This window comes from Pseudopipra pipra, chromosome 2 (genome assembly GCF_036250125.1).
Source record: "Pseudopipra pipra isolate bDixPip1 chromosome 2, bDixPip1.hap1, whole genome shotgun sequence".
In the NCBI taxonomy this organism is placed as follows: domain Eukaryota; kingdom Metazoa; phylum Chordata; class Aves; order Passeriformes; family Pipridae; genus Pseudopipra; species Pseudopipra pipra.
The window spans coordinates 56,648,129-56,720,217 of record NC_087550.1 but is presented as its reverse complement, the minus strand read 5'-3'; positions in this window follow the sequence as shown (position 1 = coordinate 56,720,217).

The following is a 72,089-nucleotide window of genomic DNA, read 5'->3' as shown; positions in this document are numbered from 1 at the left end:
AGCAGTCACAGATTTTCTGAGTTTGTTTTCTTCTCCACCTTACCAGGCTATAATTATTGTATCCCAGAACACTTCTGCTAAAGAAGATGACATATTGAAGAGACAGCTATATAATGGGGACTCTATAATGGAGATCACGAATAACTAAATCCATAGAGAAAGCAGCTAGAATCTGTGGCTGGGTGATCCAGAAGTGTTGTGCATGAGGGCAAAAAAAATAAAAAGATACTTATTTCTGTGTCGTGGTTACTTAGGTACTTAACAGCTAGATTGAGGAGCACAGTATTTTTAACCAGTCAAATGCATTTTTAAATAAGAAGAAGAGACATCACAATAGAAAAGATCAATCAGATACAGAATCTGAATTACTGTGTAGAGCGAGATGTGAATGGCATCAGTTGTACCCTGGAGGTGACTATCTGACTATCCCTGCCAGCTATACACAGAGCCTAGACTATTAGGTTAGGTACACACCTAACTTAAAATCACTAATATTGTTGAGATTGCCTTCCAGTTAATTCCATTAAAAAGTTTGTCAATAAAGATGTTAGAGTAACCAGATCAAATTCTAAATAATGGGCAAATAAACTGAAACTGCAAGACATCTTCAACCTGTACAGACTGATGGAGGACAAATACTTCTCTTAAGGCCATCATTTTAACTTTTCTTTGTTTCTGGCTTTTAATTGCTCTTCAGCCAAGTATCGATTTCAGACAAGTACTGTGATTTCTGAGAAACACTAGAGTTTAGGTTTTGTGTAGTGCTGGCACTGTGTTACCTACATAACACTGGCACTTCAGCTCTGGTTAGTCATTACCTCTCTCAACAGCTTACAGAGCAGTTGAATAGAGTTTTAGGGGACAGTGAAGCTTTAGACTTGGAGATGAAAAGAATAGCAACCCAGATCGCTCCTTAGAAGTTTGCATTTGGTAACAGAAGAAAGAAGAGAAGATAATTTCACCCATAGCTTATGAGTGTTACCTTTGTAGAATATATGACCCAGAAACTGCCTCAGATTCTTGGTGCCAGTTGATAACTGACAAAACTAAAAGCTATTCATCTATTTCTAGTGAGTTTGTCTTGCAGTATGCAAAGAAAGTTGAGTTGAAAAGGAGTCACTAAGACTACACTAAAAGTAGTTTCATGTCTTTAAAATGAATGGCTTATAAACATTTAGATTAAATTTAATGAATATACTAGGAAATAATGAGAATAAGATAAGGCCTTTTTTTCAATATAGAAAGGGGAAAAAAGTTAAATTCTTCTTTAAAATATGAAGAAGAAAAAAAAAAGCAATAGGTGATCAGTGACAATAAGGAGGCAGTCTTGTTTTATGCAGAAGTTGTAGGAGTCAGCTAAAAAGTTTTACGGAAAGACATTGAGATACCAAGTATGTAAGGATGAGTACCAGTGAGTTTTCTGGGTCTAGGTGATCCAGATTCCATATTTATTTTTTTCAGTTAGAGGACAAGGTTTGACAAATGCACTTAGCCACTGTCAATGATGAGGGGAAAATTCTCTGGACATACTCTGACTTAAACATCAGGTGCTGCAAGATATAACTGTTTTATTTAAAAATCAACCAGACATATATGTATACAAGAAAAAGATAATGGGAGAAAACTGCTGCTTTTATGTTTCTGAAGAGAATCTTCTACATGTTTTCAATGTTTCTCATGGCTGCTGGTAGTATCAGAAAAATATAAAACTAAATTTTTTATTAATTTTTTCTTGTTACTTGCAGAAGAGGATTCATTCATTGTAAGGGCATTGATGAAGACTCCATCCAGCTAACTTAGCCTGTTGTGCTATGCTGCTTCTGGATATGATTTGGAAAATCCGAATTTCACATGTCTTACTGTCCCTCCTTTATACACTGTCCCTATGCCTTAGACATGTCCCTACCCGTCCGCACTGCAGTCCAACCTAAACTGTAGATATGCTCTCTAGTGGATTTCTCTTTTGTAATCTCTTAGGACTAAACCTCACTGTCTTTCCCAGCATGTTCAGATGGTGTGGGACTTTGATGAACAAAATAACAAAAGGAAGCATATACAGATAAAGAAAATTAGGAGCAGAATTTATCTTCTACTTTTCAGTAGTAATGATAAAGGGGGTGATCACTTTGGCCAAAAAAAAAAGGGGCAGCAAAATGGGAGTACAGCCCACATATGTAATGGCAGCAGAATGCTTCCTCCTACCTGATAACTGGAAACAAGGAGATGAGTTTTTATGAATGAAAACAAAATAGAATAATATTTCAGCGACTTCTGATAGACTCCAACTATGTCAGACTTAAGAATTCTTCTAATTTCTTGGTACCTTGGTACAGTCCAACTACATCTTAGTTTCATATTGGAGATTTAAGCATCAGGTTTCCCATACTCACAGTCATTGACTTATTTCTGTAAAATAAAAATCTGAGCAAGTGTGTTAATTGTTAGTCATTAAACACTTTCAAAGATCTCTAGGATGTCCAGTAGGTAAACCCACAGGTCTATCTAGAAGGTTGAGCTTCTAGAAAAGAAGCAACTCCATATGGTGTTGATCTAATTAGAACTGTCTTGACTCCCTACTCTTTCCACCATCTGTCTCCTGAATGCTTGATTATGCCTTAAGGAAACATTACCCTCTGGATCACTTGTTAGTCTTAAGCCAAGCAGACTCTTTATATCTTGCTCTTGGCCATCTGGCATTCTTCCTCATTCTCTTTGCAGGGTCACAAAATAAATTCATCAGTCCTTACCTTTTTCTGCCCATGTAAGTTACCCCATTATGAGGAGCTTCACATTAAGATCTCTTAATTGCATTTATGCAGTCCTGAGATAGGACTCTATAAAGGTTGATTTAGGGAAAGCATTTCCCAGAAATACCTAGAAATTATGGTTAACATTGACCTAATGCCTAGCAATCTCTGTGAAGTATAGCTTTCAGTCATGTAACTTTATCCAAAAGGCTGAGCTTGCACACTTTCAGAGAGCTGTCAGTCATACTGGTCCACACGAAATAGAACTGTTCTGAAACAGTTCATTCTTATGTAATGGGAGAAGATACAGGGACATGTGGCATTTGGCTACATCATCTCTTTTTCCTATAGAAATAAAATAAGGAAAATAAAATGAAATCTAAGGAAATAAGAAAGATAAAAGAAGGTGTGGGGTGATGTAGGATGAGGACAGGATGACAAGTGCAAAAAAAATTTGAAATTATAAAATTACAAAAAACTACTTGTTTTGGTCCTTCAGTTATGTAGGACTTTTTCTAGAACAATTTTTCCCCCAAAACAGTGCAATCTTCTTGAACATTTCAATTTTATGAAAGAGAAATTCTCATCTAAAAACTTACAGCAAAGTTCTTTCCAACAGTTCTTATAAAATCACAAACCATAAAATCTTAATACTTGTTCAGAAAAGTTGGAAGTACAAAACTAGTAAATTACAGCTGAAAATCTCATATACTTTAATGTAGACAGCATAATCATGGACATGACAAAGATCTAATCCCTTCCTTAAAGAATGGCTCCCAGTAAGTTATTTTTTGGATGAATGAAACAGATCGATTTCCAACTGAATTGTCTACAATCAGTATGGATAAGCCAACAGCAATATCAAAACATTTCTCATTCTATTTAGGAAGACTCCAGCTGAGATATCTCTACACAAGTGTTTCATTAAATGATACAGTCATATGACAAACAGAAATAGTCATTGTATGAATGCATCGGTTTCAGAATTAATATGATACACGAAAAATTTAAATGAGGAACGGAAATAAAATATGGAAGAAAACGAAGGTAACTGTCATAAGACCAAGAGAATTGGAAAGAACACGTAACTTAAGCAATGTAGTCTCTGAAATAAAAAATGATCTATAATTTCTTGCACATTTAGTCTACTGAACAGAAAATCCTTAAGATCTGGAGTGAACTGAAGAACTGCTGGTAATAACCAGAGGACTTGAATAGTAACAAATTTAGTCCAAAGAAATAGACTATTACTTGAGTGATTTACAAGTGTGCTCTGAATGACAAGTATATAAGAGAAAAAGATTCAAGAAAAAAAAATAAATTCTGCTATTGCTATGGAGATGCACTGCCTCACAATATAGATACCCAGCATTTGAGAAAACAGTGGCTTGTGTGGGAAAGGCATAGCACTTTTATGAAGTGACAGACAAAGAGTCATTATTACTAAATACTTTAAGCCACAGGACTATTTTAATAAATATAAATGGTAATGCCCTCAAAGCCCAGAAGTAAAAAATATATATGCAATGCAAGAGAAAGCTGGTGAATAGGGCAGCAGAAATAAATTTTTTCTGCTTCATTTTTTTCCTTCTTCCCCTCCCTTTTTACTTTTTTTTTTTTTGATAAGAGTAAGCGCATTCTAAGATAAATCACATAAACAGATAAATAGACTCAAGAGCATCAGTAGCTGTTAAAGCAAAGAGGAAGAGAATCACACACCAAGACACACAATATCAGATTTTATCCATATGGTGTAAAAAGTCCACTAGATGAGAAACACTTAACTGTGACTTCAAGAAAAGATAAAAAAACACAAGCAACCAAAAAAAAAAAACCCCACAACAACAACAAAAAACCCAAACAAACACACACACCAAAAACCACCAAACCAAACCAAACCAAAAAAAAAAAAAAAAACAAAACAAACCAACAGAAAAAAACCCAAACCTCAACCAACACACACAAAAACCTCCAATCACTCATAACAGTTGTTAAAGTGTTGGTTTAGGAAAATAATTGTCCTTTTCAAGGAGATGTTGAGCAAAAAGACAGTACTGCATACAGATAAAATGGCATCTCCTGTATCATAAAAACATAGTATATTGTATCTTGGTATATCACAGACAGAAAAAGAGCTACTCTAATACAGGCACCAAAAAAACCCAAAGCAAAGCAAAACAAAACAAAAACAAAGCAACAAGAAGCTACCAAAAAGGAAGCACTGGGATATACCTATAGTACCGACTGTTGGTGGCAAGTCCAAAATACCTATAAGCATTGATATCATACAGAAGGACTGATGCATAGAAACAATTTATACTGCATTCCATATATTTTAAATAAAAGCAATGTAATATATATATAATATATGATATATATTATAAATGTGATCTTTAAAAGTTTTAATACAATTTGTAAATGTTCAGCATCCAAAAGTTATTGAAAATAATCAGTGAGATTTTTAGAAGGTAATAACTTGAGGGGTAGTTGTTGGATAAGATTTTTAAGTGGTATTATGGTTTACTAGTGGATGTGTGAAAGTAAAAGTGATTCTTTACAAATATTTGAACTCCTAATTATTCATCATAACTGAGCATCAATAACAATTATTTTCCATCACCTAAAATTACTTACCCTTGAACCTGTATTTTCCTAATCCTGTCTTAAGAAAGTCCTTACAGCTAAGAATGAACAGAAACTAACCTCTGATAGACAGCTGTTTTCAGACAGGAAAGTTTGGGTGCTGGCTTTATTAACCATTATTGTTAGCAAAATGAATCTTTGAGAAATTTAACTGAACGAGACAGCATTTCAGGAGAATAAAATATATGAGACAGCATTTCAGAATTTTAGCTGAATGAGTCTGCAAATATATCCTCCCTCATTTTCACTCAGTAGGATAAACAAAAGCTGTAGATCACTATCAGCTGCACATTCAGTCAGGCTAGTAACAACTTTAAAAGCACAGAAAGCAAAAATGTATTTCATATGCAGGTCGGAAATTTCCTAAGGTAGAACTGTAAAAAGACTAGCAGCTTTAATTTGGAGCTACATACGTTTTCAAATGTATGTCTGTAGAGCTCATTTTTTAGTATACTTTTTTTTCAGAAGCTCAAACATTGACTTTGTTATTTGAAATCTGAAGATAAAACAGGTAGTAAAACCGGAAAGATAGAGACTGAGATAACAAGGTTAGGACTTAAAAATATTACTCAAATCTGCCAAGGACAAAAATTCCACATATTATCTGTCTAGTAAATGACTTTATAATGTGAGAAATACACTCTCTAGAGTAGTGCAGGTATCAGTCACAGTGATGACTACAATTAAACTAAAACACTGTATTTGTGAGACTTATTTTCATAGTGTGACAAATACTGGGGTTTCTTGCAAGATGCAAGTTTTATCCACTATCTCTTTGGGATCTGGAGTCTCCAAGGGCTCTCTCCTCTCCTTTCCTCTTTTTCTTCCTCTACTTTCTGAGTGCTACTAGATGTTTGCAGGATTTTTCATTAGTGTATCCTAAACAAACCCTTCAAAAAGACCTTTATTCTTTCAAATTCATACACCTCATCTTAGGGGGCTCACTAATTTCTCAAAACTTGTATGACTAAACCAGGCTCATAATCTTTCTTTTCTGAACTGTCTAAAGCTTTCATTTAAAGTTTTCATGCTACCACCCTCTGTTATCCAGAACCAGAAGTTTCCTTTGATACTCTCCCTTCACCTTCCCCTACAACTTTCATTTCATAACCAAATCCTTTTGCACTTGTTCCACATTTAAAAAATGCCCTCCATACATCTACCCACTTATACATTTGTAGTTTTGTTTTTAAATCTGTCAAATTAACTCCTCCCCATCAGGCTTAAGAAAACACATTTTACAGTGTTACTCTAGCATTAATGTATGTAAGTTTTATGTTTTGTCTATAAATACATTTGTATATATACATATTATATATATGGACAAATGATTATATCAATAGAGGAATACAAACAATATCAAAGGAAGAGTGGACAATTTGTTCCACATGAAAATGTCATGTCTAAATCACTTTACAGAGCTGTAAAACTCTATGTTGGTTGTGAATTTGACCATACACTATCCCATTTACTTGATTGGTCCACATAATCTTAGAATTTATGGGTTTTTTTTTTATTCTTCCACTATCATTTAAGCTTCTATTCACCCTAATAAAGCCTTCTAGTATGGAGACTCAACCTTCTCCATAAAACATCTAGAAAACTTTCAGCTCCTACAGAATTAAAGATGTAGCTGAACTTGAAGTTTCTATTTATTGCAAATTCTCTCTCATAAAAAGAAAGAAAGAAGGTATAACAGAAAACAGTAACACATCTACTCTCAAGCTAGTTCTTAAGGCAAAATGGAATAAAGATCCTGGAAACTTCCATGGAGCTGAGATGATGGTGAATTGTTTGTTCATTTCTAATCTCCAATTGTTGAATTTTTCCCATAACAACAGCAAATATTTTTTTCCTATTTTCTACACTGTCTGCAGACTCTTGTATCAAAGCACAGTTTTCTAAACTCCAACTTCATGGTTTTTATTTTTGTCAACATTAAGTTGCCATCAGTTTTCTTAAAAAAAAATCACTTCCTGTGACACAAATGCAGAAGACATTTCAAGTGAATCAGCTAAATTAAACAGCAATTGTATCTCTAAATCAAATTCATACAGCACCACTAGCTACAACTTTAGTAGCATTCAGAGGTAAACAGAAATTAAACATCACCAAAGAGTATAATTATTCATTTAAAAATTCCTTTCAAATGGCTGAAATCCTCTCTTCCTCTTAAAAAACATGAAATTAATAATAACAGCTGGTTTGGATACAGCCCTATTGATATTTGTATGATGTCCCATTATTGTGAATGGGGTCTGGCTTCCTGCCAGATCTTGATGTGGCTGCAAGCTGTTTCAAGTACCAGTTAGTATTGAAGCTGTCAATCAAAATATGCTTCTTTTATCAGCAGTGTGGTATTTTATGAAATATCAGAAAGAAATGCCACGCTTGCATCTGCTCTAGTGTGAGATGCACTGTATCACCCAGGTGCAGAGCCAGATTCTTTCGAGTGCAGTGCCCATGGGTGTGCTAGCATCAGGATCATCCTTTGGAAGCTAACTTTCCACTGGGTAATTTGGAATCTTATCAAAAGCCCATTGAAGTCAAAGGAAATATTCCTATTGATCTCAGAGGGCTTTGATCAGGCCCATGGTGAGCATGTAGTTTAGCAGTCTTTTAGTGCTCTTGCAATGTGCACGGTCAAATGACTACACTTAATATTTTGAATAAAAATATGAAAGTCAACACAGTCCATCTGAACAGAATCAGAAGCCAGAAAGGAAATTAGCATGTGGAATTTGTCTCCTGAAAGCCTTTTTTAGTTGCCAAAGTTCAACCTTTAGGCAATCAGGAATATTCACAGTTGCCTTTGCCTAGTTGCTGTTGAAGCCTGTCCATTCCAATGTTTCTGCTGGTGAGGTCCCCATGGCATGTAAATTATTCCTGTGGTATAAAGTACTAATACAAAGCCATTTTCTAGTGGCTAGTTTGCACCTAAAATCCACTGACCTTAATGAAATAGATGTTTTCTAACAAACAGAGAGGCATGTTTTAATGTTGCCCATACTCTTCCTCATGCTTTTCTGCACATGATCAGTGCACTATGCATGTGCTAATCAGGAGTGAAAACTTCTCAACTGGAGAGTTTTTATGTGTGAGCCATCCCATTGACAAAGCATAACCAGTGTTTCAAACCCTATTGTTTGACTAGAGAGGGATTTAATTGTCACCAAGTTCCCTTTGAGGTTTTAACTTAGATCTAATTATTGGATTAATGTGAGGAATGGGCAGAGGCAGTTCTTTGCTGCCATGCTTTATGGAGGATATACTGCTTATCTCCAAGACATCCCAAGGTGGTTTTCCTCCCAACAGAATGCTGGTTGCTTGAGGAAAACTACTCTCCCTCAAAAGTATTTCAGGGAATTTCTATCTCAGATTGCTAATGTCTATGAATCCCTTTTCAAAGTAGAAATGGCATGTGTGGGAAGTTATGAATTTGGCAGTAGGGTATAAGGAAAATGCTGCAGCAGATGTCACTGTTGTGGTTTTATGTTGTGTTTACCTTTGGGCTTGCCTCAGCTCCTGCACCTTTAAAGCTTTATGAAAGCTCCCTTACATTGGAGTGCTACAAAGGTTAGAATTAGGTGACCCACTGAAGTCCCAGAAGAGCTGTACAGTCTCCTAACGAATGTGTTTAACATTGCTTTTATAACCAAGATTATTTCAGAATTGCACGGATATCAGAGTTCTCTGAAAACAGAAGTGGGAATTCATGCCTCTAGCTGGAGTAGACTTTAATCTTTTTTTAATGAAGTGACCTAGTAAGGAAAATCTAAATGAATACTAGGAGCTTGCTGGCAAGATACAATAGGACTAACTCCCCTACTGAAACATTTTGCAAGGTAATACCCACAATTCAGAAATTTCGTGATATTACCGGGGTATCTAAAGTAGAAATAAGTTCATATATTTTTTGCCTATGTTTCTGAAAGACAATTTTTAAATTCTTTTCCAAGATCACATGTCTATAACTAGCTACTGACTTCATACCTAGAAACTGTAAAATGTAGCCTGGCTTTCAGAAAAAGAATCAGTGCTGTTGTACATAACTCCAAAAATCACATCAGTAGCACATTATGTTTGAATACCAATAAAGTGCTTTGGAATGTATATACTAAAGTCAGTGCTATGGGATTGTCATAAAAATGGAGAAAACTGCGAGGGAAAGTAACTGATGGGTATTTGTCTTGCTATCAGAAGCAAAGCAGTAATTTCTATTGCAGATCGTTGCTCACATAATGTATTCATTGGACACAAATGTAGTCATGGACACAAACCCCTAAGTTTTTTGAACTTCTTCTGATAGTCTTGTATTCAAACAGATGAAGGAGAAACATTTCAAAAGCATCAAAGTGACTTCAGGGCCTGAAGAAGACACTTCAAAAGCATTTCATACATATTGGGTTTCTAAGGTCCCTAAAGTAGTGGACAGGCATCACCCAGAGCATTTAGAGAAGTGCTCAGACCCAACCAAGAAGCCTAACAGGGTAACTTTGGCTACAGCATAATATTTGAAAATCTGTCTAGAGCTCGTAATTCACTCTGGTGAGGATGACTGCAGTACTACTTGTGGTCTTTCCTCTCTAAACTTAAAGTTGTGTGTGTGTGTGGTGAATTTTGAAGAGCTCATTGTTTGGGAAATAACTCTTCACTTCAAAGATTTCTGATTGGTGAAATTTTTGACAACGGCTGTGTTTAGAAGATAAAAAGTTTTGGAAAAGACCATAGGTACAGAAAAAAATCCTTAAAAGAATCCTGTGATTTAGAGAACAAGCTTTAAAGTTATCTGTTATGATGGAAAGGAGTTTTAGTAGGTTCTGCTTTCTCAGGCTGAGTATTTTGTCTCCAAATTGTTTTGGTTTTGGCTTGCCTCCTGTGTGTTTTAATATTTGGTGTTTGGTTTTGTTTTACCCCCCAGATCATGAACTGTGACATTTCAGAGGCTTCTACACAAATTTTAGCCATTAGAATATTTGGAAATCTGCCATATAGTCAGAAATCTGGCATAACGCAGTGGAGTACTACCTACTGGTCCTTTACCATGGAAACAGAGGGATAGACAGCTGTGTCAATGTTGCCATGGTGAATAAGGTAAGAGTAGTTTGTAGCTGGCAAACAAGAGCAGGCATGTTCCAGACCACTAATGCTATACTCACTTCTTACCTGAAGGAATACAACTGTTTTATATAAGAAAAAATTGTTTTTTATAGGAGTAGAAGCACATTTGTACAAAAACTGTGACTCACTGTGCCCCACTGGAAAATCTGCAGATGAAATTTCCAAGTATTCCAGTGGCATAGATTGATCTTTGCACATCATAGGTTTGGGGTCATCTGAGCTTTGAGGGTTTATCCTTTATGTGGGGGGAGGGGATGTATTGATGCTGTGGCAGTAGAAGGTGATAAAATATTTACACAAGTGACTAGCTGCACTCAATCTGGTGTAAGAATTCCCTATCTCCTTTACAATCAACATTTCATCTGCAATTCTGGTATTGAATTTTTAACAAGCAATCGCATCTGTTCAGTTCTGATGATCATTTAGAAGAGAACCCCACTTTTTCCTGACACTGCTTCTGTAAAGAGAGTCGCCAACAGTCAGGCATGCCACCATAAAAATCCCATCGTCCCAGCACAGAAATCTTTATTCCATAAAGATGGACTTCCGATGCTCTGCTGCAGATGATGAGACATAGCAGTATATTCATTAGTCACGGAGTCTAACACACAAGCACAAAACAAAATAGAAATCACTTTATCCCCCAAGTGGTCAAACCCTATTCCAGTATTAGACTGTGTTATTTATCTGTCTATCTGGGATTGTGTCATTCTTTACTGCTGCAGCTCAGTGATTTTGTGAGAGGAGGATATTTTTCTTTACAAATTCTGGCAATGAATCATACACTGAAATACAAGGGCATCCTAAGGGAGCAAGAATCTTTATGTAGGATTATTCTTCTCTTAAGAAAAAATACTACATCTTATCTAAAAAACTGGCAGCTAATTTTGCTGTCATCCACATCTAAAATTATTTTAGGCTATACCTTTTCTTTCCTCAGATTAGTATATTCAACATCAATGAATTATAAGAAGACAATGACGTACCATAGTTAAATCCTGGGCTGAAGTAGCAGCAATGGTGTCTCCCACTGATTGCAGGAAAGCAATCGATAGAAGACAGAGCTGTCAATAATCCTAGAGCTGGGTTACTGATTTGAAGGCCTGAACTATGTATTTTTGTGCCTAACCTTTAATGTTGTTCCATTCTCTATATTTCACAAAGTACATTTAATAAAGCATCACTTTAATCTAATGCAGTTTCAAGTTCTGAAAAAAATATTCTCATTCATAAACACCTCTATCTAAAAAAATACACACATTCTCCAACATTTTTAAGTTGATGAAAAGTATGGATTATCTGCACAGTAGTTCTATAAACCGTTGCACTGTATAAGTCCATTAAATATAAATCTGATGTCCTTTGGGAAAGACCATGCAATTTAATAATGTCTTATTACTAACATAATTTTGTCTGGGCATTGAGTTCATATTTTGAGCTGATAAATGTAGGTTTCTGAAAATCAACACATCTACAAATGTGTATCAGAGTTCTTGAATGTTTTTCTTTTTTGTCAACACAGATGGTGCAGTTGACCTCATTGGAACTTCGATTTAAATATCTGAATTTGATAGTCAATGTTGAATTCAGGATCTCTTTTACATCACACAAAAATGAGACTATTTTTAACAATAAAATTTCTTCTCAAGTAAAAAATGGAAATGAGAAAATAACAGTTGTAAGTAAATGAGTAATCTATTCCCACACGCTAGAAATGTCTCCTTACCTTCTTCTTTGTATCCATAGATGCAGAGAGCAAATGGTGAAATTTCTTCTTAAATTGTATCAAACTACAACTGAAAACAGAACTTGAGACGTTATGGTCAGAAAAAAATATATATTCCACAGCACTCAAAACTACACACTTTACAAAGATGGTCTTTGTTGAGGGAAGCCTACAGTTCTAACACAAGATGATATGAGCAGATGTGTAAAAACTCTCTGTATCATGTAAATCTACTACATTCCTCTTTGGCTACCACCTTGGGGCACAGTCACATTTTCTTTTTCTTGACTTTAATGTGAACTTAATGAATTACTATTTATTCTCCTCCTCTTACCATTTCTGCTCCAGTAGCAATCCCTTAGCTGTATAAGTAACATAACTGTACGGATGTGCTGTGAGAAAGCGTAAAAAGCTAACCCACATTAAAGAAACACGCATTTGGGGTTTATATATCCATTTTTAATTCAAATTTCTGAGCATTTCTCAAGTCAGTTCCACAACTGAGTAGTACACCAAAAGTGATGAAGGGGAAGCCATGAAGAACAGTTGGGAAAGAAAATGTCTTAGGCCCATTTTGCCTCTAGGCTGTCTGGAAATTAAAGCCTTGGTGTTGATTTTCATCTCAGATCAGTTCAGGACATTACACTATTTTTTTTTCAGTTTATGTTACCAAGATATTACAATATCTTTAGAGCATAGAAAAACTTTTGAAAACTTATTAATCATTTCCAATTAGTCCTGGGGAAAAAATATCACCATGGGAAACTAAGGTCTTTTCTTAAACATTAAAATATAATTATTTAATCTACAAGCCTATGCCAAGGTTAGAAATAGAAGCCTGAAACAAAAAGGGAAGCATTATGCTTTCATTAAAATAAAAACTGAATGAAGGCAGAATTTCTTGCAAATAATATGAAATGAATTAAACATTTCAGAACATTATAGCAATTCTTAAAAAAAGTTATTACTTTTGTGGTTTTTTTCTTTTATTAGTGTTATATCTGTTCACATATAGCCTTCAGCAACATAACTGCTATACCTAAATATCTTAGCATATGTTTATAGAAGTTCATATGTAGAACTCTCTACAAATTCACAATAAGTAAAGATGTTATGCCATTTGGACTGCCCAGAGTTCAGAGATTTGGTATCTAAATCCTTTCAAACCACTTCAGAATGCCATTGAACACACAAACATTTTCGAGTACACTGCATTTCAACCTTTGGGTTAATAACGGATTTTTCTCCTCAGTTCCACCAAAAGTCTATGGTCCATATCCAAAGTTATAGAGGTTTGGAGATAACACCAATAATATCTTTTTCTTGACTGTCTGTGAGTTCATCTTTCTGTAAAATACTGTCTTTCCTCATAAGCCAACCTTTGTCAGACATATACATACACTACCGTATCTTTAGAGACTTTAACATCAATAGGTTGAGCTGCTGCTTTCCATCTGAGAAAAAGTCTCGCCTTAAAGTACAGCTGTAAATCCATTACTTGAAATTGCATAGGCTCTGGAGCTAACAAGCATGCCCCTCCATGGATAGCATGTGGTACATCAACACAGAGTATTCCAGACAGACAGAAGTCTTGCCCCTGAGAGACTCCAGTCATTCTCCCTGCAGCAACAAGAGCACAGGGTTCAGACACTCAGCTTTTCAGTGTGCTCTGACAAACCTAATCATCTGTGTGTGCAAAAGCACTTTGCTGACTTAGCCACACAGATCATGGAGTTGTCCTAACTTGTGTATTTATATTTCTCCCTCACTAAACAAAATATTCATAGATATTTAGGAGGGCAGAGAAGAAATGCACTGTCAAATGCTTTGCCCACAGTGAAAACTTCATATACAAAATCAGAAAAACATACCCAGTTACTGATTTACCAATACTTAAAATACATTGCTTCTCTCCCTTTTCTAGGTAAACTGTCAAATCCTACAATGTAAAACATAGATGTTATGAAAATGGGTACATAACATAGAAGTAGAAAGGTGACAGGAGAAAGAAAGTTAATACTTTAATAATCTTTCTTTATCTACATATTTTCCTTTTATTTTCCATTTTCTCCAGCAGTTTTACTACTGTTTTTCATGTTTTCTTGTATTTCACATTTTCAAACATCTGAATAAATGAAGGAAGTGGTTTGATGTCCCAATTGGCTACATTTTAATTCCACTTGATTCCTGGTATCACTTTATATAGTAACATTTTAATATACTCTCTAATAATTTGAAACCTTGTACATGTGTGCTTGCAAAGTTGTTGACCCAGTAATCCAAATATTGACTGCAGAAATAGGGACATTATATGTTGTATTATCCATTGGAGAGCTTTACACTCATAATTCAGAGCTCAGCTACAAGAAGGAAAAAGGTGAACCTCAATACAGCATGCCTCCAAATATATAAACATATTATCAATAAAATTATGTACCAAATGCAATTATCAAAAATCATAGAAGTTGTTAAGTAAATAGATGTTAAATTTTCAAGAAGAATTATTTGTTAATTTTTTATGGAATAACTGGACAGACCAATTTTCTGAGCTTGACTGCAATTCAAGGATAATTTGTGCTTAAAGTCTGTTTACTCTAAAACTAAAACAGGGGCTTGGAGGTCCTGCCCTATGAAATCTACTTTATTATTACTGGTCTGTTATCTCCTGGTAAGGAAGTTTCAGAACTGTGATGATTACTTGGGACTTGAGAATTCTGGGTTCGATTTTCAGCCGTTTCACAGGTTTCATATCTCTGGTCTACTATATGTGCACATCTTCATTTTCCTTATCTAAATTTAAAGTTAGAAGATTTTATCTGAATTTTCCATATAGATTCCCATAATGGTTGACATATCCTACCCTAATATTGTAAGAATTGTCCTCTGGAAGTGCTTCTTTTCCTTTCTGTGATAAAAAGATTTAGGAAGATTGATTTCGTAATATAGGCAACTAAGGTGAAGATCCAAATTTAGACAATATGAGCACATTCCTCAAAACATATTATTTGCTGAGGAAATCTAGATTCTAACTTAGGCAAGGTATCTAAAGTTTTAAATCTAAGACTAGATGAGATGAGTAAAAAAAATCATAATATTTTTGGGGCCTAGTTTTCAAACTGTAAATGCTTTTCTTCTAGCTATGTCTACTTTTCTTATTTAGCATTATTATTATTTATGCATATCATATATGTATTATTTGTATGAATATTCCTTTTGTTTGTATTATTTTTATTATTGATAATTGTTTGTATTATTTTTTGCTAAATGCCATCTGTCTGTCAGTATCCATCTGCTGTCTCTTGTTTTAGGCTTACACTGAAAGTTCTTGGAGCATGATTCATCTTTTTTTTCCTGACCCATTACACGTCACTCTTGGTTACTACAATGCCTAAGAATTCTAGTTTTGAAACAGAGCCCCACTGAAAAAGGTGGCCTACAAACAAAGAATAAAACAATAATCCATGCTCCAGTGAGGTAGGATACCGGGTAAATACAAACTGACAAAGTACAGGGAGGCAATGAGACAAAGTTAGCCAGCATGATAGATACTGTATTACAACAACAGCCTTCTATTTTCTTTGTCTTTTGCAGACATTACAAGAAAAGAAATGGTATTACAGGAAACTCCTCTTCATGAGGGGCATGTTTCAGCACCAGAAAAAATGGTGTTTACTCAACAATACCATCAGTTGGGGAGTGAACTTCAGATAAGAGATGGGAGTAACATTGCAGAAAATGGAAAAGGTCATAAAAAGCTTCTAAAATTGAAATAAGTCACTTAATTTGATACCATAAAGGAGAACTAAGAAAATAGTGCAAAGCTGAGCAAGAAGATGACCAAAGCAATGAGACAGGAAAATGATATTTGCAGCAAAATTTCAAGCTGCTGTGAGTAGGGCAGATCAACAGGGACTGCAGTCAGAGAGGTGGAAGGTACAGTCATCAGACTGGAGACAAAGGTAATTGGAAGTGCTTTGGATGTTTAAATATGGTTTCATTATGCACAAAGTGCAATTGCTGAAGTAGCAGACACATGGAAACAGTAAGCAAGAGAAGCTTCTGGAAAATCTACATTATTGATCACACTTAAGAATTGTTAACAGAAGCAAATAATTATTCAGCAAAAATTCTGCTCTAAATGCAAGGGTTTGTTGCAGAAGTACATAGTGAGACACACAGCCCGTGCATATCCCCACCAGCCTGATGACCATTTCTTGATTCTAATTCTTTCACGGGCAGACCAGACGAAAATGTCAGTCTGAATTTCTCAGATTACTTTAGCTGTCCCAATGTCTTCGGTAATTTATAAGATTTTCCATCACTGCCATGCATTATTTAAATCTGTGAATCATTTTGAGATAAAGACAGAATCTGAGTAAGAAGCTGGACAGAGACCTGGTAAAAAATACAGCTCCAGTGTACTAACTTGGCAGGTCTGCTCTTCCTTGCTACATTTATTTATGATAGAGAACATATGAAAATTGTTTTTGTAGGTCATGGATTCACTTATTCATGGATTCCTTGTTGACATTAAGTTTGCTCCCTGAGTAACAGCATCTGCAAATAACAGACTTCAGAGATAGTTTACAGTACTTACATGTAGAAATGTTCATTAACAAAAATGAATGGCTACCCTCACCACATTCTAACTAGCATATCATAATCCTAAAAACATTTTTTTTCACTGAAATTCATATGGACTCCTAATTAAAAATATAGTCAATTGTACTGTAAATGGATTGGACTGAGAAAACTATGTTGTTTTGTATCTATAGTGCAAAATATAGCAAAATCTCATACATGTTTAAAAACGGAAGGCACAAGGTTAGGGACTTGACTATACTGATTCAGTCTTCAGGAAAAGGTATCTCTGAGCTATATCATAGAATCACAGAATGTTTGAAGTTGGAAGGGACCTCAGAATGTCACCTCATCCAACTCCGTGTTCAAACAGGAACACCTAGACCTGGTTGCACAGGACCATATCCAGAGAGCTTTTGAATATCTCCAAGGATATAGACTTCACAACATCCTTGGGCAACCTGTGCCACTGCTCAGTCACCTTCACACTGAAAAAGTGTTTCCTGATGTTTAGATGGAATCTTCTATATTTCAATTTGTGCCTATTGCCTCTGTTCCTGTCACTGGGCAACATGGGAAACAGCCTGGGCCTATTCTTTTCCCACCCTTCTTTCAGCTATGTATATATGTTAGTAAGATCCCTAATGAGCCACCTACTCTCCAGGCTGAACAGTTCCATATTTCTCACCCTTTCCTCATGAGAGGTGCTCCAGTCCCTTAACCACCCTAATGGCCCTTCATTGGACTCTCTCCATGTCTCTCTTGTACTGAGCAACACAAAGTTGGACACAGCACTACAGGTGTGTTCTCCCCAAGTGCTGAGTACAGGGGAAGGATTGCATCCCTTGAGATGCTGGCATCACTCCTAAAGCATCCCAGGATACCAACAGTCTTCTAAGTGTCAAGGGTGTAGTTTTGGTTCATGTTCAAACTGATGCTCAGCAGAATCCCTAGATCCTTATCTGCCAAACTGCTTTCCAGCTTGTACTGGCACATGGAGTTGTTCCTCTCCAGATGCAGGACCTGGCACTTCCCCTTGTTAAAGTGATCCCCAGTAGGAAGCAATCCGGTCCAGATGATGGCCTGGGTTGATAGATGGGTGTCATCATCCCCCTCAGCAGGGAAAGACATATTCTGATGTCTCACCATTTCTTCCTGGGGTAGTCTTACATAGCTTGGGGTTAGGTGAATGAGGTTCATTGCTTGCAAACACATTCTAGCTCCTCTTCAGTTTGGAGGATAGTGGCCCTATTCTTCAGTAACAGGTTGTAGACAGTTACCCTCCATGCTAGCTTCCATCCTTCCCCCTTTCCAAAATTTTCATTTGCATTGATGGTGGGGTCAAACACTGACTATTCTGCAAATGCGGTGTGAGTCAAGTGCTGAGTCTCAGTGAAGATCCTATCTTTTTCCCTTTCTTGTTCTCTGATGCTCCTTTCTTCTCTTAACTCCTCCATTTGCCAGCACAGCTCCTTCATGATGGTAAACCTCCCCCTCAGGGCAGAGGTACATCTCTCCTGGCCTCATCAACAGGCCCCAGGCACTCCCTCTGGGCTTGAACTTGTAGGGCTGATTCTGCTGCCTGAGAGTCAGTTTGTGTTGAAGCCTCTACCCTTTCAGGGACAGCTGTTCTAACACTTACTGAGGAAAGTGCCCTATGACGTGCTACAATCATGTATGAGACTAGTACAGCGACAGAACTTCGCTTGAGGTCCCCTCTGACATCCTCTTCCATTGTTCTGTGCAAACTGCAGTGTCTGTTGATCACCTCTGTTAGCTGTGCTCACAGCATATTACATCTATGTATTTCAAATCTGAGGGCATCAAAAGATATAGCTGTTCCAAGCATAACTCAGAATACAGTTTTATATTTTTGGGAACATTAAAGAAATCCTTGCTGCTTAGTTTCGCTTAGGTCTCCCTCTGTTTCTATTACTAGAAGTTGTAAAAGGAAATAGTACCTTCTTCATGACTATATGTCTGTAAGTCCACTGAGAAGGAGCTCAATTACTTTCACTCTTAGATCATGGATAAGAGCGAGTTTTCACACCTATATATCATTAAGTTAGCAGGAAATATGTGAATTCCTTCATTTTAGGCTTTTCTTAAATGCACAAAGGAAAACCTCAAAGAAGATGTTAAGGAAACTTTCTAGTCTGACCAATCAGAAGGTGCTCTGGCAGTCACACTTGCACCACCCCAGACTTTGCCAGGTTTCCCATGGCAGAGTCTCAGACATCTTGTTCCGCAAAGCCATTCATTCACAGTGCAGTAACACAGAAACAGCCTGAGCTGGTGCCTCCAGTGACCCCGAACAAAGGACACCCCAGGCTTTTATACCCCCACAGTCCAAGCAGGCCAAAGTCTCTGCTCTTCCTTCTGAATCCTAAGCTCCTACTGTGACTCTGAGTGTCTGGTCACCTGACTGGAGCCACAGATTCCCGAGCCCTTTGTTATGCAAGGGGCTGGCAGTTCTTGGCCTCTTGCCTTGGGCTCCCACTACCCAGAACTCAACCTGCAGCTGGCACTGCAGCTCCACACCGAGTACTGGCACCATATGTATTCCTCAAGAGAAGGATTTTGGTAAGGTAGAATTACAGTATACATGAAAAAAAGGCTAGTGAAAGGAAGAGTAAAGTACAGTAAAACAGGATATTAAGGATAGTAAGGAAAAAAAAAGGCCAATTAAGGGAAAATAAAATGTTTAAAGAAACCGAGATATAATAACACCTACAAGAAAGCTAAACATCTGGAGAGTTAAACAGACTTATCATCCAAACTAAGTCATCCTTGCTTCTGTAGATTTATGACTCTTTCACCTTCTTTGCTGCCAAATACAATGGATGCACATTCACCAAAAACCACAGATTGTATGAATTGTTAATTCATTTTTAAATCAAGGGATATTTTTCTCTGTATAAATAATAAAACATACAGATATATTTCTTCAGTTGAATTACGAGGACACGCAGGAATTCTTCAGTGCTACCCCAAGAAATTATAAGATGGCAAATTCCAGATGATTTTCTTCCAATGGAATATTCATCATGCAGGTAATCTCCAGCTACAATGCTTAAGGCCTGGCAGTGTGACATTTGTAAAACCTTAGTATGAAACACTGGGGTCCCTCTAACTTCCTGCAGCCCTCTGTCTAGAGCATGCAGATGCAGAGGGCCAGCTGTCATCATTGACATCATAAATCCCACTGTTACCACTACTGCTGAGAAGACAGTTCTCTGGATGCCTGAACACAGCTGTTGCCAGACAGCTGTATTAAGGGAACAGAAAGGCATTGGAGACATGGCTGTGCAACATAGCCTTCATCCTTAGCAAGGGCATTGCCATTCTTCCTCACCTCACTCTCAGCAAGAACAGGCTACTGGCTCCAAAGGGCATAAACAGAAGAATTGTTCTGATGCATGCATCAGATTTTTTTACTTTTAATTTTCTTTCTATTTTCTTCATATTTCTTTTTAATAAAATACCTACAATTGACATTATCTACCTTCCTCTATCATTTTAATGAGAGTATGTTCTCCTTTAAGGGGTAAATGAGAAGTTGAGATTTCATTAGGATGGTGTTTTTTGTCTGGACAACACATGAGATCCAGAAGGTCCACACATGAAAATGGTTATAAGTTCTTCAGGAGATACACACCTTTCTGGACTGGCAACTGGAGGACAATCAGGCTAATTTGAAATCATTCAAATGGCTAGATACCCATGTTCAGATAGCTAAATTAAGCTGTAAAGTAGGAGAGAATTCAGCTGTAGCTGTAGGTTCTTACTGGAGAATGTTTGCATGTGGTGAAGGTAGGTTTCTTAAATTTCCATTATGATTTGTCAAGAGAAAGGGATTCACCTTGACCAAGTGAGGCCCCTATGTGTTGCCACTGGAAACCCTAAATTGAGCTCCTGCTTCTAATGAGATGAACATGCATCTCAGCTCTCAGCTTCATCTCAGTTTTAAGAACCTATTTAACCCCTTACACACTAGAAGAGTAAAAGATAGGGATGAGGCATAGGCAATTGGAAGTATGGGAAAGACATAACACAGAAAATGAGTGGTTAGATACCCTTGTGTATTGCCAAATAGGTGCAATTTGTTACCCTAAGGTAAGGATTTATGATTAGAGGGATAAATCTGGGCTATTTTCATGAACCTGGGTGATGACTGGCATATGGAATTGTAAACCTGAATCCTCTGGTAAGTTGTGGGTATCTCTGTGTCAGTTTTGTTTGTTGTTTCCTTCGTATCTTCAACACAGCTGTGATTGGTTCAGCTTCCACTTCTGTTTTTACTAAGTATTCTAACAAACCCTATGATTCACTAGGGAACCACATGGGCTACCTTCAAGACACAAAATTGCATGAGATGGAGTCTTATGGTCATTCTCATGTGGGATTTACTATAGCACAGAACCTCACTGCTGTAGGAGATTAACTTAATTGCTGTCATGAAATACCTTTATCACACCAGGGGAAATTTTTTAATATAATTGATGTCTTCCTCTTAAATATAGAATAATGATGGTTGCAATATATTATCTAACACTTATCAAACCTGAACAAACTGATCTTGTAATTTTATTTCCTGGTGTTTTACTGCTAAGAACAGCATGAAATCTGCACTTTCCCTCAGGTGCAGAAACTGAAAGAAGACAGAGTGAAAATAAAAACTGGAGTTCAACTGTGGGACATGGTGGGAGCTTAAATCTACATCAACTGAGCTTGAGTCACTGAGAGCTTCTAGGGAGAGATTATGTGATTCATGGGACAAAACCCTTAATATTTTGTTTTATTTGTTCTTTGCTCTACTAAAGGGACACTTTGTGGTATGTGGATGCATAATAAAAGCACACGTGTCCTAATTTACATAAAAATTAAGGAATGTACTTGCATGTGTGTGTGCATTTATATGTGTGCCTGTTTTTTTGCATTTCATATATATAAACATAATAATATAACATATAATTACACCTAAATTAATTATTTATGTATTTATAAATTTATGTCTTTATGTTATAATCTTATGTGTATTTGTGTGATACACAATGGAAAGATATTATGTCTCTCAGATATGTATTTATAATAGATAAAGTTTAGTTTGATAGCATCTCTGCCATTTTTTTTTCTATTCAGCCAAGATAGAGAAGAGTTCTACATATTTTATGAACTTTGTCACCAAAGTAATAACTGTGCATCTGCACTAGTATGAAACATTTGACAAGCATTTCCACATGCAGATGGAAAGGACAGGATTTCAACAGCTTATATTTCCAGCCTGTTGCCTATGATTTTGTAGGCCCTGATTCAGGCATGCACATAAATTTATCTTTAAGCATCTGTTTTCAACTCATTAAGCACATGTTTAAGTCTTTTCTTGAAAAGGGATGCTTCTGGAAAAGAGCTCTTGAGTGATGCTATTCTCTGCTTCTGACACTGAATTTAGTCAATGGGTCTTGCAAGCTGCAATTTAGAAAAAACTTTCTTACTTTCAAGTTATCTTACTACATCTGGTAAATCTTCTCTCTCTCTCCCTCTCTTTTTTCTTTAAGGAATGAAAGAAATCCATGATACTTGCAACTGCATGTCACGTGCTTCCTTCTCTAGTCTCCTTCTCTTCTATTGTTCTGATGTTTTCTCTACTCCTGTCACACAGATTTTGAATGTTGTTGATTCCCTCAAATTTTAAAACATGAAGATGAGTTTAGTGAGAACAGCTAGTTTCCTTTACCATGTTATACATTAATAGAACTTCTGCTGCTTTTTATTGCAATTCCTGGAGTCACCACGCCGCCTCTTTTGGTCTAACATTCACCAGCAGTAAAAGAGGTGATGTTATGGTAAACATAACATGCTAAAGGGTTTAATAAAGGAGGAGCACTTAGGACCGTTCCAGTCTGAACCTAAATAAACAGCAGAACTGCAGCTTGTAAGACTACATTGAATAAATTCGCTACTAGAAGCCCATCTACCCGCAATCTCTAAAGAGATCTTTGGTCCTAAGGGTCACACGATTTAAGAATTACAAATTTTTGGCAAATTTTATATAGCATAAAATTTTAGAAGCATTAAGACCAAGAAAGACTACAAACATGATATTTAAGATAAGTATAATCTAAAAGACTACTTTTATTAGATAAAGGAGGTTGGTATATTATTTCCCATTGTAGGAGAAGATCAGGTTTGAGATCACCTGAAGAATCTGTATATACATAACTTTGTGAGACTTGATGAGATGCATGCCAGGGTCCTGAGGAAATTGTAAGATGTAGTTGCCAAGGTACTCTCAATCTTGTATGAAAAGTCATACTAATCAGTAAAGGGAAATATTACACCCAATTTTTAAAAATGAAAAAAAAAAAAAAAGACCATGAGAACTATCAATCAGCCTCACCTCTGTGATCAGTAAGATCATGGAGCAAATCCTCCTTGAGGGCATATCAAAATGTATGGAGAAGAGGGATTTGATTAGACAGACAACATGACTTCGCCAAGTAAAAATGCCTGACCAATCAATGATGGAGTAACTGCATCAGTGGAAAAAGGAACAGCTTCAGATGTCGTTTACATAAACCCCTGTAAAACATTTGCATGACCCCCATTAACAATTTTGCCAATAAATTGGAGAGATGTGTTTGACTGGTGGACTGTTAGATGGGAATGAAATTACTAGATGGCCATGTCCAAAGAGTTATCATTAATGGCTCAATGTCCAAGTGGAAACCAGTAATATAGCATGTCCCTCAAAGGTCCATACTGGGACCAATACTATTTCATATCTTCATTAATGTCACAGACAGGGATCAAGTGCGCTCTCAGCAAGTCTGCAGATGACGGCAAGCTGAGTGATGCAGCTGATCTGCTAGAGTGAAGGGATGCCATCCAGAGGGGCCTTGACAGGCTTGAGGAGTAGGTCCATGTGAACGTCATGAAGTTCAACAAGGCCAAGCACAAGGTCCTTGGGTTGAGACAATGCCCAGTAACAGTACAGATTGGGGCATAAATGAATTAAGGGCAGCAATGTAAGGAAAGACTTGTGATAATGGTGGATGAAAAATTGAACATAAACTTGCAGTATGCCCAGAACATGAACCATACTGTGTGTTGCATGAAAAGAAACATGGCCAGCAGGTCTCTGCTTTGCTCTTGTGAGACCCACCTGAAGTACTGTGTCCAGGTCTGGATCCCCAGCAAAAGACATATACCTGTTACAGGGGGTCTGGAAGAGGACTGTGAAAATGGTCAGAATGCTGTAGCTTCTCTCCTATGAAGATAGGTTGAGACACTCAACCTGGAGAAAAGAAGGCTCTAGGGACATTGTATTGTGGTCTTTTAATATATAAAGATGGCTTATAAGAAAGATGAAGACTTTCTAATGGGGCCTGTAAGTGACAGAAGAAGGGACAGCATTTTTAAACTGAAAGAAGGTAGGGTTAGACTGAGAATAAGGAATAATTTTTTTTCTGGTCAGGTTGAATGAGATTTTGTGTAACCTAGTTGCTCTTTGTCTCAGACAGAACAGGAGCTTCAGACAAAGTTTTCAAGAGAAGCCCTCCTCCTGAGTCATGAGGTGCAGAAAGGACCCCCTTGCTTTCTAAACCCCTGCTCACAGAGGAGCCTAGGTGCAGCTGGATCCAACCTTAGCCCTAGACTTTTCAGCGGTTTATGGCTAAAGGATTACACACGTGTAATTGGACCTTTTTATAATCTTGTCCCTCAGAATTAAGGATGGAAAACCAAATATATTTATTTAAATAAAATAAGTGATTCATATAAATTGATTACAATAATGACAATGATTAGAAAAAAATACCTTAATCAGAATTATTTACTACACGGTATGGATGTAGTTACTAGTATAGTGCACTATTTTTGAAGCAAGATAGAAGTGATTATAGTAAAGCAATTATATTGAAGTAATATTAAAGCTAGCAAAACAATTACTAAATAGAGATTGATGTTATTTATTTATACCAACCCCCGTGGTCAAATCTCTTTGAATCAGCCTTGGGAAGTAACCTTGAAGGGTGTTCCCACACAAGGAAAGTATCTTCACACACTTTAAGGAGGTACGTTAGATGTCTTCGCTGTGCAAAAGTGAGACTGGCCTTTTTTGGTATAAAGTGGTTGACAGTCATACGCATTTTTTAGATCATTTGTTGTCAGACTTACTCAGGAAAATATGCTTTGTGCTGAAAAAGGTGTTAGCAGTTCTGTTCAGCACTTCTGACTCTCGCTTCTATATCAGGATCTGCACATCCTTGCTGCTCCCAGCTTCAGTCAGGGACCCTCTTGTCTTGCATGTCCTTGTGATGGGTCTGATAGTTTGATCACACTGGCCTCAGCATTCTTCAGCACTAAGAACAGCAGGCTCTACTTGCTCAAGACACTACTGATAACTAAGTTTGAGTTGCTGTATCCCCTCTTAGGCAGGGCATCCCACTACGCCCTTGCACTAGTTAATCTAGTGCAAGATGTTCCTGTCCATGGCAGAGGAGTTGGACTAGGTGATTTCTAAGCCAGACTTTTACCAGTTCCGTACTTATTTCTGATATAGAATGCAAGTCTAAAGTGAAGTGTGATACCATGAATAAATCTCTTAATCCTTATTGATACAGAGCAACTTGAATCTTGGCAGGCCTAGCAATATCACAGGTTTTCAGAAGCACTGCATGCATCGGTGCTACCCTTTAAGGTACTTAATAACTCTTCTTTCCTACTCTTGGAGATATATTGTGCAGTGAAAGCAACATCATCTGCTAAAAAGCAACTCACCTGTATGAAATCATAATGCATTAAAATGAAATTAATCCAAGCCCTGTAACATTGTAAAATAGGTAAAACATCAGAATGATTAACTACAATGGTGGGGTAAGGATATGAACTTAGTTTCAAGATAGTCAGGATGAGTCTGATTAAATAACAAAGGGCATGCAAAAAATGGAACTCTAATCCTTATTTCAAAAATCATACTTCAACACTTACTTATTTACTTGCAGTATCAATAATCTGCCTTAGTGTTTTATCACTCTACTGCATTTTCTTCTAAGTCAATCACTTGGAATTACAATCTCATTAGCACACGTGCTCCACCAATAGAGAGCGAAGATGCTGTCACTCTAAAGCCAGGCTCTCCTCTGTATAATCTCTGCAGCTGGCAGCCTCAGACCACTTAGGTGAGCTACAGATCTATGTGGAACTTTCCCTCTGATTGAAGCATTATAACATTTAAAGTCCTCTAATTTTCTGGGACGTTTAGTTGAGGCTTGGCTATGATCCAGTATGACTGCCTGAAATACAATGTGTGAAAATCAAATGATCACACTAAGATTAGGTTTGTGAACTCCTTCAAACGGTACTGATCCTGCACTAATGTTGACATATTTGCTTTTTCTTAAGAGTTTTGGTCTTAAATGGTTTTCTCCCTTGCATAGGCTGGGAGAAATATGTATAGCAACATCCAAAATGTTACTTCCTTCCAAAGGGGGAATTGGATGGCTGCATTTTCTTATTTTCTTTTTTATTCTTTCAGTAAAGTGGATTCACAAGTTTGTTATGGGAGCCATTCAGGAAATGTGAGCTACAGGACCTTCATGCTGCAAAACCACAAACCGTTATCACCTACCCAGAAGGCATTGGTTCTTTATAATCTGTTCGTTCTTGCACCGAGGAAGCACTATTGGGGTTTATACAGTTTGAAAGAAATACAGTTATGTGTTTTGATGAAATAATTTGATCATTGCTTGTACATTACATTTCCTTTTATAAACCATTTAGGAATGGTTAATAAACACTTACAGGTTATGCACATGTACAACATAAGAAAATTTATCTTCTGTTATTTGTGTATTTTATATAGATGCAAATTAAGACTTTAATTAATATCCTTTACTGTTGTATTTGAATATCTTTATGTATACTGAATAGAAACAGAAGGCTTCATCAATTTGCTAGGGCACTGATATTTCTGAGGTCAAAATCCTGATAGACTGTTTTATTTTAAGTGCCATTTGTTACTGGTTCATTAAAAAAAAATTGTCACGAAAAGAATTTTGCAATTTAGAGTTATTTGTCTTTTGGGTGATGGAGCAAAAATTACCCTTTGATTAAAGCATACTTAACAATTTCGTAACCACCCCAGGTGCAAAGTAGTAATAAATATGCCTGTATGAGACAGGTCAAATGCACTGACAACATCCTGACTTATATCAGAAACTGAGTATGCAGTAACATGTAAACTATTAATTTCTACAAAAATTAAGCTTACATGCATGGTTTCCTTCCTAAGACTGACATGTAGAAATCCTTACTGATGGGCAATCTCAGTCCATAGTTGAGGATTTCTATAGACTATGTTTTAGGGAATCTCCTTTAAGCAGAGGGTGTAATGTCAGGTGTCCATTATCAGCCATTTTTGGATATCTCAGAATTTATTTCATTTCTGAGAGCTTACTTAATACAATTCTCGATGTGTTCATTTTATTTTATTTGGCAAGTTTTTTTTTCTCTAATTTTGTGCAGAAGTGGTGTAATTTAACAGTTAATTCTGCAGTTAGGAAATTTCTCTCTAAATTTAAAGTCGATTTCATTCCTAGTTAGAGTAATATTGGAAGAGCAAATTCACCTCTAGCCAGAGTGTTGTAGAGGAATATTCTTTATTTTAGATCACCCTATAATTAATTAATTTAAACCAGTGGCTAAATGCCTAGGTAGTGCTGACTTACACAAATATAAAACTTAAAATTTATTTAGATGTTGTAGGCTTACAAGAATAAAAATTGGATACAGGATTGTTTTCATATTCATACAGAGATAAATACATATACACTACAGAACTAAATATTTAAGTGCATTGTATAAATTAATTTCTTGTGTAACTTTACTGCCTCATCTGTTCTGCTCCTGATGTCCCATCAAACCCAAGTTTTGCATTCTTAATCCGTAAATTGCTTCAAATGGATTCCTTTGTTGTTGTTGTTTTTGTTAAATCAAATTGCCATAAAAATGTTTCCTCCTTCTCTTTACAGATTTGGCATTTCTTCTCTGAGGCAATTGGGCTAGAGGCCAAAGCTATAGAAGAATCAGTCCTGGATCAGTAACAAGTTTTTATACACAAACACACTGTGATTTTAAAGTTTATTATCACATTTCTCTCTAGAGCTAGAAATGGGAGCTTGCTTTCTCGGAAATTAGAGATTCCTATTTTCCCACTGGGGTGCCCAATCCCTCATTCAAATTCTGAAAAGGCACAAGAAAACAGATGTTTAAAGACATTATGTCTTCTTTATGAACAAAAATGGGCTTCATAACATGATTTTTTTAAAAATAACATTTATCATAGTTTGCCCCCAAAATGTGGACACTTATCTTCAACACATAAATATTTTTATTCAAAATCTTACCATGAAACCCCATAATTTTCATGTTCTACAACCTCTGTATCATTATACACAAAAATGTCTGGTTAAATTTCTTTATATAGTTTTCCTGCTTTGATAGTATAAGTGCAGATTTCAGAATAGTTACCACCGTAACACAATCTTACTAGATATTTTTTCCCACAAAGTAGAAAACCAGAATAATGCTACTGAAGCAGGGATTCCATGAGACACCAGTAGCATATTTCACTGGAAAAAAAAAAAAGACACATTTATTATTTTCGTTGGAATATTTCTATTCTAGATATGAGAGTTGGGATAGAATACCTTTTTTTTTTATTTCAGAAAATTAAATTCTTTGTTTGTTTGTTTGTTTTGTAATAAATTTCATTTAGAATTAATTCAATGTTCCAGCAGGGATATTGGTGATAACCCAGAAAATGTTTTAACCAGCCCTCATCATTATTCAGTTCTTTTTATTTTTACTAGAGGTTTCAGTAGTGACCATACCCCTGGGAAATGAAAGAGAACTTCAGTCTTTAGAAGCCTGACAAAGGACAGCTATAGTTTTCCAGAACTGGTGTGTTGTGGGTTTATGCCATTTATATTTTCATTTTGTTTTGCTATGAAAAAATGATTTTGAATGGAAAACATATGTACGTTTATGTTGTTATAAACCAGAGAGAATTTGCAGTAAAGCTGACTTGATGTTGGTACGGAAAATAGACGCTGCTTTTCATAACTTTCTCAGCCAAGCTATACTACTTTACAATACATTAACATAGCTTTTCATGTTTAATATCCTTGTGGAGGAGGCTGAATGAAAAGAAGGGAAAATTGCCCATGTTTAATAATATTAGCATTTAAGTTGTCCCACTAGACTTTAAAATTTGCACCTCATTAAAGCAAAGATTGTGCTTGAAGGACAGATTGCAAGAAGTAGGAACAGAAGAAGCAACGAACACGTTATTGAGGTAAATGGGGTAAGACAGTTGAATTTTGCTTTTTAGAATCTGATTTTTGTAAACTGTTCATTTGCATCCAAGAAAAAAAAAGAAAACATTTTGAAATGGAGCCTAAAATTTTATCAAAAGACAACAGTATTTAAGTTTCTTTTTTAAGCATTTGGGGTTTTGAGTGATGGTTTCCAACATGGTTGAATTAATAGGACATTAGTATTTTTATTAGTAGTTTGAGGGTTCTATCTTAGTTCAGAGATTAATAAAATAAAGATGGTGTAGGTGACATTTAACTAAAGCAACTTGAATTCCCTTTAGTAATTAATCTAAATACTTCTATGGAGACTGCCTCTGAAAAACCTCACAGTAGTACTTTATATTTCCACATCGTCTTCATAGACAACTGTAGGTAGCCAGCACCTGAAAGTCTGATTTCTAGTGAGAGATCTAAATAGAGTTTTGACCATAAATCAAGCATAGATTTGAGGGGGTTTTTAGATGTGCATTTGTTTTCCTTAACTAGGCATAGACATCTGGGGTGCCCTACAGCATCTTAGACACTCATACAAGGCTATAAACCAGAATCAAGCATTGTCTTCATGTAGTGGCAAAAAAAGGTTAACTGCATTAATTCTTGCATGTAACCAATTCAAATAAATCCTTACTTTCTTCCGGTTAAGTCAGTTAAGTTTTTACAATGTCTGTTGTTAACTCTCCACACCAATAAGAATTCATGTTCATGAGGTAGGTGTGGACTGATAGTCAGATGAGCAGTGTTCATTTAAGGCAAAGTTTCAGTAATGTATAGGCTGGCTGTACCTCACTGTCCCTATATGGGGTTGTCTTCTCCTTTCTCCATTAATTTAGTAAATACAGACTCCACTCAAGTGATTTTGATGGCTAATACATCGTCCCTCCTATAAATTATGCATCAGTTCAGCTAAAATGGCCTGAGCTTTTGACTCCTTGCTAATTATACTAATAATTTATCTAGTTGCTACACCCTTGTTACAAGAAGGGAATAGGCAAGTGGAGATCCAGGTGACATGTCGTCTTCCTATTCCAAACTGGTAGAGTGCAGATAAATACTTAGCAGTTAATACTATTTCTAACCCTGAGACATGGTTCAAGGCCAAGTTTTCATGCACTAATTGTGCTGTTTCAGAAAAGCTTACCTCCTGGAAGCCATTTTCTGTTCTCTGGAGTGGCTAAATAAACACAGTCTGTATGATTTGGCTTCCCAGACTAAATTACCTCTTTTGGATGCTTTGACTATTCGACCAATCCAGTTTTTTTAAAAGAAAACAAACATCACATTCTGGGCTGTGTTCGGGCAGACAAAAGAGTACACTTTAGAATGAAATTCTTGGAAAATCAAAACTGAAAGCAGGTTTGGTCTGGTGTAATTTTTCTGTCTTGTGGTGCTTATTTGAGAAAAACTTGTGTGAGAAAAGAAACTCTGGGGTTTGCTACTGGGAAAAAAGGTACCACAAGAAGGAACGGATTTAATTTATTTTCACTGAGAGATTTGCTATTTTTCCAGGTTTTTTTTCTGACCTCATAGTGAGTAGATAGAGAGGATCAATACAGATCTTCTAAACTGAAGAGCTAGAAACACAAAAGTTTTGTCCAAGTGATTGTGAGTAATTGCTTTTAATTCATGTGCTTTATCAGATTCTTGTATTCTAGTATGACTGTACAATAATGATGAATCTGTGTTGTACCTAGAAGAGTTTTCCTAGGAGGGCTTCCCTAGGAGTACTTCCTAATTCCCAGAATGGGCTGAGATATACATCCAGAACTTCATTCTGCCTTACAGATGACCATTATTTAAGTCATCTAACTATGTTTCCACTAGGTAATAATGGGAGGCTAATGCTGGGCAAGGAATTTAGCCACGGTGTGGATAAGTAGACCTTGAGGAAAATTCTACTTGCTGGCCTACACTGGCTATTTTTTTGTTGGGAATATTTCCTGCCAGTTCAGAACCAACCCCTTAAGCACTATAAAGAATATGGAGAGTAGCTCTTATATCCTCTTGAATCAATGCTGCAGTTCAGTTTACAAAGCAGCATAGGAACAGCCAATATGCTGATTTGACACAAGATGTATACAAGTGTTCTGAAAATACCCTTACTATATTATGTTTTTTCAATTATAGCTTATTTAAAATCACAAGAATGCAAATCATCTTTTATTACAGTAAAAGGACTCAAAGAATTGATGATACTTTGATTATATAGCATATATTCCACACAAAGAGCATAATGCATGGAACTCAAGTTTTCTTTCATTACCTTTTTGGTAAACTAGAAATTGACTCAGAAGATGTGAAAGAAGAATGCATAAATTCTCGATTCAGATGCTTTTATTCTGTAAAAAATATGTCAGAACTTCATTTTAACTTTCTAGTATGTGACCTTGGATAACTGAAAAAAAACCAATCCCTCTGGGTTGGAATTAATGCTGGAAAAAATATGAAAATAAGCATTTTCTTTGAAGACATTCAGTATGATTAAAGCCAAGACATTATCTCACTTATTAGGACACATGACATATATTCATATTCTCTCATTTCCAGAAATAAGTATCCTGGAAAAGAAGTAAAGCACCCAAGTCACCTGTATGGTTAAACTTAAACAGTTCCTCTTCTTGTGCCTGAAATTATAGCCATGTTTAAATTTTGTGAGAGCAATGAACTTCCTTCTCAAGGGCTGATTTGAAATGACTGAGTTCCCTGTAGTTATATAAAATCTATCTGCTACTAACAAAGATCAGACAACAAAAGAAAATGTATTATGAAAGACATTCTTAGTATACTTTCCTACTTGGCTTTCTAGTGACTGATCTTGCTAAATCAATATTCACTACTGCAGGCAATCCTTTGCCATTTCTTGTTGTCTTTGGATCAAATCTTACCTTCATTTTTACCTGTGTGGCAGTAGAAGGACAACAGATCTGCACAGGAACAGACAAAAGAGGAATACTGTCTGGTAGGACCTAGTGAATGCCTATAGTTTAACACCTTTTTAGGAATGTTCTATTGATTACCTTTATGACGAAGAAGAAAAGAAAAAATATTTGGGGCCATGATAGGGACTAGACTTTATTTTCTGTAGTAAGTCTGTATAAGGTTAAATACAAACACACAATAGCAAATACTTTTATCAGGCAGGAAATGAGGTAAAAGAAGCAGCATTAAAAACAGTTGCTGCACAGAAGCTGCAGAGGAAAAGACGTATAAATAGCAAATGTAAAGAAACAGGCAAGAGCAAAAATTCAATCTTGTCAAAGAAACCCTAGCTGTAATATCCACAGTGAACTCAGCTTCCAAATAGACAGTCCCTCCAGGAGGAAGGAAATCTCCCAATAACAGCCTTTCATAGCGAGTGCCCAAGGAGGCAGGATTCCCATCCCAATGTTCCCCAAACAAGCTCTTTGCTCCTCAGATGCAAAAAGAAAAGCAGCTGTATGTCCCCTAATGAGTTACTCATTATTAAATAAGCTTCCTTAAATAAATACACCACCTGCCTTTAAGTTTCCCTGCAGAGTTACTACGGTATCTTTCTTTTTTTTTTCTTTGCATTTGGGAAAAGTTAATATTATCCCTGGACTTCTGATCTATGTATATTCAACCATTTTTCTCATTGAGTCAATGAAAATCTTCACCATACAAGAAATATGAGATTAGACTCACTGGTTGGTTAGTTTTCTAATTATTCAAAAACTCTTCAACTCAGGCTATATCATTATTATAATCTCAGATGTGCCAAAAGTTAATTTCTGAAAACAAATTGCCATTAGAAAAAAAAAATGTATTCGGAAGAGATTATTGAGCACTTTGTTCTTTTTAGCACATTTTGACATGGTTGATGTATCTTTTTAGAATGATCTGCCTTAGAATTATCAGGGGAAGCAATGCTCTCCCCCAGCTGATCGCCGCATAGGTGGTCCTTTCATGAATTTTTATTTGATACATTTTCCATTTTCCCATCATGTTCTTACTGTGTAAAGAGAAAGGCTTTTACAGCTCAGAGAAAAGTTTCAATGACAAGTACAAAAGACTAACAAGAGGAAAAATCCTTCATGTAACAATCCAAAGAAACCCCTCATAGAATAATGTCCACAGTGATGTCAGCTTCAAAACATCCTCCATTCTGATGAGAGGAAAAAGCCAATTAGACAAGTTATCCCAAAGCAATGTCAAAAGCCTACAAATTACAGTAGCTATAAAAGCCAATCCCAAAAGACTTCTGCAGACATGTAAATTAATGCCATTGAAAAGCAATGTAATCAGGTCTCATTTATCATTATAATATCTTCTGATATTATAATATCTGCTGAGACCTGATAGCAATCTATGTACATCATAGGCAGTTTATTTAAAGAGATAACAACTGCTACTAGAGCAGCTCTGAAAACAGATGTTTTAATTGCCCAAAAAGTAAGCAGGGAAACTAAAATTCAAAAAATGACCTATTGCCCTATTTGCTCAGGCTAAACTATAATCCACTGCATTCATTTCCAAGGTGTGTGGAACAGAATAAAAAGAGCAAGAAGCTTTGCTTTTCCAAAATTACAACAGGTTTTAAATCTCTTCTCAACCTAAATAAATATGGTAAACACCTGAAAGCTCATAGACACTGTGTTTCAAATATTTTTGAGGCCAGAGATAACAAATTAAAGACTACTCTACATTTCAGTGTGGGTACACTCCTGCCCTGTGCTAAAACCATTGCTTCCAAATGCAATCAGTCATAATGCTCTTTCTGGATCATTCATGACAGATAAGGAAGCAATTGTTAAGATTTTTGGCTGCAACAATCTCTAAGTCCTAGGGGCTCTCTAAGGGTGAAACAATATTGTGTTGTTTCAACACTATTTCAAGATAACTGTTGGAAGAAAAGCCTAAACTATCTGAATGAATTCAGAAAGACTGAGCTGTCAGAATCTTTACTGTGTTTTTCTGCTAATTCCCTACTTCCCTGTGTATAAGTTTCAAAAACAGACAACACTGTCTTAACTGCAAGTGTCTGTCAGCAAAGAGGAGAGAGCAAAGCAGAGAAGAAATAAGAATGACTCATTTTAGCTATCTCTTCAGTAGAATTTACTTCCTTACTGGTAAACAAAGGAAAATCAATCTCATCTTTGCCTTTAAAGCATTCAGAAACTATTTTTTCTAACCAAGCATTTGAATCTTTGTGTTTTTCTTCTGAGAAAATTGTTGGTAGTAAAGATACGTGGCTTAGCTTTCAGGACTCTGTCAGACAAGCACGCAACGTAGCTCAGGTACAGAGATTTTCACTCTGCATGCGTAAACACCTCTGCCTAAGCCTCTGTTTGCTTTGTGCATGTTAAAGCAAACCCATTTTCACTGATGATCGAGCTTGAACATTGGATCAGAAACTGAAATAGTGTGCCAGGGCAGAGGGCAGTTAGGAGGACAGCTGGGGGCAATTCCAGTGTTGGCAAACCTGGATTTGCCAGAGCCATCTTTGAGAGGATTGGTCAAATACTCTAATAATTAATAAATTATTCCAGACAAATATGTATGCATCTTAAGATAAGGTCTCATAAGAGGTATGAGAGAGAGAGAGATTAACAATATTTTATATAAGCATAAAATATTGACAGTTTGATTTCTAAAAGCTGGATTTTGCGGATATAGGATATTCAAAAATCTGTAAAGATTTCTTTTAAAGACAGATAAGACATTTGGGATTAATCTTATGCTACTGTTTTAAAACAAATATGTTTGAAATTTGTTTTCCAGAATATTATTTGGCCTGTTTCAATTCAGTGTCAGTGGGTTCAAGGTAAACCACAGTCAAACTGGTGATTGCAACTTTACCTGTTTCAAATCCAAACTCGCCTTGCAGATTTGGTATCGAAAATTTTTTTTACTGTAGCTTTCTCAGGATTTTCTGATTGGAGCCTTGGCAAAAGTACGCTCTGAGAGCAGTGAAGAGATGGAACATATGCTTCCAAAAATACTTTAGGAAAAGACAGAACATGTTAAGAGGCCATAATTACTCACAGCCAGAAATCTTTGCCTCTGGAGAAAATAGGCTTCCTGAATCTCATTCAGTGACAAATATTGACAAGCTCTGTGCCACACTGTTTTCCTGACACAATTTTGCCAAGAAGGTAGAACAGAGTAACACCAAATCAGTGCTGTGGTTCAGGAAGGAAAATCTTTCATGAAGTTCCTGGTAAATGAGAGACAAGTGCAATGTGCATCACCTTGTAGACAGTTTAGTCACACTCTCTTGGTGCACCCAGTTCTCTCTTCCCATCCCTCTAAAACATTTTTCATGAAAAGAAAGCAGGAGTACTAAGGATTCAAACTGTGTGAAATGAGCAGTGGGCAAGGCTTCCTGCGCCCTCCTCTTGGCCTGTCCCCCACCATCCTTTCACACTCCCTCCTGCCTCACATGCTTGGTTAGTCTCTTTGAAATGCATCCTACTGGTCAGGGATCACATCTGGTGCGTGCAGAGAGGAAGGGAGATGCAGCACAGGGGATAAGAAGGAGAGGGCAAAGGGCCATCACCTGTGGGGAAGGGCATTATTGGTACATGAACTGGGAAAGCACACTGGGATCAGAAACTTTCTGAAAGAAACTTTCTCTCTTTGAAAGCTATGAATGTCTGTCCCTTTAGAATTAAAATATTTTAGTAGTCCTGGACTAAGGCTTTACATGTCTGATGATTCATGAGTATTTTTAGGCTGGATAAAGTGGGTACTGCTGTTTTGTTAACTGAATTAGCTACACCAAGACATAAAGGATAACTTTGAACAAGTCACCTTAATCTTTCTGTGCCTGTATTTTCTTGCTTGCTTTGTCTATTCGGATTGTAAGTTCTAGATGTACCCCTATATACACTTACCTGGATTCTTCATATTATCAGAGTGCAGTCCTCACTGGCATTTCTACATACTAGCCAAATACAAATAATTCCTGCCATCTTATCATAGAATCAATCACAGAATCATACAATACCTTGATTGGAAAGGACCTCTAAAGGTCATTTTGTCCAGTATTCCAGAAGTAAATATGGACGAATTAATTTTTCTTGTATTAAGCTGCCAAGTGGTCCAAGAATTAGAGATTTCTGATTATGTTTTACTTTATTCATCAGAGATGGAGTTGGTTTTAGCTTCCCTATTCACAGACACAAACATAATCTTACTCAATATAAGTGAGGATCTCTAAGTCAAAAAGAACTATATTTTTTCACCTATCTGTATATCTGACTACATAAAACCTTGTTAAAATTTATTACCTCTATCAGCCTGTGAATATTTCTGGCAGTATAGTAGAGCCACCTTGATAAGGATGAACTAAACCACTTTCTCTAATCTGGTATTTTGCTTGTAGGGGCAACCTCCTGAGATACAATACATGGCTTTCATTAAGGCCCAAAGCTTTTGATTTTTTTTCTCAAAGCTTACTAAAATCTTATCCAGTAACAGGGTATTTATGAACCACAGATGCGAAATTACTATTTTTTTATTAATAAAGAAATAACAGTAAATCCTATGCAATTTGGAAGAGCTTCATTCTTGAGTCATGGTTATAAGTACTCAGTAAGATGAGATATATAATGTCTTAAAACATTTTGTAATATTTGTCTGAAAATCCATCTGATCCTGGTGCCTGCTTTACGCACGAATGTGGAATTTCTTCTATTTCTGTCTGATATGAAAATGACTGCATGTAGACTGAATTTTCATCTCAATATTTGTGTGTGTGTGTACTTGTGAGTGACAAAGAGACTGACAGGGAAGAAATTTAAAGTCAGGTATATATGCATATATATGTTATATATATTTTTATGTATAGGTACTTTCAAATGTACCACACTAGCATAATTCTGATTCAAAATATGAGAATAATGAATATTGGCTCACATTGATAACTCTCCATTTTTCTCAATCTGTGCCTCCCTATATGAAACAGATGGTTTGATATTTTGTAGTGATATAGTAAGCATTCCCTTGTCCCAAGCCAAATCTGCCATCGGCAAATTCATTCGTGCTGTAAATTATAACTCGGTTGTCAAATTAAAAATGTGACGTTATATGAGACCTTGTAGCACTAAGCAATAATTTACCCATCTCTATGATTTTATCCTACTAATTTTTGGTGTGTCCTTCAGACAGATGCCTTTCCCATGCTGTGAGGTTAAGAGACATACTTCTCTCTGCTCCCATTTCTTCCTTGTCACTAAGTTGATTTACTCCTCCCTGGATTTATCTGTTCTCTAGGCATGTTTGCTCAACCCCACTGAGAGTAACATCTTTCTGCCCTTGGAGTTAAGAAAAGCCACTGAACTACTTCACAAAAAAAAAGAAGATAAATACAGGATCCTGATAAGATATCTAAATGGTTCTAATATATTATTCTTTACTGTTCAAAGACTACTGCTTATTGGAGTGCATAAAAATAAGTCATGTCTCTTTTCCAACAAAAGGTATTAAACTAAAAGAATATCACAGGTACAACATTTAAATGTTAACCTACAGCTGTATAAAGAAAAAGAGAGATACATGGTTATATCTTGTGAGAATGAAATGGTTGTGGCATTCTCTTTATCTTCATTTACATTATCAAAAATAAATAAATGTGGGATTTATAAATGGTCAGTCTGTTCAGGATGGGAAATTTCTTATGAATTCCTTCTTTCCCCAAAATCAATAGAAAATTCAAACTCTGATATTGCCAGAATCAGTGTCAGAATACAAAAAGGATTCAAAATCTGTAAAATAAGAAGACAATATATAAAGTAAAATGACAAATTCTTGCCAATAAACTGTTCAAAAAACCAGAAACCATTTTGCAGTTTTAAAGCTGAATTCTTCTCTGCCTTTAGTAGCAATAGTATGTAAGCATAAATGATGATTTACACAAATAGTAAAAACCTTTGATGAAATCATACTTTCAAAGAAGACAATGAGAATTATTAGTCATCATTCCTGATCAAAATATATTAAAATTTATTTATGGAATGGAAAATATACAAATAACAGTAGCATTTCTATCATGTGCTCTGCAGAAATTCAAATATGTCCCATGGATATCCAGATTTCTATACAGTGGGAAGGGTCTAATCTGGACTTGATTTATACTAGGCAAGAAATATGAAAAAAAGGTACCTGGTTTTCAAACCATGTTTCACACCCATCTAACAACAAGCATTACCTCACAAGTACATTAGCACGATTTTATTACAGCACCATACTAGAAGCTCAGGTTGAATTTTTATTTCTTCTATGATCTTTCCTCCTTCATCAGCTTTTCACCATGACAAAATTCTATTCCCCTACCAAACAGTAGCAGTCTGCTCCCCACTGTCTTGGGAGGCTGTTCATATGAGATCCTACTCTCAAAGGGCACTGTGGATATGGTACGCCAATGCTGGTTTCTCTATCCTACTGTGTTAAACACCTACTCAAAAGACTGCATTCTCAAGCACCCATATGCTATATCACACAGAGTACTATTCCTCAGTTACACACTATAAAATCTTCCCACTTATAAAGCATAAAAGGCCTACACATTACTTAAAAAAAAATTGAAATAATTATGTCTTATGATTCATTAAAGTCTCAGGGAACTCCAGCACCGTGATATAGCCTGCACAGTCTGCACATGGCCAGTTTTCTCCAAAGCAGGCTAGTGTTAAACAGCATGAATATGTTGTTACATATACAGCTGTCTACAAAGTCATAGGTCGATGTCCAGCTTTCTTTTTGAGCAACACAGACATAGCTTGTGTAGTCATACGGTTGTGTCGAAACGCTTCCTGCCCCACAACAAAATCCAATGGAGATGAGGTGCCTTGCAGTGCCAACAACCTCTCTGACAGCTTTCACTCTCAAATGCCTCCTGCTCCCACATCGTATTTTAATCTCTTCTAAGTCCAGTGCTCCTGTTTTGCCAATCACTCTTTCCCAAACCCATAAGTTTCCCTTGTTTTGTCCTCAGCACTGAATTTTGGTGCAGAGGTTGATGCTGCTTTATCACTATGCCAGCTGAATCAAGACACGTGAAACCAGGAGAAAGACCCAGACATGGATGTTGACTTGCATTTTAGTGCTTCAGGAACTTGGTGAGAAGATGTCTGCTTAGTGATCAGTAGGAAGATTGCCCTTTGCTTACAGACTTGACTTTTCATGTTCTATTTGGAAACTTCTTTCGCAGGCTTCATTTTTGTGTGGAGCGCTGGGTGGTTCAGCAGGTGACAGTGTATGTGAGGGACAGCTTTAGGAGTACACTTGGTCTGGAGCCCCAGGAATGAAAGGTTAGTTTGAGTGGTATCTGATCCCTGAGACATCCACTTCCTTGACAGCTTTTTAACCCTAAATACTTAAATTAAACAGGAGGTAAAACAAGATCAAAAGCAGAGTGCAGTTCTGCAATCTTCTCCTCATAGGTGAAGTAACAGGATGGCAATACCATGGTGACATCTGAGTTTTATGAAACCTTTATATCCTTTCTTGGCTTTATTTTAATTTAGTTTTGGACTTACCAAAACTAATGGGAATTTCATGAGACTTTCTGTTCCTCCTCAATTTAAGGCATTGATTTTTTAGGAGAATTGTAACAAAAACTTTGCATTGCTAACTAAATTAAAATTTATTCTATACAAATAATAATGATTCAGCCCTGAAATGATCCTTTTGCTGCTTATATAACTACCAGAAAAATAAAATTTAAAAAGAAACAAAGAAAAGAAAAAAACAGTTAAGAAAAAAAAGTTAAAAAGAAAAAGAAAATAATAATTAAAAAAAAATAAAGAAAGAAAAGAAAAAAAGAAAAGAAAAAATCCATGAGTACCAGCCAGCTGAAAACTCAAATTTTGTTAAGACTCAAATAGAACTGGCATGTTGGAAATTTTGGATGCTAAGTCTAGACACACTTAAGATTGAAAAATAAAATACTGTATTTCTCTATTCATCCAGCAATTGTCCTGAAATACTAAACTTAAAGCAACATTTATGAGCTGTCTCTTATACAGAAGTGCTGCATTTAGCTTGCAATGATGCAAATGAAATATGTCTCTATATTTGTAATATTAGAGTCTCTCTTCTATTATTAGATAACAGGTAGACTTCTTTGGTAATTAAAATTAAATTGGAAATTTTTATTTCCTGCCATTTGGAATAAAGACAAAACAAAAACTACTTTCTTGAAGTGTGTTTTTCACAGTGTGGACAGACAGAGAGGACTGAACAGCATCATGGTCATGGAAAGCAAACCACAGTATCGGAGACCTAAATCAGACCAGCATATGCAACTCATAGTCTGCATTATACACAGATAGTGCATGGAATTTGTTAAAACAAAATAGGCAAAACCAGCCAAGCTGATGGCTGGACAAAACCAGCTACAGAGTTTGAGTTTCCTCATTTACCTTAAGTGCACTCACAGGATACAGTGGATGATCATTTAAAAGAATTCTGTCTTCACACTGGCAACTAAGGAAACCTAGAGGAACTTGGGCTCAATTTAACTTTTAATAGCTAGGTAAATCATTTAAATCCTATTTTATTTTAAGTAAATTGTCTAGATTCCTTCTGTTTTAAAGAATGTAAACATTTCATCATATCTAGTATAGGAAGTGCTGACATTGACTTCAATAGGACATTTTAGAGGTTCAAATTTTATTTGCATTCTAAAGTCAGGCATGGAAAGAACTACACATAAAAACACATCATGGAAAGCATAATTTTGTTTTCCAACTTACTTTTCATGCTGACAATAAGTCAGCAGATATCATGTGGTGATTATGATTTACAAAGATTGGCAGAGAGAGTGCAGATTGAAGCTGTACAAAATGGCCTCCATCCTGCTTCATTTTAGTGCATTATCTCCCATTACATGAAGCTATCTTTCTAAAGTAAATGCTGACATGGTCCATATGTGAAAAGAGATGTGTTTGACGACATTTTCCCATTTTCTGTTTGCCTTTTTTTAGGTGTTTCTAACTTCAGGGAAGCAACCAGCATCATCCACATTTGTTAGAGGAACATCAAACTGAACAGCCCTTAGCTTCTGAAGTAGAGACTGTTTAGCTCTGGCTTTAGCAAAGGGTATAAAATCGGATGTTGATTCCTAAGTAGCTCAAAAGTACTTATAACTGTGACAAGCTCTGCCACTCGTGCTGAAGCGTAATAATAGAGCAAACAAACTTAAAGGCCTTGGTGTCTGCCTAAGGTAGATGCAATACATCAAACATCTACTCATGACAAGACTTTTCTGAAATACTGCTGTGTCCATGATAACATGATTTTCCTCCAAGATAGAAAAGGCTGCATTTTCCTCCCTGTCTTAAATATCACAGCCTTGTGGCACATCATTTTTGCAGTGCATAGATGATGTCCTGTCTCATTTGCTACATCTAATCCTCTGAAAAGCTCATGTGATTTTCAGCTTTGTCCAAGTATTTTCTGAAAGTGTCTAATTTTGTCTTGATGAAAATGTAATTTCTTAGTTCACTAATACAACCATTCACTTTAGCCATTCCTTCTCTAATTTTAAAGATTATGTCTTTTTCTCATCTCATTATTATTGCACTTGTCATTCAAAATGAGAGGAGGAGGGAAAGAATTGGAATTATGACTCCCTGATGAATTCCATCTGTGCTTATGGAAATAAGGGATGTGATGTTCATTTTAAAGTGTCATCACAGCAAAAATAGAAGTCAATTCAAGAGCAATAAAATACCCAAGTTTGGAAGGCCAACACCACGAAATTGAGGCAGACACTTATTGCTATTTCTTGTTTCTTTCACGCAACTGCATATGATTTTTACTATCAGTTACACCACTTTCCAATTATTACAGATCCCATCTGTGCCAAATAATAGGATTTTGCACCAAATATAATACTGCTGACTCTCAAAAAACCAAGAATTTACACCAAAGAAATTCATACCAAGAATGAGAGTTTTTAATTATATTATTTATTTATTTTTACAGTTTTTAATTTTTAATTTTTTTCCGCAGATCACTTCAAAATGGAATTTAAAAAATGTATCTGTCTTTCTCGTGTCTTTTGAGTTGTGAAGATCAATCCATCTACATATTGGTTCTTACCATGGTATTTGAAGACCAGAAGCAAAGCCTACCAATAGCCAATCCATTTGGTATCCTCCAGCGAGGAAAGAGCTCTGATTTCTACAGTAGGGGAAGGGATTTTTATTTTATTTCTATCATTCTTATCTTATTATCTCACTCAAACAGGCAGGCATACATATACACACACGAAAAAGACAAATTTAGCAACAAACAAGACAACACACGTCCCAGTAGCTATATGCCTAAGGCCTTGAGCACAGATTTTCTCTGTGCTATTTCCTCTTTGAACGGGTATTTCCAAAGCATTAAATTTAAAACTTGACTTAAAAATAAGCCCAAAAATTTCTGTATGTCCTTTGCTTAGTACTATGAGAACTGAGACTCAGTAAAACAGAAAGAATGGTTACTTTAATCTTTTATGTAGGAAAGGCATAAAGTCAATGCTGGATCCAGCTTTCTGATCACTAATGTACATGTACATGGTGATAATACTTATAGCAAAACAAGGTTCTGATCCCAGTTCAGAAACAAATTCTAGGTAAATAATACTATTAGCCATTAGACATTTACACCATAAAATTTCTTAAGGTTGAATATTACTGTCTACCTCTGGAAAAAAAAAAGAGCAGTTATCTAAATAGAAGTGGTTTACAATAAGCAGTGAAAGAAGCATAGCCGAGTGCATAGTAACAATGAAAGGGATGACCACCACAAGGCTTATGGTAACATATAATCTCAACTGATATTTCCTTCTAATTTACAATGTGTGACATCAATTTACCTTTTGCTTTTGCCTTAGCCCCATTTTGTCACAATGTACCTCTGTAGCCCTTTCCATACAAATTTCTTTAAGAATACATATACTAATTGGTAGGTTACAAGGAGAATGAAGATTTACAAAGGGCTCTTTGCTTCTCTGTGGCTTGCTGCCATGAAGATCTGTATTTCGTGATCTCTGACCACACACCAGTTGGGACAGGCAGTTGCATTACATGTGAACATGGCAGACCTCTATTTTGTTAGCCCCCTGTAACCCAAAAGACTCAGCAACACAGAAAGTGATGGTGGTCTATGCCATTGAAAGTTTGTTGTTACTCAAGTCAAAATTATCTTGGAGTATGACAAGGCATATACTGCAAACGTGTTTTTGCCTGATGAATAAACATATCTGTGTTCACAGTTTGAAAGTGAGGTTCAGCAATCTGAGGAAGTTTGGAAAGAAGCAGATATCAGAAAAAAAATTTGAAGAAGTAAACAAACATATTTGATATATGGTGTATATATTACATTTGTATATATATCCCTGTATATATTACCAGTATATTTTGATACTGAAGTTAAAAGGATGTTATTTAAGTTGCTTGTTGATTTTCTGCCTTGCTTTCCACACAGACAAAGAAAATAGACTATTCAGTTGCAGTTTTGTTTACAGGCACTTACTTGCACTCAATGAGATTGCAGTCACTAAGCTTCTCTTCTCCTGTTTTAGAATGACTTTTCCTTTTTGTTATGTAAATAACTGCAAGGTAGATATATCAAATAAGTAGCTTTTGCAATCTCTCAGGTACACCAGAAACCAAGTGCATCTCTGTAAACTTCTGTTTTCTTACGTCAATGAGAAAAGCCAGTGTGTTTTGTAACATATAAAATACCAATAAAAGCCCTGTTATTGGACAAGGGAATGAGCACTGCAGGGAGACTTAACTCAAACTGCCTTAATCTACTGGTAATGTTTAAAAACAGTGTTCTCTCCAGTTTGACAGCCTAACCACAGGAGAGTTAAAAAACAAAGTATTGCTCCTCCATAGAGAAATTTTCATCTGGGATAAAAGAAAAAAAAGCAGTGCTGCTTGGGGCATGGTTATTTCACCATATAGTAACTTCCTTCTGATTAGAAGTCACTACTTCAGAGAAAGAGAAAACCCCAGGCATCTGGATCACTACTCCAGTATAGAATCATAGAATGTTTCCATGACCCATTCATAGAATCATAGAATGGCATAGAATCATAGAATGGCAAGGCAATAAAAAAGCCAGACACAAGTACAAAGACCCAAACCATTCCTTGAAAAATGATGAGCAAAATACTTAAACCTGTACTTGACATTTAGCAGTGTTTGAGTGTCATTGATTGTAATTGATGCATGTGCATATTTAACGAGCACACATTTCAAAGACATTCATAAATAAGAATATTTTCATCTAATGGTTGTTGTTACAGACCTAAAGATTGAGGCATATGAATGAAGTAAGGTTTTCAGAAAGAGATAATACCTGATACAACTGAGAAAATCTGTCTTTTGATAGAGAAGCCTCTTGTGCTTTGGAAAAAACTCTGAAAGATTATCTGCTTTGTCGGCTGTATCAATTGTTTTTATAAGAGATATTATCTCTCTACAAACCATTCTGCAATGGGACTTCAGAGTTTCATTCTATTCTGAAAAGTGGCTCTGTATGAAAACATTCATACTCCAGACGTCTCTACTTCGTGTGTACACAATCATTTCTACCAAGAGGATGTTTATCCTTCAAGAGTAAGTACACCTGGAGGTCCTGTTTTTGCTTTTTTACCTGATATTGTTAAATGAACATTACACTTTGTAAAGATGAGAGTTTAACTGTGTACATTGGACTAAAGTTTTACTAAGGTTCAACAGCAGAGCTAGTAGTTCTGAGGTATGAAAGCATCAATGGAATGTAAACTGGGTTCTTCTTCCGCTTGTATGTGGAGATAAATGGTTCATTGCATTTCCATTGTGACTGCAAATTCTACTTTCAAGATTTTTATTTTTTTCAATTAAATTCAGTTACAGGTCGGCATTTTACACAGCTGGAGTAATCTCTGCTTTTGATACCTGAATTTTTCCCTTCTCCCCTATCAGAACTATATATGCTATATATGCAAAATGCTATAAAACTAGAGTTCAAAAAACACATGTATGATCTAATGCTTATCTAAAATTACTAATCCCAGAGAGCTAGAAACATATGCCAGCAAAACAACATTGGAAAAACTTCTCTGAAACTAAAATAATATTAATGTAATAAAATAAGTATAAACCCAAATGTGTGTAATAGCACTCTAACTCCATCAGTCATAAATCAGGAAAGCAAATAATAAATGATTTGCTGTTGCCACAGGAGACCAAAATCTCAACAGTAATTAATTATAGGTATACTAGTGACTGGTTTAGAAAGCCAGGTTGTACATTTATTTTTCCTATATTTTGTCAATTGGGCTTTTTATTTGCAAAACCACGGGATGGCATGAAGCCAGATTCATTGTAAATTTGGACAGAATCCCTTGGATTTTTTCCACTTCTACAAAAGATGAACTGTAGCATGCTCAGTTTCACAAAACTGCATGTCATGTTTTGGTGTTGTGGGGAAACATGATGTTCTTAGTTAAGGCATGGTTCTGGTCTCTGTCATTAAATCTGAGCTTCTGTTACTGTGTCCATACAGGTAAATAAAAGAGGGCAGATATTAATCACCATGCACAAAGCCAAGTGACTTGTACCAGGTCAAGGCTCATGCTCCTCCTTGAGTGCTTATTCTGGAAAGAAAGCTGGTTTCAGGGGACCACACCAAAACCAGGGAGGGAGCTGACCATTCAGAGGTGCAGGTAACTAGGAGTGTAATTCTGGGATTTGTTTCATGGAATCATAGAATGACAGAATGGTTTGGATTGCAAAGGACCTTAAAGATCCTCTGGTTACACACCCTCAGCCACGGGCAGGGAACTTCCCACTAAACCAGGTTGCTCAGAGCCCCAGTCAACCTGGCCTTGAACACTTCCATAGATGGGGCGTCCTCAACTTCTCTGGGGCATCCTCAGCTTCTCTGGGGCATTCTCAGCTTCTCTGGGCAACCTTTTCCAGTGCCTCACCACCACGACAGTAAAAAATTCCTTCCTAATATCTGATCTAAACATACCATCTTTTAGTTTAAAGTCATCCCCTCTTGTTCCATCACTACAGACCCCTGTAAAAAGTCCCTCTTCAGCTCTCCTATAGCCCCCTTTAGGTACTGGAAGGCTACTATAAGGTCTCCCCTCAGCCTTCTCTTCTCTAGGCTGAACAATCCTGATTCTCTCAGCTTTTCCTCATTGGAGAGGTGTTTCAGCCCTCTGTAGTGGGTTTGCTTGGCAAGGTTTTGGTAGTGGGGGTGGGCTACGGGGGTGGGCTACAGGGGTGGCTTCTATGAGAAGCTGCGAGAAGCTTCCCCATGTCTGGTAGAGTCAATGTCAGCTGGCTCCAGGGCAGACCTGCTGCTCTCCAAGGCCAAGTCAATCAGAAATGAAAGTAACACCTCTGTGATAACATATTTAAGAAGGAAAAAAAGTTATTGCGCAAAAGAAATTTCATCCAGAGAAGAGTGGAGTGAGAACATGTGAGAGAAACAACTCTGCAGGCACCAAGGTCAGTGGAGAAGGAGGGGGAGAACATGCTCTGGGTGCCTGAGCAGAGATTCCCCTGCAACCTGTGGTGCAGCCCATGGTGAAGCAGGCTGTCCTCCTGCAGATGGAGGTCCACTGTGATGCAGAGATCCATCTGCAGCCCATGTAGGACACCACATTGGAGCAGATAGATGCCCAAAAGAAGGTTGTGAATGTAGAGGAAGCCTGTGATAGAACAGGCTCCTGGCAGGGACCTACTGACCTGTGGAGAGAGGAGTTCCCTTTGGCAGGACTTATGACCCTGTGAGGGACCCATGCTGGGTCAGCCTGTGCCTGAAGGACTGCACCCTACAGAAAAGTGACCCACATTGGAACAGTTTGTGAAGAACTATAGCACCTGGGAAGCTCTCATGCTGGAGAAGTTCGTGGAGAACTGTCTCTCATGGGTGGGACCTTACACTGGATCAGGGGAAGGATTCCTCTCCCTGAGCAGTGACAGGAACAAACTGTGATGAGCTAAACATAACCCCCATTCCCCATCTCCCTATGCCACTGGGTGGAAAGAGGTAGAGATTGGGAAGAAGGGAGGGGTGAGGGGAAGGTGTTTCTAAGATTTGGTTTACTTCTCATTATCCTGGTCTGATTTCGATTGGTAATAAATTCAATTATTATCCCCAAGTTTTGCTGATGACTTCTCCCTGTCCTTATCTCAAGTCATGAACCTTTCATTATATTTTCTTTCCCTTGCCAGTTGTGGAGGGGGGTGATAGAGCAGCTTTGATAGGCACTTGGCATCCAGCCAGGGCCAACCCATCACACCCTTTAATCATCTTTGTGGCCCTTCTCTGGACTTGCTCCAACAGCTTGATGTCCTTCCTCTGCCTTCTTTGTAGATGCTTTCTTAGTCATGGAGTCAAACAGAGAGTGAGTGAAAAGGGAGCTGCCTCAGTCTTGTAAGAAGCAGCAGAATCATACCTAGCTTCTTAACATTTTTCATCAGACTCGTATTGTTGAAATAATTCAAACAAAACATTCCTGTTATCAGATACAATAACCCTAGATTCCCACTGCTGCCTTCTCCTCTTCTGTATGGTGAGGTCAGTCTGTCCTACACTGAGTGGTACTTCCAGGACCAGTTTCCTGCTTTCTGAATAAAAGCTTGATCACCAGAATACACAGTCAAATTTGACAGTGAAATAGTATCAGGCACTCAGAAGATTAGCAAATGAACTTCTGAATGAAAGGAGGACTCACTATTTTCTAATGATTCCCTATATTTTGCGTGCAAGTAGTTTATAACTCACTCAAGTAGAGTGGAGGTGTGCTTTCCATCTCATGGCATTTTACACATTTCCAGTGAGATATTTACTTTCATGCTCTTGACAAAGAATCCCTTTACAGCCACAGGCAACTCTAGCATACAATTTAATCATGCTTAAGTAAGCTTTTTACAACAGGAAAAATGTTTATGCTCTTTCTAGAATAAATAGTAAGAAGGATGACAATTAAGGAGACAGTCCTCTTTAGACTTTGCTTTCATCTTTTGTGGAACAAGAAATTTAAGCAATCATCTAATCACAGAATTGTGTAGGCTCGAAGACACTTACAGAGGTTTCAGCCTAATCTGCTCAAAGTTGGTCCAAATAGAACAGGCTATGTCTACCTGAATTTTCAGTATACTGAGGCACAGACACACCACAGATTCTCTAGGTAACCTGTCACATGATGATACATATGGGAAAAAAATTCCTGTATATTCAGTTTCATAAATAATTATTTCTTGTGTTCCAGTATAGAACAACCCCTCTGTTCTGGTCCCCCTAGTTAAAAAAAGCACTAATGACCAATGTTGTATACCTTGTTTCACACCACTGGTTGTTAGAAAGGGATCAGAAAGTGCATTGCCATATCTGACTTGGCCGCGCTGATCCTCGTGAAGCAAAATGATAATTTTGAGGAACTTGGGGAAGCGTGTTAGACTATAAATGAGTAAATTCATGCTTGCGCTTTTTATTGTGACTGCACATGTGTGTTTTCTGCTCCAGCTTTCCTATACAAGAAGGTGGCTGATATCTTAGCATGAGTCAAGAGTCAGCTCCTATGGCAGGTATCTACACACGTATACTGCAACATACTGCAATATTCCACAGTGCGTTGCATGGTAGTGCATTGTACTAAGAAATTATGATCATTACAGAAGTGAACTGGTGAAAAGATATCTGTCAACATAGCAACAACATCTTTGCTGCTCTTTCTCACGTTAACAAGGAAATCTGAGCAATCTTGTCACAAAGGAATCTGATATCAGTAACCCACTTGTAAACCAATCCTGGACAGGGAGATGAATAAAGGTGAATTCAAAAGTTTCGATTTTAACTGAGGTGATCTACCCTTGTTCCTACAGAAATCCTATTGTAAAAAACATACTGTAACATAAAAAAAACCAAACAACCAAACAAACAAAAAACAACAAAACCAAATCAAACCAAAAAACCAACTTGGTTTCTAAAATGCATTTGAAGTAAGAATGGAGTCAAGAGAGTGAATCAAAATCTGAATGTCTAGGTATATGACATTGGTCATTAGTGCTTTTTTTAACTAGGGGGACCAGAACAGAGGGGTTGTTCTGTATTTATACTATAGGAAAATCCACAGAAGAGATCAATTCTTGTCTGTGTTTGAGTATCTCCTGAAATTAGACTCTGAAAATGGAGTGTCTGTATGTCTCACTTGCTAGGTGGACACCAAGAACACTAAACACACAGAAAATCAAGCCCTGATGTAAGGACACTGACCTCAAATGTCTCCCTTGAAAAAGAGAGGGTTATTTAAACGAAATTTAGAGAAAAATAATAACCTGGTCTTTGTTTTGCTTTTCCTTTCTGACTGCAGAAGTTTAGGATAACGAGTTTCTCTTTGCTTACACAAGTCATTGTGAAGATTACCTTAATCACCTTTTAGATACTTACATAAATACATTAGACCACTTTTCTGAAGCAGGAAATTGTAAGAATTTAGCTAAAATTTTTATACATGTAAATCTTGATTTAAAGTTCTTTTCCAGATTTTTGAAATCTTTTTGTTTCCTCAAAACCTTCTCCCCTTCTTCCTCCAATTACTTTTAAATCGTAGTTGTCTGAAGCTTTCTGCAGTGCTTATTTATGACTGCACTGGCTTTCAATTTTCCCTTGATATTGAAATGGCTAAACTGTGAGTTTATAATGTATGATTTAGATTTAGATTTTTTCTTTCTTAAATGGAGAATAAAGCTTAAAGGAGAGCACAGCTGCAGGAAGTATTATTGAAACACTGAGTACTTTGTCATTTTGAAATCGCCCTCCAATTGCCACACATATACATAATAAAATCTGATTCTATGCTGTCACATTTATTGTTTGACCGAATTTTTTACATAATTCTCATTACTGATGTCATTACTGAGTAGCAGAATCACAGTAATCTGTAACTAACATGATAAACTCTCCTGAGCACAATAAATAAAAATAAAGATAACCATCCTATGAGTAAGAAAGAAAGAGTAATAGGAATAGAGGTAGCTAGAAATGAGCCATGAGGGTGGGAGTGCTACAGGCTATTATTCATATTTATTATCTTTCATGAAGCTCCCACATGCATTAGACACTTAAAGGTGAGAATGCTCAAGGTATGTGAGATGCAAATAGATTGGCAGAGGGTAGGAATATTTGCAGTGCCTTCATCGCATATTTTAATTTCCTCCTCTCCAACCTATCCCTACAAATAGGTAGATGGTAGCACTTATAGTCTGGAAAGCTCTGTGATGGAAGATTCAGGATTGCCCTCATCCGTTGTTAAGCAACAGTTGTTAAGCAACACTACATAATAAACTGCTCTGCTGCAGAAGCGTGGTATGCCAGACATACTGTCTGGTATTAAATGGCTCCTTAATATTGGAAAGAGCATCAGGCTTGATTTTGTGTTCTGCTGGATTGATATAATTCGAGTGAATTGGTACACTCGTGTTATAACAGTGAAGTGCACTGACAGGAGATTCAAATCCCAAAATTATAGAAATGGAAAATATACAGTGTAAAAAAAAATGTAAGCAATGACTTAATAGAAGTCTTCTTTGTTGTTTTGCAAGGTTTTTTTTTAGTTTTCTTCCAACATAAAATAATACTTTGCGTTACTGAGATTTTCTAAAAATTAAAAATGTTTAATTTATTGTGTGTCTTCCTCTAGATCCAATTTCTGGCTTGGAGACAAGAAAAGTCAAATTAATAATTTTTAAATTCGTATTTAATTAAAACAGATTCTATCCAAGCAGATGGGACATCGTATAGCTTTTTTTAAAGGTTGTCTTTTTGTGTTTTTTTTTTTATTCCCTGGTGTCTAACCCCGTTTCTCCCACTCTGGGAATTCTGGCTAATGATAATCTATTATGGAGAAAATTCAGTGAACACTCTATATCGATTCACACTCCATATAAATAAGCCATTTCAATCCATAAATCAACTTACTATAAATGATTTTGTATGCAACATGCTGAAATATAGTTCACAGTGAAAATGCACTGCAGGATATTTTAGAACAACCTTCTCAATACTGTTTGGGTTGTTCAAGATTAAAATTAAAACAAGAAACTTCACTCTGGATGTGTCTTCATTACCAAAGCCCTGGATCATTTACTTTAACAATGTCAACCTGCTCTCACTATCACATTCAATTTAATTAGGAAAGGAAGTAATATGCAAGAGCACAGCTCATGGTATTCCATTAACTTGAAGAGAAGTACTATCAACTTCCAGAAATTAAAAACAGTCTTGCCTATCTTCTCACCCTCCTTGTCTCTGTGTTGTGGGAACTATATCTGGAACGGGGAGAGGGAAATTTTGACATCTCAGAAAAACATCTTAAAACGGAGCCTTCAGAAAAGGGGTAGTTTGCGCAGGTAAAGACAAATAAAAGGAGCTCAAGCCACGCTTGACTCTGCCCCCTTAAGGTTTAGTGAGAATTTGATGTTGACGTCTGTGGGAATGAAAGCAGGTTTCAGCTCATGTTCTTCTCTTTTTTGATTGAGGGAAGAAAGGAAGATAAAGGCCCTTTCTGTCTAAGACTGACTGTGCTGTGGCACTGATGCATGCTGTTTTTTCACCTGCAAGTGCTCTGCCATCTACTCTGCAGCAGCCCTAGAGGGAGCCAGAAGTTGGAACTCTGACAACAATATCTAGCTCTACATTCATTTTTTTCCCCAACAAAGTAGAGAAGGGAGTAAGTGAATTGCTAAATATTCTGTCAAGTCAACGTGGCTTAAAAGACCCTCAGTTCCCAAAAATATTTTCTTTCAAAAATTGTTTCCATTAAGAGTAAAGACTGTCCATCCTATAATCATTCCCTCTGTCTCTGTAGATCAAGAATGGAGTTCTTACTCAGCATATATTTCATACTTATTCATACAACACTTCTGCTGACTCTGAACTGATCAAGGGAGGAAAACCTGAGTCAGGAACTAGCTGCAAATTAGGGAAGATGAGGCATCTACTTCCTAGTTTAATGGCTAAAAACACAACAATAAATCTCTATGTTTCCCCATTTAGAGAGCTAATCGGTACATTTACACAGCTGGTGTTAGCTTTGTGTAGTGGATTGTTTTGTTTGTTTATTTGCTTGTTTTGTTTTATTTTGCATTTAGCTGTAATGAAAAAGATGTACATATGCATATTTTACTTAAATACTTCACAAATCTCTGGGGGTTTCAAATGTGCCTATGAAGAGCCTCTGTTGCACTAAACCAGTGGCATCTAGCAGCAAACTTTGAAGATAAACATTATTATGTTGTTACAGTCCTCTCTGCTTATTCCTGTTCTGGACTTGGACATGAAAATGTCATAAAAGCTTCAATAGGATCTCCACAGCAGCCAAATCCCTTTCAAGATAGAGGGACAGTACAATTGTTGCATTGGATTAGAGTCAAGATCTATCTAGTTCAGTGGTCAGAACTAAAAGGAGACCAGCAACCAACAGATGTGAGATAATACAGCCATATAGTCTTCTTTTGGATATTAAATTGGCAGATAAACTGTTACAGGATAAGCAAGTTTTAGGTCAGTTCTATTTCACATGAGGTCATCAAAGTTACTATAGCTCAGCTAAGAGTTTGAACAAGTAAATGTATATTTGCAAACCTAGTTCAGTGACATCTTGTGCAAAAAAATGGAGAGATGAAAAAAAACCAAACTCTACCCTGCATGCAATAACCAGTTAAGCTAGTATGAAAAGTTAAAGAAAAAACATTATCCAAAAAAAAATTTAAAAAAAATCAGAATTTGTTTAAATGCTAAACTAGCATAGTACAGTCCACATTGCTACCAAAACAAACTAACAAAAAAGAGATAAACAAAAACCCTGCAAAAACAAACAAAAAAAACCAGTCCAAGTTCACTTCTGTGTGATCACAACTATTTTTATCATCAGTGACTGCTTCATACAGCTTTACAGAATCTGTAGCTATGTTAATAGAGTTTCTTCTTCATTTTGCAGTTCTCCTGAGGCTATCAGTCTTCAGACTTCCTTATACTTCTACAGTCCAGCAACAAAAATAACCTAAGAAAGGTGGAAAAGACAGGCTCCTTCTCATAGTTCTGACAAGTAGGAAAGCCACCCCCTTGTACTGTAGAATCTGTGAGACTGAACTGCCGAGGAGAATACACATGCACAAACTCACACTTGCAGGCTCAAGCACACAAATTAGCAATGCAGATAAACCTGTGCCATCAAGGTGAACTATCAGTGGAAGCTCTTACATGGAACTCTGAAAATGTCTCCTACTGCACTAATCCCATTGATTCCACATGGTGTGTTCAGCTCCAGAAATAATTATGCCAAAAGGTTGACTGGGATAGGACCAGGCATAACCTCATTAGCATTTAGTGCCATCAACATAAAATGGAGAAGAAGAAACAGTGAAAAAAGATAAAAGCAGCAAAGTATAAAAAGAAAAAAATATTTTTTTGGCATTGTACTATTGGACTTTGATGGATCCCTATTGTCAAATGAGCATAATTTGTAAAGATCAATGATTTTAGTTAAACTGCAGTGCATGGCATCCCATCATCTAATTCATCTACATGGCATATGCTTTTTTCTTTTGTAAAGAAAGTAACATAAGGTCATTCTCAAGATTTTTTATTGATGAGGGGTTTTTTTTATCTGTAGAGCTTAAATGAACTGTAAAGCTCGAATACTTAATGAGTCCTTTAGCCAATATTCTTTTTCTGCAAGGTGAAATATACCTGATAATGACTGGAAAGTTCTTGTTTCTGTACTTCCCATAAAGAATCAGCACTTACCAGGAGCTGGTATTGAAGGCACTGCATACTCAACTAAGCTCTAAAACACAAATTTCAGTGTTGTCATAGAGTTGTCTGCATTTCCCCAACTCCTTCTCTCTTCTTTAACCTACACATAAGTACATACACTCTCAAATTATCAGAGCTCATTAGCTTTGTCCTTAGCAGCTCTAAAGTACTTAGACTATCACGCAGTTCCTCAGGGTTCCAGTTGCTCTTCCCTCTCCCCTCTCCCTTGCACCTTGCACTACTGAACAGCTGATCTTAGGATGCCCAACAATCTCAGTTTTTCTCTTCTCCAAATACCTCCTGATGAGCATGGCAACTTATCACTGACTAAAGAGACTGCCATTAGCAAATACTCTTCTGCAGTTGCCAGTGAAGTACTTTCTTACCTCTGAGGGTCAAACAATTATCAGTTTCAGATGGTCTGGAAGAGGCACTAAGAAATCATATAAGTGATTTTTAAAGGAACTTCTAGGCATTCCATGACAGCTTCAAATATAGTAGAATTGAACATGAGCTTTCACAGTCCAAAGAGAAATTTTCTTTTCTAATTCTAGGTTTGGTTTTGACATTTGGATTATAATATACACCAATTTCTCTCCTAGTCATCAATGTCCAGTGACTCCTATGGGTTCTTTACACAGTAACAGTAATTCCTGTTGTAGCTTTCAAAAGGTTTGAAATATTTTGTGGTTTATTTCATGAAGCTACAAGACTTTTAAAAGCATCTTACAGCATTTGAAAAAAGTAGACTCTGAAATTGAGAATCACGTATGATGACTACACTCACATGTATAAAACGTACATTATTCCATACTTTTCTACAACCGTGAAGAAGCAAAAGCAACTGGCTGCTTTTGTTAGCTAAAATATATGAAGTATGCTTCTCCTTTCAATTTTAATCATGAATGGCAAAGTCTTTTATGAATTCTGCCTACAAATGACAGTTTGGTGAGCCTTAGGGAACACCCCACTGTAGATGTGTTTTCATCCAACGGAAATTAATTGACCCATATTCCTAAAAAGTTCTTGCTTTACATTAGAATGCACATTCTCTGCAAAAATAAATTTTGCATAATATGCCCCTTTTATCTTCATATCATAAAGACATTTACTTGTCTGAATCCTTCTTAGTCTGTTTCTTTCACTTTCAGTAACTACTTTATTTCCAGCTACTGCCTGATTCTGTTGAATAATTTTCTTTCTTGCAATTAAAAAAACCCAAATTATTTATCTGTGAATCTAGAGCATTTTCTATTGAAAACTGAATATGACTTCTATGTATTTTCATCACATTTTTGGTCATGTAATTAACTTTCTCCTGTGACCTTCCGACAAACAGGAGTAATCAGAGAAATTACTTTTTAACTAATGCCATCTTTGATCTTTGATTTTCAACTTTCCTTTTTCTCTTTACTTAAATCCTTGGATTGATGTGGGCTTTACTTGTCAGAAATGACTACTGTAAATATAGGTTCCATCAATATCTGCATTCCAAGATTTTCAGAATTCTTCTACTTTCCTGGTTTTAAGAGAGGAAAGACTTCCACCATATCACCTCTTCTGGTTTAGTCCTGCTTTTTACATTTTATTTTAAATCATAATTTTCAGTACTTTCTCTAACAGTACTTCTCTCTCTTAGAGATCATCTGCTACCAGTCTTTCTACTTTTTAGCACAGCCACAGCACAGCTAGAGTTAGTTTGCCTTCACACATTTCTACTCATTTGAAATATCTTCATTTATCTCTCAGTACAGTTGATTCCGCAACTCTTTTCAGATCCTGGTTCGAATCCTGAGCTGATACTGGCGCAAAAAAACCCCTTATTGCATCAGTTATCTCAACATTTTAACACCTTTAATTTAAACTTTAATAAAGCTTCATAATACATCTGAAACATCTGTAACTTTTAAAAGCGTTGGAGATACAAACAACTTTTACTTTCAAGAAAAAAATTTTTTAAAGTATGAAGTAGTTCCAAAGCCTTACACTCTGACCATGATCGATCACATTAGAAAAATGCATTTAAAAGTGACTTACAATGGGTATATATTTTGCACTAATGCCACAGAGCAGAACATTGTAATGCATTACAACTTGCACTAGCTCCCTAGGGCTACAGCTTCAATAAATTGGCTGATATCTACATAGTCAATATTTCTTAGCAAGTTTCTGAACAAAGGGATTTGTAAGACTTCTATCCAGCATACCCACAATTGTGTTTTAATTCCACAGCACTATTTGCAAGAGTAGCAGTTTTAGTCCAGGCGGATTGGCCAAATTCCGATTGAGGATTTACATTCTGCATACCTATTTTGCCCCTGTAGTTCAATTTGATATGTTTTGGCTCATCACTTCCTGCCTTAATACGTTGTAGCCTGATGCCAAGTATTGTTAAACAGCTGCTGTACTTCCCCTGAGGATTTCAGTAATGTGTGACAAATTCCTACAGATATGTTGAAATAAAAGGTGCTGCATTGGATTGTATACAGTGCCTGAGGAACTCAAATGGGACTTTAATCTCCCTGGTGCCTCATTTTCTCAGCTTTCTTAAGAAGGAAAGAAGGAATTATCTACATATTGGGAAAAGAGGGATCTGAGGGACCTAGGTATCAAGGGAATTCCTTACATGACATAGGAAAGTAAAAAAAATTATAGATCTTACCCACTATAAAACAAAAAATTAACGAACCCTTTATAGATAATAGGGGCTTCTTCCTTGCCACTCCCATAAATACATAAAATAAATACATACACATACATAACAGAAAGGTTACTTTCACATTTCCTTTAGATAAAATAGGTTATGAAGACTTATGATGGATAGATAGAAACTGAGAACTAACCTGTTTTATCCAAAGCTATGAAATATTGCCTTATTTTTGAGTATTTTGTTACTGCATTTCAATATCAATATGGAATTAAAAGTTATTATTAGTTAATATCTTTATTTTCTTCAAATTTTAGTTAGATGTTCTCAATACAGCTGCTCTCAATGCTTAATAGAACCAGCACAATTCAAAAAAACCAGCAGATAACATAAATGTGATTGAAGCTGTAGTCCAACTAAGACTAATAGAATAACTCCATTTTATGACGCCCTTCTATTTCTTCCTAACAATGTGAGAGAGGATAGAGCATACCACTATCTAGAAAGGCGGACAAAACTGCAAGCTGTCATCAGAAGTCCAGATCCATACATATGTTTTCTACAGTGCTTGTAAAATGCTATCTTATGGGGTTTATTCTCTTAGATTTGAATATCTAAACAAAGATCGTTCAAGTCCTTGCAGGTTATGTAGTGGAAGATGCAACCTGTTTATTTGGGCATAAGCTTAAGGTGAAGCAAATGTATCAGAAGAAAGGGAAAGCTCTCACTCTGCAGCTCATGATTTTATTTCTTTGTAGTTCAGCAGTAGAGATGTTGTCCTCATAACCATACACTTACATTCCAATGAAGTCAAAACTAGAGTTTAATGCTATACCTATTCTCAACTGCTGCCCCAGGTATTACCCAACAGTATTAGACAGAAGTTGTTGCTTGCTGATTTTATGGCTCATAAGAACGAAAGCTGAAGCAGGGATAAAATGACGAACAATAGATGCATCAGATTAGCACGGGCTTTAAACAGAGCTCTTACTATCCTAAAAGGGGAACTAACCTCTTCTGCCATCTTCTGACAAGAAGATTTGAGTAATCTTCTTTTCATTCACTAAGGCAACTTCCAGTCAGTCTCATACTAAACATCTCTGTATAACCTTTCTTGATCTTGCTTTTACATTCACACATGCGACATTGCACATTTACATTGGAGAATGAAGCCATAAACTCTGCACATCAGCAGACCTATTCAGGATTTAGCAATATGTCTGAGAAAAGAATAAAGAATATGCCCCATTATCAATATCCCACTGACCTACTGTTAGCCCCTTAATCAGGAATATAGGATAATGAGATCCTATATTTATATTTTTTATATTTATATTTATATGATTTGCAGATTGACTTAGACACAATATACTAGCAGAAAGTGTTAGAAGTTAATATTGAAGACAAGGGATACTTAACAGGCTTTAAGTACTAAATTATATTGAAAAATTAATGACTTAAAATATTATGCACTTTAAAACTTTTGGAAAAAATACAGTGTTTAATACATCATTAATTGGATGCTCTGAAAATCCATATATTTTATCCAAAGACAGACTTTACACTGCAAAATGAAACAATGAAAATGAGATCAATAATGTCTTTGAATACATGGGATTATATCTCTTTATAAAATGCCCTTAACCTTGAAAATAGTACAGCAAACAGCAAAAAAAGAGAAAATATTAGGACTGCACTAAAGACATTTAAAATTATATCGATGACATTTACTGTATCCTAGGGATTGTTAGTGTACTGGTTACAAAGGAAGTTTGCTGGCTAGGCATCGTCTATGACAGAAACTTCAGTATGGAAAAGGCAATCCCACCATCTCAGTTCTGTTTGTACTCATCTAAGGCCATATGTTTAACAGTGTACACATTTTATACCCACATCTGCTGCTGCCATCTCCCTTTTGTCCCTATTTCTCACCAAGCCAAAAAAAGCATTGCAAACAAGAACAAAGGACATTCTGCTCATGGTGTGACTAGGCTGGTTATAAACTAACTCTATTTTGCTTTGTCTCCAATGCTATTACTGCATTACTGCTAGTTTCTCTGCACTTAAATTTTACACAAAGATAGACCCAGTAGTGTCTGCATCTTTTAGAAAATTTCAAATTTAGAAATTTGAATAAGCCTCAGCTTTCCTAAGATCCCCTAGCTTTAATTAGTATTCCATGAGCCAAAGAAATGAGTTTCTTATAAGGAGACAGTGAAGTAAAATAGTAGTGTTTCATAATGGAAATGCATTTCTTTGATCCTAAAGTCCAGTGAACATCAAAACATCTTCTTTTCATTTTTATCTTTTCTTAGAATTTAATTGGAATTAGACTGAAGGGGTAGAAGAACATATTATCCTGTAGAAAACCTTCATGTCTATTAAACAATATTTTAAATTAGGAAGTTCTATTGATTAACCAAACCAATATACCTCAATCCTCACATAACAATTGAAATCTATTTTCTGAAATAGTACATCTCAATGTCTACTTACAGGGAATGTCGTGAGTCTTGAGGAAATGAAGGTTTGTTGAAGGGCTCCTATTAATTCAGTCTGATTACCACTGCATCTTCTTATAATCAGCCTCATATTTTAGTATGAATAACATGCAATTTCAGAGACTGTGAAACAGCATTTGGTTTGTACGTCTTTATCAACATAAATCCAAGCTGCAAGTTACTTATTAAACAGTACAATTTGGTTTAAATGAATCTTATAAAATGTGAATTTCTTGTTTCTGTATTCTAGATAATTTGACAAGCTATCATTTGGAGAATCCGTAAACACTGGAAACTGGAATGGAAGGACTCTTGTGTACTGTTCCAGCTATCATAAAACGGTCTGTGAACAAGCAACAGCATGGATGCTGTCACTTCTTTTCTCCATATCTTCTTACACATCTAACTGGAGTGCTTTAATGTATATCTTCTGTAGGATAATATGTTAGACCTACTGTGCGTCTTTAAGAGGCTGTTAGACACTGATTTCCCATAGACTGCAATCAACTCTTTGAAATTGTAGTGTTTGTGACAGAATAAACTCCATTAACTTGTTTTATTAGTATTGTGCGCAGTCAGGAGGAGCAATGCTGCAGAACATGATGAAATGACTAACAGTTTTCATCAGCGCACAGCAGAATGTTTTCTCCTTACACAGAATATATAATTATTGCTCACATAAATAGGTAGATTTCTTTTTTCATCTTTCTCTGGTAGTATTGGGAAATCTAAGACTCTTGTTCACGGGAGAAATAAAAAACAAATTAAGCTTCCCCCCACCCCCTCTCCATTCAATTTGTTACCATGCTGTTGCTGTAATTTTTGTCTATGTTTCAGAGAATGACCCATCAAATAAAAAAACAATTCTAATTCAATTGGTTACTATAATGACAAAACAGTTTGACAAAGGCAAAGGAGACTGAGAAGGGAAAGATTTACCGATCAGCTGATTCCCAGAGGCCCATTAGTCAAATTTTGACAGCTTGTACACAAGGTAAGCTGCCAAGCTGAATAAATGAAAGCAGAATGAATTCAGGAAGAGAAAGTGTAGTTTGCATTATCTAAGTAAATATAAGTCAGCTATCACAGAATCACTCTTTATTTCGAAAAGTAGGTATTTTATACTGCAGATGGCACAGCTGCCAGTACTTATCTAAAGAGAAACTTATTCTCTTCCAGAATAAGTCTTACAGCATTTGCCAATTCAGAAATATAAACAACTTTTTTTCTTCTTCTTTGCCTCCATTTTCTGCTGGCTTTTTGCTTTGCCATTTAAGATGAAAGTCAGGTTCTGAGCTGACAAGTTGCATGGGCCTCCCAGTATAAACTTCAAGCATATTACATTTTAGCATTTTAGCCTAACAAATTATAGGAAACATGAATCTGAGCAATCACAAAGGAAATGATTGAAAGGAAGAGTCAATACAGATGTAGAATGATGAGAAGCATGAAAAAGAAAGCATTAAAATCCAATCCAGCTTACTTTTTTGCCAGGAAAAAAAAAAAGAGTTTATGATTTGCAGATTGAATATAACTAAGGAAAAAGGTACTTTTCATAACAATAATTTATAGATTCACCCTTCTGCTGGATAAGAATTCCTTTTACATTATAGCAGTGTCTGTTCTTACTAGTATAGTTAAAGGACTGTTAGTCTTTTCATTATATAAAACCGTACATTCAGGGTCTTATAATTTGTTCATAAAAATTTGCAGCAGGCTGAAATTTGAAATAAGATTTTATTCTGGGAGTAATTTTTATAATATATTCTAAAAAAAAACCATTAGTCAAATTTAAAACTAATACAAAAATGAAAATATGTTTGTTTACTGTCCTCTTAGCTTATATGTTGCACATGGTATTCCATTCAATATCACATTATGGGTTCTAGTGTTCTAAAGTATATACACATCTACCAATATGTACACATATTCCTGGGTAAAAAAAAAATCTCACTGATGTAACAAAAAAACCCAACCAACCAATCAAAAACAAAAGCACAAAAAAACCCACAAGCATTATGCATACCCAGCAGCTACTTATTCTATGTTTGGGTAGATGTTTCAGGCTGTGGATCTATAATATGCAAATGCATATATTCATGCCAGTATTCTGAAGGTCAGAATGGAGTATAAGTTAAACCCACAAAGGTCAGAAATTAAGTGTTATGGCTGAAACTCTATCCTGAAAGGACAAGACCATCTATTTCCCTCAGCCCAATAATGTGAAAGTTCACAAGGTAAAGAGCCTCACTCACCAGGCATAAACTCTAAAAACCATTTGAAAGTTATGCTTTCAGATCTACACTGCTAGAAGAGGACTTCCTGATGCAAAATAATGTCTTTGTAACACTGGCAACATGGAAAGAAGCACAACATATTAGATATTAACCTATGTTAACATTTAATAATTATACCTCTGGAAAAGAGAACATCTAACTTAAGACCAAAATACTGCAGGTGAACAAATTTGACTCTTATATCTGATTTTATCTGCCTTGTCTTCTTTCCATAATAAATGTCTTCTTTTGCCTTCTTCTGTGGGGAAAAAAAAAAGTTCTCATCTACTTAAATTTTTCTTCAGCTCTTCTGATGTGCATCAGTGTGCTTTACACTAGTGTTAAACCTCTCATTTGCTTCTCACTCCCATTGCCAAAACATAAAAGCCCCTCACTTGTTGCTACTGTTTTGAATATTTACAGTTCCATGACAGAATTTCCTTGCCATCATCTTCAGTTTAACAGGGTCTTCAAATGTATTCTCTGAAATAGCACCAGTATAGTCTTCAGTCAGAGTATTCTAGTGGTTATAAACCATACCGAGCATCTCTTTCGAATAACCTATTACTGACAGCTTTCCCAGTAATAGGGACTATTTAGGGAAGACTGACACAGTAATAGACACAGTCTTACAATGAAAGTAAACTGATTCAGCTGGTGTTGAATGCCTCCAGAGACATACAGGTAACTTATTAGTAAGAAACAGTAGGAGTCTTTAAAAAGGAAATAACAGTGAGTGTAGCTTCTCCACCTAAAAGAGCTACCCCCCTTGAAAGAAACCATAATTCTGTAAGTCTGAGCACATTCTCAGAGGAAGGGCAGATCTAGGCAGAAATATTTTCTTTTGTAAAGTCTGCATAGGAACAAAAAGAGATGGAAAAAGAATCAAGTTAGTGGTACCTCCTATTAAAAGTCATCACTGGTTCTTTTGCTGCAATTGATTTTGTACATCCAACTGTGATGCAATGGTAGGTACAGAGACTACCTTACCGGCATTTGTGTTCATTGCTGAGCATGAATTTAATATAAAGGTTGGAATTGTGTATGCCTTCCTTTTCTCTTGTGGTTCCCTGTCTGAAACATTCTCAGGTCACATGCAGAGTATCTACAAGGATCATGTCTCTGATTTTATTAGGGTTCCTTTGTACTATTCTCTCCTGGATATCAGTCCACCTACTGTCTGCTGCAACAGGAGCATCACTGATATTGGTTCAGTTGGAAGGATTTTTATTCACACAAGAGACTAACACATTATAAAGCACATTGCTGAGAAAAATTCCTCTTCATCTCTGACGTCTTCTGTAAATCTGGAAATCATTAAGTTCCCATGCAGTATGACATCCTTCATGACACCTATGTCATCAGTTCTACCAACCTTTCCACCCAGACCTTTCTGGAGACATTGGAATGTCTTGTGTCTTGTCAAGGGGCGACAGCTGTTCATCTGTTCAACAGCTCTTATCTGTTCATCCTGCCTTTGGGCTGTCTCTTCTCAAAACTTTTCTGCCCTGGATCTGACAGTCCCAAAGGTGACTGTGAAAGTGTCCTTTCCCAAGCGTAACAGAGTTGACCTGAGATGACAAGAACTGGAGAACTACAGAATACTTTAGGTTGGAATGGACATTTGTAGTTTTCTGGTGCAAACTTTCCTCTCAAAGCAGGATTACTATAATGTCAGTTTCCCGCAGGCTGTGTGCAGCTGAGTTTTGAGTGTCTGCAAGAGTGAAGATTTCTTAGACCCTCTAGTCATGCAGTTCCTGTCTCTGACCTCATTGTGAAAAGCTTTTTCTTTACATTCAGGGAAACTTAGAAGCAACTTTTGTCTGTTGTGTCTTTTTCTTTTGTTGGGCACTTCTATGAAGAGTAGGGCTGCTGTGATGAAGGCATAATCACACTGCATCATTGCTATATTCTACCATTACAACCTTGGAGACAGCAATTGGGTTGCCACACTTACATTCTTCTGAATGCTGGACAAACAGAGCATGGGAGAGACCTTCGGTTGGAGCTGAAGGGCTGAGAGGGGTGAGAAAAAAAAACCCTGTGTTGTAATGGAGAGAGAGAGAGAGATATTTTCCAGCTACAACAAATCCAGCTACGACTGCTGCCTTGAAGAGGAGAGACACTGCTGCCCCGAAAGTGGAAAAGATCTTTTCTTCTTTCCTTCTGAACTTTTATTGCTTTACCATAGGAGAAATAGTTAGAATTGTTGTATATAAATGTATTATAGTATTTATTGTCTTAGTAATAAATTTTGATATAAATCCCCATGTTGAGTTATGCCTGTCTGAAACCTTCTCTCTCTTACATTGAGGCAAATTGTGGGGGAGCTTGGAAATTGGATTTTTTGGGAGCTTTCAAACCACGACAGCCCCTTAACCATCCTCATATTTTAGTGGTCCTCTGTTGGAATCACTCCAGTCTGCTAATTTCTTCCTTTTAGTGGAAGTACTGTTTTATGTCTACTTCCTTGTACAATGTGGTTAGGTGCCTCGGATAGCCTAAGTCTGATTCCAGGAGTACAGTGCAGAGACACCTGGGCTATTGGAATACACTGGCCCTGGACTAGCAGAGCTTTTCCATTTGGATCATCTGCCTCACTGCGACACAAATCATGCCTTGATCAACAATTAATAATGACTGCCATAAACAGTGAGCAGTAGAGAAGACATTCACATTGTGAAACAAGTAAGGAAACTGATGCTGACCTCTGTATGAAACATTTTGAGGCCAAATGTCAGATTACATTTTAGTTGAACAGTACTGATGATGCTCTTAAGAGTATACATAGTCTAATATTCCTGGTGACATTCATATGAGAAATATATTGAATTTCATCCAGCTTACAGAAAGTGTCATGTTTTGCTCAGTTTCCATAACTCACATACCATATTCTGCTTCAAATTTACAGAATTAAAAAATACGATTATAATTAATCTGTCTTTTTATCTAGTGTTTTGAGAAGCACTCCTTAAAAAATCACAGCTGCTTGGGGAGAAAATTTTTGATTAGTTCCCCATGTTAAAATTCACTAGTCAGAGTGAGATTTTCATGCCATTAAATGGATGACTGAATGTTTTGCTACAACTAGCTGATGCCTTGATGACATGCTATTTCATTTCCTATGAAGTATATGCAAGGACCTCTCAGCCACACCTCCTGACTGACCATGGGTGCCACACGAACACACAGATACAGTAACACAGTTAATAGAGCTGAATGTACTTGCAGAGTAATTTCTGAAACTACATGGATGGAGTAGAAGGATCTTGACTGATATTTTTTTCAAAAGTCTGTCTCTCTTAAATGGTAAACAACTACCAGTTGTTTCAGCAACAGCTGAAACTGGAAGATGGACTTCATGGCCATCCTATAAGCAGCAATATACTATGACTAGTTCAGTGAAATTTAGAACTCACTTAAATGTTTGAGCTAATCACATCAAACCTTGGCAACCAATCCTCTTGTAGAAGCTTATAGAATGGTACTGCATTTCAGTGACCATCATTTTTAACAGATGTATTTGTTCTTTAAAATGCAGGATCAAAATAAATAGAATAGAATATGATGTTTCCAGTGAAACATTCATCATTGACACATGCAGTGTTACATGGCAGATCAACTCTACGCAAAAATTATCTAGGTTTACTTAAACCCCTAAAGTTGAGGCATTGAACTTCAATGGTGTTGAGAAAGTTTCTTAAATTACCAATCTCAAATAAATGTCAGTGCCACCAGTTTTAGAAAGATTAGCTTTGATCGGGTCAAGAATGCACAAGTACATGATCACTGCACCCAGCATTTTGAGTTACTTCAAAAATGAATAAGCAATTTGTGAAAAATTAAGAAGAAAATGTTTCAGGAGTACACTGTAGAACCAGGTTCCAGGTCAGTGGTAGAACTTGAATCTAGTTTTCCATGATCATCCTAACTAGCACACTGCAATACTTCATACAAGGAAGCCAGAGAGGGACTCTTCATCAGGAACTGCAGTGATTTGAAAAGGAGTAATGGGTTCAAACTGAAAGAGGGGAAATTTAGGCCAGATATATGGAAGAAATTCTTTACTGTGAGAGTGGTGAGGCACTGGCACAGGTTGTCCAGAGAAGTTGTGGATGTCTCATCCCTGGAAGTGTTCAAGCCCAGCAACCTGATGTAATGACTGCCATCCCTGACCATGGCAGGAGTGTTGGAACTAGATGATCTTTAAGGTCCCTTCCAACGCAAACCATTCTATGATTCTATGACTCTAATTTAATTTACTAAAAATGACTGAATGAAACCTTTGTGATTCTATTAATATTACCTCATAGTGATGGATGAACACAGATATGAAATCACAGTAATGACCTCCAGGGTCATTGCCTCATGGTCATGCCTGGAGGGTCATACCCTCCAGGGTATGTTGGTTATGCTATTGTAAACATCTTGTGTTTACAGAGGTATTGATTACACTGACGAAATAAATTGACTTGCATGAATACATTCTGGGAAACAAGAATTTAAATTTCTAGTCTAGATATTCAGCTGATGAATATGGATAAAAGCTCATTGATTGCATCTAATTCTCATCAGCTAAGGCTTTGACCCTCCATATTCACTGCAGTGAAGATATAACTTCCTATTCCTAAAAAAAAAAAAAAAAGAGAGACACTGCTACAGATCCCAACTATTCCTTGTATGTTAAATCCAAATCAAGGTCATACAACTTGAAATACATTCATATCATATTGCAGATAAAATCATACAGGCTAATTTGAAATTATGATTAATTTCAATTGATTTCTGATTCTACTCTTTCAGTCCACATTTACAAAACAGAAAAAATAATTTAGTATAGTACCTCTGTGTCCAAGTGACTTAGCCAATATTAATCAAATACTCGATATTGTTGTTCCTTTTTCTACTAGATGACATCTTCTTTGTTGACCAATCCAATTATATTCAATAGGGGTAAGTTAGTCCCCTGAAATAAAGATGAAAGGAATGGACTCTTATTACTTGAGTCAACTGTTTTGGGTCCTGTGTAATACTAATGCAGCATAATTGCAGACAAATACAGCTGTTGGTAGTTGTTTGATGATGAATCATGCAGCTGTGGATAACAAAGCTCTTTTTACTAAAAAACAATTAAGATGAACCAAGGCTAGTTTAATATCTGTCTGTGTTCATATATGTTTTGAACTATAGCTATGATAGGAATCTTTCTGGAGTTGAAATATCCTAGTAAATATTTTATTCTTATATTCAGGTTAAAAATTTTGTAAAGTTTATTCTCATATAAAAATTCAATCCACCATATTGAGACAGGCCTCCTGTGACATTTCTAGCAAATACTATATTTCTTTATAGTAGTTCAAAAGAAAACTCTTAAGAAAAAAATACCTCTCTGTGCAGTTTGAAACCCTAGGGGTTTTTCCCTGTAAAGAAGCTTCCAGAATTAGTCGACTCCTATTAAGATTCAATGTGTCTCCTTGAAACTGTCATATGAAATTTTTAATATAGGCCTAGATGCAAATATGGAGCTGGACACTTTAGGTAAACCTAAGGCATAGTGAAGATATCCAAAATGTAATAAACAGCCAAGTAATGCTGTTGCAAATACCTGTATTTTCATGGGATTGGTTATTCAAATGTTCAGTGTTCTTCTAGAACCATGTCTAACTTTTTTTCCCACTGCATTTGAAAGATAATTTTTTATCCAAGTACCTTATTGCTCCATTTTACCCCTAAGCACTTTTGGCATTGGTTAATTTGTTAGATATACCCAGAGCTTGCCTAACATAGCAACAGCATTCAGACAGTTTTATATAGCCAAGGAGCATCAAGTCTTTCAGCAAAATGCTCAAAGATTGTACCATTTGTACAATGAGTGAAAGACAGGTATTTCCTTCCCTTTTAGCCAGTAAGAGTTCAAATCTACTCTGTCCAGCCTAGAATAAAGGAGATAGGTGTTTGAAGGGGCTAGATTGAAGAGGTGCTATGCCTTCTCTGCCTCTGTTATTTCTAGAGACTCTGTACTTCATGTCAGGAATCTTGTGTGCGGCCAGAGAAGCACAGAAGTGGGAAAAAAAAATAAATCCTGGCTTCCATTTCACTAAGGACTGTTTGATTGCACTGTAGGATAATTAAGTAAAATATACAGAAAATGTTAGTGCAGTCAACAGTTTTCTCAATCTCAATCAATTCTGACATCAAGGCAAAGAGGACTCTAGTTAGCATTTTCCAGTCAATAAATCTTGTACTTTCTGCCACATGATTCCACAGCTTCAAGGCAGGGGAAAGTAGAGTGGTCCTAGTGTTACAGAGCAGAATCATGCTCATACAGAGAAACCCAGACAGCATCCTAGGGTGCACGAAGAGGAGCGTGGCATAAATGGTATGTGAAATATCCTTCTGTTTTACAAGGGTCCAAAGTTCTAAATGGAGAACCTATGTTTACTGGAGCACACTGAAACTCAGGAAAGATATGAACAAGTTGAAAAGCAACTGGGAGGAGGGAACAAGGGCCAGAAGGAATGATCAGACAGCTAAAATCACATGTTCTGTAGTGAAAGATTGAGCTCATTTTTTTCTGCAAAGAGAATACCATGGGAGACCTGAAAACAGTCTCCAAATATGAGAATAGCCAAAAAAAATGATTGGGTTTAAATTGTAGCTAGGGAGACATAGGTTAGACTTAAGGAAAAGTTTTCCAAATGCCAAGATAATTAAATACTGGAACACATTTTCTAGGAAGTTGTAGGATCTCAGTCATGGAGGATTTTCCATGAGCAGATCGGACAAAAATTTTAAGTATAGCTGACCCCACCTGTGAAGAAGGAAGATGGACTAGAAGACTTAATGATCTCTATATGATTTTGATTAGATGTGTTTCAATTTTGATTTAGGACTGAGTTAAAGATGGCTGGGATAATTTTTTTCATTAATAAACAGAGGCCTTGGATTAAGACCCAAATATGAAGATAACTATATGTAAACCATGCAATCAATATTTTAAAGATTTTGCTATTCCTAGCATAGCATTTTTGTTACTGGCATTTATAGTCATAGAAAATTAAGAAGATTACCTATTTTTTTAATCTTCTGTAAAATTTTCCTGCCCATTGAAAAGAAAGAAATATTCATACCTCTTATAAAATATCCTCAGTAGAGGTTAAATTTTTGATAGTTCATATTTACAACTATTTTCTGCAGCAAACCTGAAGAGTTGTTTAATTTCCTCTGTTGTTAACACCATCAAATAAAGCAAACAATAATATTCATGCAAAGGCAAACAAAATAAATGAGTCAGTTAATTGTAAAAAGAACACTGACCAATTAAAAATTGGTCTGATCTTCAAGAATTCTCAGCATAACAGTAGTAATGTTAATAAAAATAGTAGAATCATGACAAGTATTCATTAGAATTTGCATATGTGAGTAAGAATGCACTTAATTACCAATTGCATTCTGCAAATTATTTATAAGCTGTAAATCAAAGCAACAAAGAAGAAAGATCGAGGGAGCAAGGGTTCTAAAAATATTCTAATGCAAATGTTCTTAACAACAACAGATTTGAGAAGCTGTAAGATCTTTCCACAACCAAATTATTTAAAAGAACAAATGACATTCAGAAATATTAATGTTTGGCATATAGGCGTTTACTACAGGTAGTGGAAAATTATCTCAGATCAGAATGGAATTTTATATATAGAAGTACATGTGTTAAAATATGTCACTTGAAGGCAAAATATCATATGCAAATTGAGAATGCAACCGGCAAACTGCAGGTGTAATAAATTCCACAGATTGTGTAATTTTCATGCAGATTTTTTCAGCCACCGTCAGCACTGTTGTTTAAATGCTTGTGCAAAGCAGTCCCTGCTCTGCCACGCTGAGTCAGCACCCCAGGGCATTCTGTCTCACTGCTAACCCAAAATGGGCTGAAGGAGCTCACTTGCTCACTGAAACCCTGTCCTGAAGCTGGGGTGGATGGAGCAGCTGGAAGAAGAAAAAGCAAAGGGTAAAAGGGAGAAACATGAACCAAGGAGATGCTGCTGTGCTAAATGTTGAGAGAAGGAGATGAGAGAAGATATAAGTTTGAGAGTTGAGGAAAGAAGGGTAACAGAGATGAAAGACAAGGGGAGTCTCTGATGCAGCTGATCAGCTTCAACTTTGCTTCACTGCAGAGGAGCTGCTAAGCACTTCATGGAACATTCATTTCCCAGGTGCAAACCAAAGTACAGTGAATGATCAAAGTCAGTATTTGATAAGGTAACCATAAGAAGATCTGAGAAACAGCTATTAAAAAAATAAAACAATAAAACCACAAAAAAAACCCCCACAAAACCAAAATCCACAGACTTTTGCTTGTTTGTTTTAAGCAGGGAAAGGCCATTCCCTACTGGAAAGAGAACCTCTCAATTTTCTTGATCATCTGAAGGAACAAGAAAGAAATTCTTTCATTATTCACCGCTTACAATTTTTTTCTAGATTGCAAGATTTTTTCAGGGAAGCCCACGAAGGCCTTGAACCTGAAGTTTTCTTAGGTTCTTCATTCTCTAACTGCTACATCCACAAATGCTTGACCTTATGGACATTTATAGCTCACATCTGTCACTATAGACAACTGCCCAAATATCGACTTTGCCCAAATTGGACTGTTCAGATTAAAATGTAGTTAATATCTTACGGCAGAGGGACTAGACATTTATGTAAAGATAAGTAAATGGAAGAATTTGCCTGATGTTACTATGGAAAGGAGATGACAAATAATGGGATTATTACTACTTAATAATGAATATTTTCAGTATTTCTTAATAACTGTTCTTTGATAAGTCTGCACAGTACATAACTGAAGGAAATTCCACAGCTGAGTACTATTATGTTTCTATTATTTGTTATTGTTACCAGCAGTAAGATAAGATGTTCAGATTCCACTTTACTTGCAAAACTTTCGAAGCTGATCTTACAAGACAGTTACATAGAGCAATAACAGTTGGACGAAGCCAGGGAAATATTCATGTAACATTTTCACTAGGTTCTTTGCTTCTCTTGATATAGAGCATACACAGCCTCGAGGGTGCTCTTGATTGTTATCTCTGCAGCTGAGTGATTTTTGGAGGTCTCACTGAATACAAGGGTCACAACCTAGAATCCTTTCTTATCTGTTTTAATAAAAAATGACAATGAACTCTGCAATCCTCCATTGTCCCCTCAAGCAAAATGAAGGTGAATGTCACTCCTGTCTGTACAGCCAAGTTTAATTGCAATATTAGGGTCTACAGCATGAAAATTCACTCCATCAAGGATTTTAACAAAGTCTGTGGAAGCACTGCAGTTCAGTTTGCACATTCTAGCTTTACTAAGTTTTATTAAAACCACCAAGGAGATTTTTGCTATTTCAGACTGGATTGTGCATACTGTTTACAGCTCAGCTCCATAAGAGGTCATTCAAACAGTGAGTTATTTCTGCATAACGAAAGTTCTTTTTGGCCATCTCTCAGGAAAACAGACACCTACAGATTATGTGACATACTAAATGGGACTGAGTGCACCTTCAGAAAGTTTACAGGCAACTGAAATCCAGAAGGAGTGATTGATACACCAGGCAGTTTTTCTGTCTTTCAGAGTGGTCTTTCAAAGACACTTCAATAGTCTGGAGAAATAGTAAGAAGGAACTTCATGAAGTTTGACAAAAAGAAAAGAAAAGTCCTGCTCCTGGGGTAGAATAACCCCAGGATGCCTGACAATAGTGTACAGAGTTAGCCACCTACATTTCCCTTCAAATGACATTTATGGTCAGGTAGTTTCTGTATGATAGTTGTATTAATCCTTCCTCAATCAACAGTTCTTTCTTCCATCCATTCAGCTGTAGTGTATGATCGGTGATTGAGATCAACTGGAGAATTATGAAAATCACCTTTTTGACGGGAAGCCTGTATCTATTCACACTGAGTTTCTGCAAGAACTCTTAAGCAGACTCCATCTTAAGTTGCCACCCCCTACAGCATTGAGAAAGTGGTTATTAGTGGGGTGGCAAGATTTCGTCTGTGTGGTTGTCCCAGCTGAGAGCACCATGGCTTCTAACCTGCTGCCAATCAGTTCAGTCCATTTCCTCACAAAGTCTGGGACATTATGTCCACCCTATATATATATAGTACTTCTCCCTTCTTGCTCTTCTTCTGATTCCAGGACTTATATATTTATATCTCAGTAAGGCATGGCTTGCTGCAGCTGGAAAGGTTCAAAATCAAAGGGTTCAAGTCCCTTTCCTCACCACCTCTCTGAATATGACAGTTACACGCATTAACACTTTTCATATATATATGTAGATAGATAGATAGATATGAGAAAAGATCTTAGACTCTCCTGGGATGAACAGGATCTAATGCGCAGGTCTTCTCCTCTCAGGGTGATTAAAAACTGGGGGAGACACACTGTTTGTTTATTAAGAAAGCCATTAAAAATGTTCAAAATCTATACAAACAGATGAATTCAGCTTTAATTAGGTGCAGTTAAGAATATGTTTATGATAAAAATGGTCATGCCAAAAATGTATTTCATAGGACATGAACAGTAATATTTTCTTTTTGATATAAACAGCTCAGATAATCTACTACACTGAAGAGAATTCTACACTGAAGAAACTACTACACTGAAGAGAATTCTTCAACTAGAGATCAAAATTTTTACTCCAAAC